General features: G+C 46.5%; 5 protein-coding genes across 9 annotated transcripts in view; 3 read left to right on the top strand and 2 right to left on the bottom strand.

The window, feature by feature from the left end:
- Positions 1-4,169, bottom strand: part of LOC133908847 (uncharacterized) — a 5,190-nt gene extending 1,021 nt beyond the window's left edge. The window contains exons 1-3 of the mRNA XM_062351028.1: positions 3,758-4,169; positions 2,228-2,336; positions 58-188 (exon numbers count right to left, since the gene is read on the bottom strand). Coding sequence (XP_062207012.1) covers positions 58-188; positions 2,228-2,336; positions 3,758-3,973 — 456 coding nt within the window. The 5' untranslated portion in view covers positions 3,974-4,169. The remainder of the gene's footprint in view (positions 1-57; positions 189-2,227; positions 2,337-3,757) is intronic.
- Positions 4,170-26,880: 22,711 nt separating this feature from the next.
- On the top strand, positions 26,881-46,598 carry LOC133908846 (ubiquitin C-terminal hydrolase 13-like). 3 transcript variants are annotated; one of them, XM_062351027.1, is made up of 32 exons: positions 26,881-27,116; positions 27,313-27,394; positions 28,746-28,881; positions 28,967-29,124; positions 30,038-30,303; positions 30,377-30,595; positions 30,668-30,776; positions 30,865-30,980; positions 31,507-31,605; positions 35,784-35,893; positions 36,243-36,317; positions 36,711-36,789; positions 36,874-37,020; positions 37,096-37,176; positions 37,254-37,373; positions 38,168-38,290; positions 39,055-39,135; positions 39,274-39,359; positions 39,451-39,559; positions 39,689-39,757; positions 39,842-39,952; positions 41,740-41,795; positions 41,889-42,066; positions 42,144-42,245; positions 42,323-42,394; positions 42,485-42,550; positions 44,233-44,298; positions 44,444-44,518; positions 45,273-45,389; positions 45,727-45,801; positions 45,910-45,996; positions 46,082-46,598. In XM_062351027.1, the coding sequence occupies exons 1-32, from the start codon at positions 27,093-27,095 to the stop codon at positions 46,121-46,123; spliced, it is 3,336 nt and encodes a 1,111-aa protein (XP_062207011.1). In that variant the 5' UTR covers positions 26,881-27,092; the 3' UTR covers positions 46,124-46,598. The 3 variants fall into 3 exon arrangements, with proteins under 3 accessions (XP_062207011.1, XP_062207010.1, XP_062207009.1); XM_062351026.1 differs by having other exon boundaries at positions 39,271-39,359; positions 45,913-45,996; XM_062351025.1 differs by having other exon boundaries at positions 39,271-39,359.
- Positions 46,599-48,145: 1,547 nt separating this feature from the next.
- LOC133908845 (protein BUNDLE SHEATH DEFECTIVE 2, chloroplastic) lies at positions 48,146-50,291 on the top strand. 2 transcript variants are annotated; one of them, XM_062351023.1, is made up of 4 exons: positions 48,150-48,482; positions 48,587-48,623; positions 49,669-49,752; positions 50,081-50,291. In XM_062351023.1, the coding sequence occupies exons 1-4, from the start codon at positions 48,189-48,191 to the stop codon at positions 50,131-50,133; spliced, it is 468 nt and encodes a 155-aa protein (XP_062207007.1). In that variant the 5' UTR covers positions 48,150-48,188; the 3' UTR covers positions 50,134-50,291. The 2 variants fall into 2 exon arrangements, with proteins under 2 accessions (XP_062207008.1, XP_062207007.1); XM_062351024.1 differs by lacking the exon at positions 49,669-49,752 and having other exon boundaries at positions 48,146-48,482.
- Positions 50,292-65,403: 15,112 nt separating this feature from the next.
- LOC133908844 (fra a 1-associated protein-like) lies at positions 65,404-67,342 on the bottom strand. Its single transcript, XM_062351022.1, has 2 exons — positions 67,056-67,342; positions 65,404-66,101 (listed from the first exon to the last, which is right to left on the bottom strand). The coding sequence occupies exons 1-2, from the start codon at positions 67,268-67,270 to the stop codon at positions 65,747-65,749; spliced, it is 570 nt and encodes a 189-aa protein (XP_062207006.1). The 5' UTR covers positions 67,271-67,342; the 3' UTR covers positions 65,404-65,746.
- A 2,017-nt stretch (positions 67,343-69,359) lies between these two features.
- The window catches only part of LOC133908843 (uncharacterized protein At2g39795, mitochondrial-like), a 2,890-nt gene continuing 1,917 nt past the window's right edge, over positions 69,360-70,332 (top strand). The window contains exon 1 of one of the 2 annotated variants that reach the window (XM_062351020.1): positions 69,360-70,007. In XM_062351020.1, the coding sequence (XP_062207004.1) occupies positions 69,448-70,007 (560 nt within the window). In that variant the 5' untranslated portion in view covers positions 69,360-69,447. The remainder of the gene's footprint in view (positions 70,008-70,332) is intronic. The other variant, XM_062351019.1, reaches the window with a different exon arrangement.

The raw sequence follows: 70,332 nt of genomic DNA, 5'->3' as shown, positions 1-70,332 counted from the left end.
GAAACACTTAAAGAAACAGAGGCACAAGAGGTAAAAAATTATAATTAAATCAGTCACCTGCACTTGTCTTGGTTTAGCCATAAACTTAGTAGTCCTCTCACGGCATAACTTTCCATATTCCACAAGATTTTCTCTGTGTGGTTTCATGTCAAATTTATTCTCGACTTTCCCTTCACATGCAAGTTTCTCTGTGACAAAAAAGGTGGTCACAATTATTTAATACAGGAAAACTATGTTATCCGGGGGTCACAATTATTTGGTACAGGAAAACTATGTTATCCAGAGTAAACATCTTACACTAGAAATTATGAGCAAGTCTCAAAATATACAATCAACAAAGTTTTCCTGACTCAAATATGAAACACAGCATGGTCCTCGCAATATCAGTTAAACATGGTGCATATCGTGTGTGATAGAGGAGATTCACAAGGGATATCTGACCAATAGACTATAGCATGGTCATGTACTGGCCAAAGCTTAGTCACCACACAATGAAGTTGCTAAAAAGTATGACACAAGTTGGACACCAGTTGGGTGCTAAGTTTAGACCATACACAAACTTATAGAAGGAAATAGTTCAATGCATGAACAAAAACTATACTGGATTGGTTTAAAGGGAAGCATAGTACAAAAATATTAATAGAAACATCCTCCGCAGTTAATTAATAGCCCGATATGTACAAATAACACCTGGACCATACCAATTACTAGTTACCACAGACGATTGGAGCCTAAGGACCCCAAAAGCAACTAAGTGACCAGATTTCCAGTCCCCGCATGAGTAGGGTGCATCGATTTACATCATATCATTAAAATATTTTTTAACCTGATAAAACTATTATATTCCAGGAGCACTTTTTGAGAAAAGTTTACATATAAAATTTAACACATGTCCAGCAGTATGATCATAAATATGTTGAAAGTTCAAAAGGTTTGACAGCATGTACTCTATGGGACTTATTTTTTTTACTGAAGGTACTATCTAACATTACATTTAAGAGAATTCCTTGTATGCCACCGAAACTTATACTTTTTCCTTGTGTGCCATTGAAAAATTTGACTGCCCTTCCATGCCATTGGTTCAATTTTTCCATCCCCTCATTGCCATTTCCGTCACTTGGCCATTAGGACACCGTGAAGTTTTGGTGGAAAATACATTTTTGCCCCTTGAGTTTTCTTCTTTCTCTGGTATGTTGTCTGTACAGAACAGAAACTGGTAAGGTTCAACCATGGAGATGGGGTGCCTCCTAGCATGGAAAAGCGGCAGAATGCGATGCTCCCGACAAGAGCAACCTGCTGCTGGTGATGGTTCTCGGAGAGGAAGCCAGAGGTGGGCCGACGGTGGCGGGCCCCCAATATTCTTCATTCCTCGCAGTGCTGCTCGCCCGGACAACGCTCATCGAACCAGAGCTCTAGTCCCCTCCCCCCCCCCCCCCCCGCCCCAACCTCCTCAGACGCCTTTTCCTTGAACTCCTGGCCAGCAACGCTGCCCCAGCACGGCGGCAGCCGAGAGAGGGAGATGGGGGTGGAGCGTGTGGTGGCCATGGATCTGCTGCTGGGTGAGAGAGAGAGAGAAGCAGGGAGGAGTTGGTGGCGGCGATATTTGGTCTGCAGTGGGCTGCTCGGATTTGGAGCTTCGGCCGTGAAGGAGATGGCTGGGAGAGAGAGAGAGAGAGAGATTGGTGGCGTTGGTTGTGCTGCTTCGTAAAGAAGAGAGGAACGGAAGGAAGAAGAGTGAGAGGAGGCTTGGATTTGGTGCTGCTGCTGTGAGGAACAGGGAGATGGCAGTGGATTTTGGGAGGGGAGGTGGTGCTGCTGCAAGAGATGAAGCAGAGGAGGGGATTGGCATGGGGAAGAAGAATACGGTGTCAACGAATGAAGAAGATTGGGGTAGTTTGGTCATTTGCCGAAAAAACTGACAAGATTCTTAGGGCTAACAGCAGAAAGTTGATGAAAGTGGCAAGGAGCGGATGGAAAATTGAACCAGTGGCATGTAAGGGATGTCAATTTTTTTATGGCACGTAAGGGAAAAGTATAAGTTTCAGTGGCATAAAGGAATTTTCTATACATTTAAAAAGTTTATAGTTAAAATAAGCAGCTATTTGCTACTCACAACAAGAAGAAGTGAGTTCAACATTGTCTGTAGGAAAAAAACTAATGCGAATAGAGAAGAAAATAAAATACATGCAAATGTCATGAAGAAAGTGAAAGGCGAGATGGTTCCAACCTTCGTTAGACTCAGAAAAGATGCACATCGGCACAAAATCATTATACATATTCAGAGAGTAACTCTTTGGTGTGTTGCCATTGTCTGATTGAGCCATCTCCATCTTGAACTATTATGCCATTAATACCATGTAAGAAACATAGGTACATAACAAAAGATCAGCTATAGCATTGAAAAAGCACTCTCTTGTACATTTTGATTGAATAGAATTGTCTTAGAGTGGCTGAAATAACTGGCACACACTCATTAAGGACAGGGGGATCATTTATTCTATCTTTTTAAACTAAAAAACATGAACTGTGTAAAGCCCATACTTTTCGTTCTCAAGTGCCACTGAGTGTAGGCATAGAAATTGACAATCGACTTCTACACAAATATTGAGGACACATATCCAACTATCCCAACATGTCTAACCACCAAAGGACAACATGACATCGTAAGCCTAACCGTACAACATACATGATGTCGCAAGTTAATTGCAGAGTTATATTAATTTTCTGTTAAACCCTTCTACGTTTTTACCAGACCCAAAGGTCAAAAACAAGTGCCCTGAAACTATGACAAGAGTTGCCCTCATCATTCATTGAAGTAAATTCTGCATTAACACCTGTCTGCTCCATACCAAGGACCCAGGTTGAATTCTGAAAAGTGAAGTTTCAGAAGGGGAATGTATCCTCCATGACGCCTTCTAAGGTGACATAAAGTGACATACAGGTTAGAGTATAAAGTGAAGTTTCAGAAGGGGTATGTATCCTCCATGACGCTTTCTAAGGGGACATAAAGTGTTAAGTAACATACATGTTACAGTATAACCATTGATGAAATAGCGACAACAGAAGGAAACAGTAAGCAGACACCTATGCCTCTGGCTTGGTTTTAAATGATCATATCTGAAAGGACAAAATCAATTGTTCTGGCCTGGCTTTAAGGTGATGGTATCGACAAAATCAGTTGTTCTGGGAAGGAAATATAAAACTCATCGGAAGAGAAAGTATCTTACTAGGGATCTGTTGGCATTGCTTTGAAGGTCAAGACTATCATGATCACATAATGAAATCAGGTGCTAAAGTACATGTTACATTAAAAGATCGTCTAAGAGGACTGACGACTCAGATCAACACAGCGCTCAGAAGCACCCTCAAAATCAATCCACTGAACTTCCCCCAACATCGAGATGACTTAGCGGCATATGCTAAATTAAGCAATATCATCCCCATCCCCACAGTTTGGTCTCCGTTACTGTACAAATCAAGGCCGGGATTCATATCGAGAGAGGGGGGAAACCCCTCGAACTGAGTTAATTTCATGATTGGGACAATCATGAAATGCCAATCCGAAAAAATAAAGGTTTTTTCGGATAGATGCCTAACATCCTATCTATACCCTTGTTCCCCCCGCAGGGGTCCATCCGGTATAGCGTCGCGTCGGTCAATATCGCAGAGTGGCATTTCTGGTGCCACTCAGTGGGCAGCAGCGAACACCGAGGCAAGGGGGGGATGAAGAGGCCAGAGGGGGGGGGGGGAGGCTTGCCTGGGTAGGCTGCTTGTCGCGGAGGGGGTCGAGGGAGAGGACGACCTTGGCGACGACCGGGTTAGGGTTAGGGTTAGGGTTGGCGCCGCCGGACTCGGGGGCGGAAGCGGAAGCGGCGGCCTCCTGCCAGGCGCGGGAGACGACGGTGGGGCACTTCATGAGCCACACGGGGCGGTCGGCCCGCGCCGTCTCCAGGTGCTTCGCCTCCTCGTCCATCGCCGCGGGTTCGGTGGTGTCCCGGTGATTGGTTCCTCCTCGCTCCCGGAGTGTAGCTTGCTCAGTTGGGGCGGTTCGTGTGCCGAGGTCGGGAACGGGGTTCGCAGTCGCAGGTCGGCGAGGAAGGGGGAGGGGACGGCGAGTGCTAGAACTCGGAAGAACACGCCGAGATAATTAGAATGTTAGAACTGGGTTACCCAGGGTAACGTGGGCCGGACTGTAGCTGTCGAACGGGCTCGTAGGCTGTATGCAAACAGGCTTTTTTTATTTTTTGCCCAAACTTTCTCTTGCTTTTGTTTTCATAGCTAAACGTCATGGTAGAAAAAAATATAAATATCAAATACGGTAACATCAATCACAAACTTAATGATGAAGACGTGAATACGCTATAGAAGCATCGCCGAATGAATACATCAAGAGCGATACCGTAGTTTGATTTCAGATGAAATCCAAAAAGAGATTATCCACTAATTTCTATTCTAATTTTTTTTATTAGTAAAATGGATTCTATATCTATAGCCGGTAACGATGCAGGGAGTCTGGAAGATGAGTGTGAATGATAAAAATGATAAATTATTTAAATTTTAGGAGTTTTTATTATATAGGAGGAGAGTAGGAAAAAAGATGACACGAAAATCAACTCGTGTTTTATATAGTAAGATTATTATTGATAGAGAGAAAATATTTTTTTACTGAAATTTAAGTACATGCAACCATAACTTGTTTTCTGGAACGATCTCTGAAAAAAAAAACATTCGGTTGGATTACTTGCACGTGAACCAAAGGGCTTAAAAGCACATTTGTATCGGAGTTGCACAAAAGAGTTGTGCATGGAATATTTCACTTTGAAACCTATCGAAGGTAAAAGGACATTTTGAATATTGACAGATCTCCAACGTAGATCCTTTACCATGAAAATACTAGTAATTACATATGTATTACACATATGGAATTAATCTAGTATATAGCAATCTAAAAAAATATTAAAGTCAAATAATAAAAGGTTGAATGTATTTTTAGAATGTATAGAAGATAAATAATGGACGTCTAGGTATGGAAGATAAATAATGTATGTCTAGGTATGAAAGACAAATAATAAATAAGTGATTAAATGTATTTTTAGAAGTAGAAACAGGATCCAACTCTGCACGGTAGCCGTTTGATCAACTCGGATGAATAATGGAGATCGTTCGAATTAACCATAACAGATGAATTATATAGGAGTATAGATAAGTATGAGTTACTAAAAAAATCAGTAATTTGAAAATATTATTCATGAACAACCTACAAAAGAAATCAGTAGTTTGGAAATATTATTCATGAACAATCTAGTGATGACAGGTTTACATAGCAAACCTTAACATTTTTGTGCAAAATAACAGTCAAAGTATATGACTGCACGAAAAAAAAATATCTATATGAGAACATGTGAATTACACCATGATTCATGTTACAGAGGAATCATTCTAAGTTCTTGTAATCTTGTTCATCATCCTAACCTTACCGACGAACGTATTTCGAGGGATTTCTGTGTCAGTGCGATGGCCGCTGTTGTACGCCTTCACATCGACATCGATCTCCACCGTGCCCGAGCGCCAGTCCGATGCCATGCGGTCGCGGAGGCGCTGCGACAGCCCCACCCTGCCTCCCCGTGCCACCACCTCCACATCCCTCGCCCAGCGCCCCTCCGCGCAGTCCCGCGGCTCCATGCGCGCCCAGCCGAGCGCGACGCCCGAGTAGATCACGGCCACGTCCACGCTGTCGACGCACGTGTTGTTCATCCGGAGCGTGACGTTGAACGACGGCGAGACCACGCGGCCGGCGCGGCCCGGGTCGATGCCCTCGTAGCCGGTGAGGTGGACGAAGAAAGAAGGTCCTCGGTAGGTCAGGACAATTACGGCGACGATCGCTAATACCGCCAGCAACGCCACGGTCGTCCATACGACTGTGAAGCGGCACTCGTTCCCAACAGATGCGGAACACGCGGCCGAGCAGCAGCCGCGGCGGCGACCACCGGATGCTGCGTGATGCGGGTCAGCTTTCATGGCGTGGTAGGGCCCGGCCGCTGCTGCCGCCGCTTCTAGGTCGATGCCTAGACCCATTGTTTGTTCAATACCTGTCGACAGGAGAAATCGGCGATGCAGAGGTAGTTGAAAAAACGCCTGGTACACATAAAAACTTCGGTACGATCTATCAAGTGTCGTCGCCGGAGTGCAGCTTCTCCACGTAACAGATTCCGTTTTGGACCGCGACTTTGCAAAGTTTGTTAATGTTCCGACTCCTATTTAATTATCCAAGGTGTCGGAGAGTGAACTCCTGTCGCAGGGATCCCGAGAGACCCCTTTTTAGAGATTCGGCCGGGGGGATGATCCTGGAAAAGCTTGTTTGGGAAATAAGCGGGAACGGAAATAAATATGATGGCTGGCGGGAGACAATCACCCTAATGCAAGAAAAAAGTGGGTACGCCGGGTTTTAGACAGGTTCGGGCCGCACGGAGGCGTAACACCCTACTCCTGTATGAACACTATATTTATCCTTGAAGAGAATTCTTCAAGGAGGTATCTGGTTTTAAGGGGAGAGCTGTTTACAAAGAGCTTGAGGCTCTTATGTTCTAGCTTAACTCGAGCTGGTTCGAGTGTCTGTCGATCTATCTTTGGCCTGGTTCGTCGGAGATTGTTGGTCGTCTGGTGGTCGAAGGCTTTTTCTTTTTTCCTTTTAGTGTTCTCCATCCTTTCCTTTTATAGGCGCGCCGACCTCAACATATCCTGAATGGGAAAGAGGGGACACGAATGCCAAGGTGCCACGGAGAAAGGCGTAATCATTTTATTTTGGCGAAGTGACAGGGGCGGTGGAGAAATGCGGCGCGCATTCGACCACCAGCCGCTGCGGAAGCCTCGGGGCGCCCTAAAAGGGGCCCACCGGTCAGCCTCAGAGGTGCCCAGTGCGCCCACCCTGTCTTGTTCTTCTGCCAGGGCAGGGTGGCAGGCGGAGTGCTTCGATTCTGGCAACGTTATCCCGAGGCATCTGGATAAAAACGGGACGGGACCCGTGCATTTAATGGACCCACGGCCCCCTGCTAGTGCATGGCAGGGTCTGACACTGGGGCGTGGGCAGCTGAGAATGTCAGGATGTCAGGATGTCAGACCGCGTGTGCCTATTAAATGCGGCATTGGGCCTTTGACTAGATGACACCCTGACGACGGGACCCTTCGGGTCGTTGAATGATCTTGCGCGAACCTTCGGGGCACCGAGTCCTCGGGGGCTGCCACGTGCAGCCCCGAGCACTCTCTCCCGAGCACTTCGGTGGGACCTTCGGGGCACCGAGTCCTCGGGGGCTGCCACGTGCAGCCCCGAGCACTCTCTCCCGAGCACTTCGGTGGGACCTTCGGGGCACCGAGTCCTCGGGGGCTGCCACGTGCAGCCCCGAGCACTCTCTCCCGAGCACTTCGGTGGGACCTTCGGGGCACCGAGTCCTCGGGGGCTGCCACGTGCAGCCCCGAGCACTCTCTCCCGAGCACTTCGGTGGGACCTTCGGGGCACCGAGTCCTCGGGGGCTGCCACGTGCAGCCCCGAGCACTCTCTCCCGAGCACTTTGGTCTTAGTATTTGGACCCTGCAGATCATTGGGGAACTAGGGTGCTCGGGAACCAGAGGCGGCGGCCCCGAACACCTTCTCCCGGGACTTAGCTTTTTCTTACCTCGCAGGGTGGTGACATGTGGTGGATAGCCGGCCTGGCCTCGGGACTTAGGGACCCCTGGTTCTGAATACACCGACAGTAGCCCCCGGGCCCGTTGGTAGGCGATGGGACGGAGACTGCGAATGGGCCCTTCGTCGCGACCGAGGCCAAGGCTAGCGCGGACGCCATATGGTAAGCTTTCGAGAGGTGGCCCTTGCGGACCTAGACCTCAAGTACGTTCCAACGGGAAAATGAGTGGACGCGTGTCCACACAACTTCCGAAGGGTATGATAACCATACGGGCGGCACGCGCGGTCGGCGCGCAGATCGAGGAAAATACGCCTGGCAACCGCTGACATCGTGCGATCGTCGGGAGATTCGTCTGACAGTTGCGTCGATCGAGGCGACGCTTCGCCGAGCGAACCGTCTGGGGCGGCAGTTTTCGAATTTTGAGATATAAAAGGGGGAACGGATCGGTCCGTTTCCCCTTTTTACGCTCTCTGGCACTTGCGCTCCTGCCTTCTTGGTGCTCCGAAGCCCTCAGGAAAATCCCAGGCGACCGGAGCATTCTCTCTTCTCCCACTTCTCCACCAAAAAACACCTTCCACCCTGTTGAGATGACGAGGGTTGGAGGAGGACGCCGGGATAGGACTTCGGACAGCATCTTGCCGGAGTCTCGTCTAAGGAACGAGGAGGCGGTGGAGAAGATTAGGAAGCTGTTGGTACCGGAGGGTCAGGAAGGTGCCGTGGTGGTGAGGCCGGCGACTCTGACGCCGGCGACGACCGTCCCGGGGCGGACCGTTCTCTTCACCTCTTTCGTGGCGGCGGGGCTAGTGCCGCCGTTCTCCGCCTTCTTTCTGCAAGTTTTGGAGACGTACGGCATACAAATGGCGCACCTAAGCCCCAATTCCGTCGTGGCGTTGGCGGTCTTCGCGCATCTCTGCGAAATGTTCGTGGGGGTGATGCCGTCGGCGACGCTGCTTCGCCATTTCTTCGTTCTCCGGCCGGTGGGGAAGAAGAGGGGGTACTCCACGGCGGACGTCGCGGGGTGCTGCAACCTTCGGCTCCGGGAAGGCCTGGGGGATCATTATATTCCCCAGGTTCTGCGCAGCAAGTGGGAGGAGTGGCGGCGGGACTGGTTCTTCGTCGACATCGACCCCCACGAGCGCCTCGAATTGCCAGAGAGGGCGGCGGAACCTCGGCGGTCGACGTGGGAGGCGCCGCCGCCAGAAGATGCGAGACTGAAGCCGGTGCTAGAGCGCATCTTGGAACTGCGCGAGGGCGGGCTGACCTCAGTCATGGTGGTTGTGGACTTTCTGCGTCGTCGGTTGGCACCCTTGCGAGAGCGGGCCCGACCAAGCTGGTTCTACACCGGGCCGGAGGACATCACCAGGACCCAGATTGGCGCGAGCTGGGATCTGGGGCAGGCGGAGCTGCGAGGGATGACCCGAGTGATCACCGGGATGGAGGACATGAGCCGGGCGGAGCTCCCGTGGCCGGAGATGGCGCTCTGCGCCAATCCCAACCGGGTGGCCATCATGGCGGGGCTGCCGGAGTTCGATGCCCAGGGGCCCGTGGACCGGCCACGAAGCCGGAGTCCCGAGGCCTCCGACCTCCCCGGCCTGGAGGAACTTCTTGGCGAGGAGGTCGCTGGTAGTTCGGCGCGGGCTGGCGACGGGGCCGCCGCAAGCAGCAGCCGCCGTGCCGGAGAGGAGGGCGCCACTGAAGTTGTTGAAGAGTTGGCGCCGGGAGACCGGGGAAAACGACCCCGGGCCTTGATCCTAGTGCCGGATTCTCCGCCGTCGCCGACGGCAGCGGCGGCATTTCCGGTGCTGGAGCCGCGCCTGGTACGGATGGGGCCTGCATCGACGCCTGCGACCTGCACGGCGGAGACCGAGACCCGTCCGGCGGCACCCGAGGTTCGCACGACGGCGCCCGTGGCCTGCGTAGTGGTTCAGCCGAGCCCCCAGCGGAAGAGGCGGCGGGAGGAGTCCGGACCGACGGCACCGGACCCGGACATCAGACTCCCAGCGGCCAAATGGCGGTATCGGTGAGTCTTCTTTCTTGCCCTTCCATGGGCATTTTCGGCCCGAACTAAGTTTTGACAACTTTCACTTGTCTCCCGCAGGCCAGCTGCAGGCGCTGTTGTGACGGAGAGAGAGAGGGCGCCGGAGCCAGAGCCGAGCCTGCCCGCTGCGACGGCGGAGGCCGGCATAGGATCAGCGGAGGTGCCAATCGACGTGGCGGCCCCTGGGAGAGAGGCGGAGGTGGCAGCCGAAAGAAGGGTGCCGGCGGAACCTACCCCGGGCGCGGAGAGCCCGGGGCGGATAACGGTGGAGGCGGATGTTCTGCCGGGGCCGGTGGACAGGGCGGCCGATGCGGGAAGGCGGCCGCCGTCCGAGACTTTGGCTCCGGCGGAGCCTACCCCGGGCAGGCAGAGCCCGGGGTGGATGGCGGCGCAAGGCCCGGCGGAGAGCTCGGCCCCCCTGGAGGCATCGCGCGGAGAAGCCTGGGCGCCCGCAGTGCCCGGCCGGTCTGCCGATCCCTTCCTGGCCGCCATTAAAGGCGTCCAAGCAGCAGTCGGGCAACTGGGCGCAGTGGTGAAGGCCAAGGAGGGGGAGCTCGAAGCCGAGTGCGCCCGCCTGGCACTGGAGAAGGCGCAGCTGGCGGGCGCCCGGGAGGAGGCCCGTGCGGCAGCCGCACGGGAGCAGAAACTCCTAGAAGACATCCGCGCGGAAGCCACGCGGGAACGAGAGACTTTGAAGACCGCGCGGGCAGAGGCCGCGCGGGAACGAGAAGACGCCGCCCGCTTGGCCGAGGTGTCGAGGCAACAAGCTGCCGAGGCCCTTGCCAGGATGGGGCAGGCGCAGGAGAGGGAGGCGGCAGTCGCAGCCCGGGAGGAGGCTGCGGAGGAGCGGCAAGCCGAGCTGGCCCGCCGGGAGGGCGCGGACGAGAAGACGCGCGCCGACCTCCAGCGCTGGGAAGACGACCTCCGGAAGATCAGGGAAGAAATCAAGCGCTGGGAAGAGGACGTCTCCGTCCGGGAAGTAGACAACGAGCTATCAGCGTCGGATCTCGGAGCCCGGGAGGATTCGGTGGTCCAGCAGGAGGATGTGCTGGCCCGGCGGGAGAATGAGCTGAGTCGCCGAGAAGGCGAACTGAGTCGCCGAGAAGGCGAACTGAGTCGCCGAGAGGGCGAAGCTGCTGCTGCGGTGGCCGCCGCGGCTACCAGGGCGGAAGAGAATGCGAAGCACGAGGCGGAACTGGCCGCCCGTGAGCACGCCTTGTCCGAGATGGTGGCCAAGGCGAAGCAGGATGCCGTCCCCGCCGCAGCTGGCGGTTCTTCTGGTCCGGCCAGGGACCAGGGACTCGAGGCACAGCTGCGGGCCGCCAAGGAGAAGCTCGAGACCGCCTTTGTCTCGCGGGTCAACCTAGAGCATATGCTAGAGGACATCCTCCGGCGGATGCAACGGGCCGTGGAGAAGGGTGGTCTCGGATGGCTTGTCGACGACAAGAAGGGCGACGGCCCCGCACGACAAGTGTTGGGGCTGCAGCTGGTCTGCGAGCGCCTGGAGACCCTGCCCTGGGCAGTTCAGGAACTTGCCGCCCGGGAGGGACGTGGCTTGGCACGTGCCGTGGCCGAGCACGTCTTGGCCTGCTACCGAAGCAGGGACCCGAACTTCCCGTTGGAGCCAGCGCGGGAGGGAGTAGTCGAGGCTGAGGAGGAGGCCGCCCGGGCAGCGGTTAGGAGTACCGCCTCCGTGGTGGCGGCCGGCTTCAGGCGAGAAGTGCCGCCGCCGCCAGCCCCCGGGGACGACTCGGAGGATTCAGCCGACGCCTCTGCCGCCGACTAGGCCTTCTGTGCCCTCTCTTCTTTTGTTGTAGATGTAGGAGTGAATATTAGGAGTGAACCCTTAGAAAACGCCTTGTATATGTCTTGTGAATATAATGGCAGCTTTTCCTTGGGCTCGCAACTCCAATTTCTCTGTGTGTTTGACGTTTCTTCTGGTGCTCTGTCTGGAAGTCCCGGGGAGTACTCAGTCGGGCCGTTCCCGACCTTCCCATCCCCGAGAAATGAAGTTGTTCCGGTCGCTGGCGTTGGCGCAGCCAGCCCTCAAGCTCTCGCGAGTCCGCACTACCTAGGTTAAGAAACGAAGACACAGACTCCCTTGCCCGGGAGATAGATCGATCCTACTCGGAACACGCCGTGCCTAATGAACACTTTTTCACTTTGCGACCACTCAGTTAGTAGAAGGGAGACGCGTGCGGGCGAGAATGTGACCAAAAGTCCTCGCGGTCCGGTGGTGCCCGGGCTCAAAACGGGCCGGACCGAGCACTGACAGCCCGCCCCCAAGGCCGGAGCTCCGGACTACTCGAGCAGCTCGAGCGATAGGATTACCCAGGGCACCCGAGGACTCGGTAGTGATCGGGGTCCATAAAAGCAGACCGAACACCACGACGACCACGAAGGGCTTCGGTCAGACATTATCGTAAGCACGGTACTCCTTTCTACAAACCGCTATGTCGTTCTGGGAAAAAGGTAGACACGCGGCAGGGTTTTTGCGTGCAAGGAGACCACCTCGCCGAACAGATTAAAGCGCGAGAGCCCCCGAGAATGACTCGGGAACATAAATTTACTGAAAGCAGACTTATCTGAACATAACCACTCACCGGACAGCTGTCGGCCTTCCAGCCAACCGATCCAGGAGGGGTGTGCTTCCGAGCTCGGGGGCCCGGGGACTTGATTCTTTCAACGGAGCGCCCGAGGGCCCAGAGGCATACGAGGCTCCTAGGGTCGGGTGGCCTCGACCACCCAAGCCTAAGTGGTAGGACCACCCGAAGACCCTTGGAGCCGACCAGAGACCGGGGCATTGAAGCCCTCGCGGCCGAACTGCTTGTGATTGCCAGCCTGTGACTTGAGAGAGAATATAGAATTTCTTTGTCTGGTGCGCTCTGTTAGTGCGGTACTTGCTATAGACTGTTCTCGTTTTTGACCCGAGACCTCTTGAATACCCAAACTGGCGAACAAGAGCGGACAGAGGCATAACCTAGAGGTCCTATGGTTCGATGGCGTCCGGGTACGACAGACCAGACCGAGCACCGACAGCCCGCTCCGAGGTCCCGAGCTCCGGACTACTCGAGCAGCTCGAGCGATTGGATTACCCAGAGCACCCCGAAACTTGGTAGTGCCCGGGAGCCTGCCATGACACCGAACACCACAGCCTACCATGCCGGACGTGGGTCAGTGGCGACTGCTCGCATGCATACCGATCGGGATTCTTTTGTCAACGGGAAAAGAGAGAGAGCGAACTTTTTCTCGCACAACCGAGCTCCTCACCAGACATATTAAACATACGGAATCCAGAAAAAGTATTTTGATATAGCAATTGCTTATTGAAAAACTTAATGTGCAATATTTACAAGGTTGGGTGACATCGACTTACCCCACGGGGCGAAGCCTTCAGACTGCTCGGGCAGGGAGAAAGCCCCCGGCCTTACTAACCTGAACCGCGAGCACGGCCATCTACGGGTAGAAGCGTCGAAGATGCTCGATGTTCCACGGATTCGGGAGTGGCTGTCCTTCCTCCGTCGCCAACCTGAAAGAACCTGCCCGGGGGACCGCGATCACGGTGAAGGGACCTTCCCACACAGGGGACAATTTATTCATTCCTTCGCGCGACTGGATGCGTCGGAGAACTAGGTCCCCCACCTCGAGAGACCGGGCCCGGACATGGCGCAGATGATAACGCCGCAGACTCTGCTGGTACCGAGCCGCCCGGACAGCAGCACGCCGCCGGCGCTCCTCCAGGTAGTCTACGTCGTCGCGCCTTTGATGCTCCTGCTCACCCTCAGAGTATGCATGCACTCGAGGGGAGCCCAGAGTGAGCTCGGAGGGGAGGACTGCTTCGGCGCCGTAGACGAGGAAGAAAGGAGTCTCCCCGGTAGCGCGGCTTGGCGTAGTCCGATTGGCCCATAGCACGGCTGGCAGCTCGTCCACCCATCCCTTCCCGTGCTTAGCGAGCACGTTATAGGTCCGGGTTTTGAGGCCCTTTAGTATCTCCGCGTTGGCGCGCTCGACCTGCCCGTTACTCCGGGGATGAGCGACGGAAGCGAAGCAGAGCTTGATGCCGAGATCTTCGCAATAGTCCCCGAACAAGGCACTTGTGAACTGGGTGCCGTTGTCGGTGACGATCCGATTAGGGACACCAAAGCGGCTAGTGATGCCGCGGATAAACTGGAGCGCCGTGTTTTTGGTCACCTTGATGACTGGGACCGCCTCCGGCCACTTAGTGAATTTGTCGATAGCGACATATAGGTATGCATAGCCCCCGACTGCTCGGGGGAATGGACCCAGAATGTCCAAACCCCAGACCGCGAAAGGCCATGACAGGGGAATGGTATGGAGAGCCTGAGCTGGCTGGTGAATCTGCTTTGCATGGAACTGGCATGCCCTGCAGCGCCGAACCAGCTCGGAAGCATCCTGGAGAGCTGTAGGCCAGTAGAAACCTTGCCGGAAGGCTTTCCCGACCAGCGTGCGGAACGATGAATGGCCACCGCACTCGCCCTCGTGGACCTCAGCGAGAAGATCGCCGCCTTCTGCCCGAGAGATGCATTTCAGGAGGATACCTCCTGCGCTACGTCGGTAGAGATCCCCATCCACAATGGTATAGCGTTTGGACTGCCGAGCAACCCTTTCGGCAGACGCCTCATCCTCGGGTAGGAACTTTTCTTTCAAGTACCCTCGGATGTCAGACATCCACGAGGCATCTTGAGAACATTCGGCGAGCACAGCGCACTCGTCGGACGGCGGCGCCCTGACGGGGCTTCCCACTGAGGGCACCGCCGGGGTCTCCTGAATTGAGTTCGAGGTTTCCCCTTCATCCTGTTCGGCAGGCAGGACGGAAGGCCGTGCGAGTCTTTCTTCAAAGACTCCGGCAGGGACGCGCGCACGTGATGAGGCCAGGCGAGAGAGCTCGTCGGCCGGAGCATTGTCGCGGCGAGAGATATGCCACAACTCGAGGCCGTCGAAGCGTCGCTCGAGCTTTCTGACTGCAGCCACGTACGCCGCCATTTGAGGATCCGTGCACTGGTACTCCTTGGACACCTGGTTGACGACCAGTTGGGAGTCCCCTTTGACCAGGAGGCGACGAATCCCGAGCCCCACCGCAGCTCGGAGGCCGGCGATGAGACCTTCATACTCCGCCATGTTGTTGGATGCGCGGAATTGCAACTGTACGACGTACCGGAGCTCTTCACCCGTTGGGGAGGTGAGAACCACTCCGGCCCCTGCGCCTTTCAGCGAGAGGGAGCCGTCGAAGTGCATGACCCAGTACCCGGGCGCGTTGTGCCCGGGATAGGCAGAAACCTCTTCTGGGATGACGCAAGGGACGGGCGTCCACTCCGCCAAGAAGTCGGAGAGTGCCTGGCTTTTAATTGCCTGGCGACTGACGAAGTGTAGGTCGAACTCCGCCAGCTCTACTGCCCATTTGACAACGCGCCCGGTGCCTTCCCGGTTCCGGAGAATGGGTCCCAGTGGATAAGTGGTAACCACCGAGACTTTGTGCGCCTGAAAGTAGTGGCGCAGCTTCCGGGAGGCGATGAGCACGGCATAGAGCAGCTTCTGAGCTTGGGGATACCTTGTCTTGGCCTCCCGGAGGACCTCGCTGACGAAGTACACCGGTCGCTGTACCCGGCGGGCCCGGATGGTGGCCCCACCCTGGGGGCTGCCACAGCCCCCAGGGTCGGCGGTATGGTCGGGGTTGGCCGAGCATTCGAGCTCGATTCCTTGGCTGGGAAGAGCAGTGTGCTCGGGCTCGACCCCTCGCTCCGGGGGAGCCACGAGGACAGGTGAGTGGTCGGGGGCCTCTGGGAGCTGGGACCCAGCACCCGGCCCCGAACACTCGTCTCGCTCCACCACCAATACTACGCTCACAACCTGAGGAGTGGCTGAAACGTAAAGCAGCAGGGGCTCACCTTGAGGAGGAGCCACCAACACGGGTGGCGAAGTAAGGTACTTCTTTAAGTCGCGGAAGGCCTGCTCGGCCTCCGGCGTCCAGTTAAAATGACCGGATTTTTTCAGAAGCTTGAAGAGGGGGAGCCCTCGTTCCCCGAGCTTGGAGATGAAGCGCCCGAGGGCGGCCATGCAGCCGGCGAGGCGCTGGACTTCCTTGAGTCGAACCGGGGGTCGCATCTGCTCGATGGTCCGGATCTTCTCCGGATTGACCTCGATTCCTCGGCCAGAGACCAAGAAACCAAGGAGCTTGCCCGCCGGGACTCCGAAGACACATTTCTCCGGGTTGAGCTTGAGGCGGGTAGAGCGGAGACTGTTGAAAGTCTCGGCAAGGTCCTCAAGCAGGGTGGCGCGGTCTCGGGTTTTGACCACGAGATCGTCGATGTAGGCCTCGACGTTGCGGCCAACCTGCGAGTTAAGAGTGATACGAATGGCGCGCTGGAAGGATGATCCAGCGTTGCGCAGGCCGAAAGGCATTGATATGTAGCAATAAGTCCCCACCGGGGTAGTAAAAGCAGTTTTTTCCTCGTCCCCTACGGCCATGCGAATCTGGTGATACCCAGAGTTTGCATCTAGGAAGCACAAAAGATCACATCCCGCAGTTGAATCTACGATTTGATCAATGCGAGGTAAGGGGAAGGGATCTTTAGGACAAGCCTTGTTAAGGTCGGTGTAGTCCACGCACATGCGAAGCTTGCCGTTGGCCTTCGGGACGATGACCGGATTTGCTAGCCAGTCGGGGTGGATGACTTCTCGGATGAATCCGGCGTTGAGGAGCTTGCGGACTTGCTCGCGGATAAACTCCTGGCGCTCTGGCGCCTGCCGCCGGACCTTCTGCTTCACCGGGCGGGCGTCCGGACGCACAGCCAAGTGATGCTCGATCACCTCCCTAGGGATCCCGGGCATGTCGGACGGTTGCCAGGCAAACACGTCCACGTTAGCCCGGAGGAAGGCGACGAGCGCGCTTTCCTATTTGCTGCCCAGGTCGCTGCCGATTCGGACAACCTGGGTAGCGCCTTCGCCCACCTGGACCTCCTTCGTTGGAACAGAGGTGTCGGCGGCGAGTCGGGGTCTGGATGAGGAGGGTCCCGGGCCCCCTGAAGAGCCATCAACCTCGGCCTGTGCTGAGACCAGAGCCATGTATGATTGTTCGGCGCAGGAGACGGCGCCGCGGGAGTCGGCGACCACGGAGATAGAGCCTGCGGGGCCGGGCATCTTAACCGTAAGGTATGCATAATGCACGGCCATCATGAACTTGGCAAGCGCCGGACGCCCGAGGATGGCGTTGTAGGGGAGAGGGAGCTCCGCAACATCGAAGAGGACGCACTCCGTGCGGAAGTTGTCCCGGCTCCCAAATGTGACAGGCAACTCAACCTGCCCGAGGGGTAGGGAGTGCCCGGGAGTTACTCCACAGAAAGGGAGTGACGGCTTTAGGCGTCGGGAAGATACTTGCAGCTTCTCAAAAGCCTCCTTGGAAAGGAGGTTGAGGCCGGCACCACCGTCGATCAGCACTCTGCCGACCTTAACATTGCAGATAGTGGGAGACACAACCAGAGGTAGCCGTCCCACGGCTGCGGTGCTGACGGGGTGATCTGCCATGCTGAACGTGATCGGAGCATCCGACCACCTCAGGGGTCTTGTGGCCTCCTCGCTCGGGGTTGCCGAGCACACTTCGCGCCGCATGACCTTGATGCCACGGCGCGAGCAGGGTGTGTAAGCGCCCCCGTCGATGAAGGCAACCGCATGTTCGGGCTCCTGGAAGCCGAGCTCGGTGTTGTTGGGGACGACCTCGGCATTGCCTCCTCCGTGGGACTCGTCGCGCTCCCTCTGGCGCTGCTCCACGAGTCCTTTGACCGTACGACACTCCGTGAGGTCGTGCCATCTGGTCAGGTGTATGGGACACCATTTACCTGGCTCGGGCCCCGCGGGAGCGGGGACCCTCGCTGGAATAGGAGCTCGGCCAGGGGCAGGGGCTCTTGCTGGAGCTGACGCCCTAGCCGGTGCCGGGGCCCTCGCGGGCACAGAGGCCCGAGGAGGAGCCCGAGCAGGGGCCCTGACGGGGCGCCGATCGGCACCCGGCTGACGCTCTTGCCGGCGATCGGGCTCTTGCGGCTCCCTGTGAGCGGGGACTTGGGCTGGCTCAACGGGAGCGGCCTCGCGCTTCCTTCTCTTTTTCTTTTCCCGCTTATCAGAGCGGGAAGAACTTGGCTGGTCGGAAACGGGGCGAGGAGCATGCCATGCCCTGGCCTCCGCAGCCTTGGCGCACTTATCGGCCAGTGCGAAAAGCTCCGCAGGGGTCTCGATCTCGTGCGTACCTAGCTTCTCGAGCATCCGCTCATCACGGACGCCCTGCCGAAAAGCAACAATAACAGCATGGGGGGCCACTCGCGGAATAGTGTTGCGAACCTGGCTGAAACGCTGTATAAATCGCCGTATCGTCTCCCCTTCCTGCTGTTGGACGGCGTGGAGGTCGCACTCCAGACCGGGACGTGCGAACGTGCCCTGAAAGTTGGCCACGAATTGGTGGCACAGGTCATCCCAGGAGCTGATAGATCCTGGGGGTAAGTTCATAAGCCAAGAGCGGGCGGAACCCCTCAAGGCAACATGAAAATAGTTTACCATCACCTTTTCGCTGCCTCCGGCCGCTTGGACGGCCGTCGTGTAGATCTGGAGGAACTCGACGGGGTCGATGGACCCGTCGTACTTCTCCGGCAGCTCGGGGCGGAACTTGGAAGGCCACCTCACCCGGCGGAGCTCGGTGGTGAAGGCACGGCAACCGGTGCCGTACCCCGCAGCACGAGCGGGGGTTCTTGGTGGCGAGAAGCGGCGAGCCGGGGATCCCCGGTGGTCATGGGCCGGGAGAGAGGAAGCCTGGTCCTCTGCCCCAACCCCCTGCCGGGTCTCCCGCTGTCGTTCGAGAGTGACTCGAGCATCTTCGTGGCCCCTCCGCTCGTCAAGGTGCAAACGAAGGTCCCGGGCTCCGGACATGGCCAGGGGGACGGCACTCCGCCTGGAGACCCCTCGGCCCGTGCGGGTGTTGCCCGCTGAGGAGCCGGCTCTGGCGGCACCGTGCTGAGAAGTGGTGCGAGGACTCCCGGCCTGCACCTGGCGACGAGCAGTGCCGACCAAAGCGACGACGTCTTGCATCCACCGGCCTTCCGGAGTGTTTGGCGTGGCCTGAATGGGCGGGTGTCTGAGGAGAGCTTGTGCTGCAAGCAACGCGCTCCCTGGGCTGGCCTCACTGAAAGCGAGCCTGCACCGAGGCGGCACCCGACGTGGTCCAGAGGCAGACCTGGCGGCCGGGGTCCCGACCACCTGCTGGGGGTCGGAAAGTACGTTGGCAGCGGCGGCGGCGCTGATGGGCCCAGCGCCTTGATCCCCTTGGGCGGGAAAAGCCGCACGCGTGGATGGCGGCTGCCGCGGGTACGCAGCAGCGACGGGGCTTTCTTCGCGGGGCAGCGTTCCGTTACTGGAAGTGGAGCCGGAACGCTGGAAACGGTGCCCACCTACCATCTTTCCCTGTGGAGAAAAAAGTGAAACAAACAATCCAGGGATATTCCCCCCTACCTGGCGCGCCCGCTGTCGGAGAGTGAACTCCTGTCGCAGGGATCCCGAGAGACCCCTTTTTAGAGATTCGGCCGGGGGGATGATCCTGGAAAAGCTTGTTTGGGAAATAAGCGGGAACGGAAATAAATGCGATGGCTGGCGGGAGACAATCACCCTAATGCAAGAAAAAAGTGGGTACGCCGGGTTTTAGACAGGTTCGGGCCGCACGGAGGCGTAACACCCTACTCCTGTATGAACACTATATTTATCCTTGAAGAGAATTCTTCAAGGAGGTATCTGGTTTTAAGGGGAGAGCTGTTTACAAAGAGCTTGAGGCTCTTATGTTCTAGCTTAACTCGAGCTGGTTCGAGTGTCTGTCGATCTATCTTTGGCCTGGTTCGTCGGAGATTGTTGGTCGTCTGGTGGTCGAAGGCTTTTTCTTTTTTCCTTTTAGTGTTCTCCATCCTTTCCTTTTATAGGCGCGCCGACCTCAACATATCCTGAATGGGAAAGAGGGGACACGAATGCCAAGGTGCCACGGAGAAAGGCGTAATCATTTTATTTTGGCGAAGTGACAGGGGCGGTGGAGAAATGCGGCGCGCATTCGACCACCAGCCGCTGCGGAAGCCTCGGGGCGCCCTAAAAGGGGCCCACCGGTCAGCCTCAGAGGTGCCCAGTGCGCCCACCCTGTCTTGTTCTTCTGCCAGGGCAGGGTGGCAGGCGGAGTGCTTCGATTCTGGCAACGTTATCCCGAGGCATCTGGATAAAAACGGGACGGGACCCGTGCATTTAATGGACCCACGGCCCCCTGCTAGTGCATGGCAGGGTCTGACACTGGGGCGTGGGCAGCTGAGAATGTCAGGATGTCAGGATGTCAGACCGCGCGTGCCTATTAAATGCGGCATTGGGCCTTTGACTAGATGACACCCTGACGACGGGACCCTTCGGGTCGTTGAATGATCTTGCGCGAACCTTCGGGGCACCGAGTCCTCGGGGGCTGCACTGCCACGTGCAGCCCCGAGCACTCTCTCCCGAGCACTTTGGTCTTAGTATTTGGACCCTGCAGATCATCGGGGAACTAGGGTGCTCGGGAACCAGAGGCGACGGCCCCGAGCACCTTCTCCCGGGACTTAGCTTTTTCTTACCTCGCAGGGTGGTGACATGTGGTGGATAGCCGGCCTGGCCTCGGGACTTAGGGACCCCTGGTTCTGAATACACCGACACAAGGGAACATGGAGTGCTATATATAACGGAGGTGTATCCATCAAAGCCAGGTCTGTTCCGGTTGCAGACTTGTTTCTTCCCTAGGTTTCTCGGCCCTCCCCACATTTCCGCCAATATCCATATCCATGGCCACCGGCCTCTTCGAAGATGATCGACGGGATTTTCTGGAGAGGCATCCCTGGGCGCGGTGCTTTTTGTTCGCATTACTCCTTGTATTCTGCTCAGCATTCGTGTTCTTGATCTTTTGGAATAGCATCTTCGGCTTCGCGCAACCGGAGTTCTGGGTGAAGGTGCCCGGCGTCGAGGGGCTCGACCGGAGCGCCGATGCGGTGACCGTGCCCACCTTCAACATCACCCTCCGTGTCAACAACGAAGGCAACAATTTCTGGGAGGTCTGTGGCAAGGGGGGCGGCGTGGACGTGGCGTACGAGGGCGTGCCTCTCGCGCACGGTGAACTGCCCGACTTCTGCGTGCCGGCGGGGGTCGTGGGCTCGGTTCCCGTCGTCGCCACCAGCGAGGGGCTGGGCCTGCCTGACGAGCTGTACGAGCGCATGGAGAGCCAGCGCAAACGACAGGAACGCGTGCTGCTGGCGGTGCACGTGCGGATGCACAAGGTAACCGGCAGCGACGAATCACCTGTGCTGCTGTGGTGCACGGCAATACTGCATGGGCAACCAAAGGGGCCATTTATCTGCCCAGTTCTTGGGCTACCGCTCGACTTTTTTGTAATGCCTATTTGAAACACACGTGGCTCAAAGGAATTTCATAGCAAGCAGCTCGGTTCTTGCAGGCGTTCGAGGCCTTTAGATGGTGTTAGGTTAGCAAGCGCAAATGCAAACGGTAATGGAATCGAAATAAACTGCGACTGTAAACGAAGTATCAGAATACATATATTGTTTGGTTCTGCTCCGTAATGTAATCGGGAATACTTTGTCCATGAATGGCCCTCTCGTCCTCGGCGGCAGTAGGGCGCAGCATGAGCGGCTTGTTCTGTACAGCCTGCGCCCACACGAAGCTTGGGAACACCAGCGTGTTACTTCGCAACATATACCTCACTACCCCATCCAAGCCATGGATCTCGGTGCTCGATCCACAACACTCACCGGCGTCAACTGGTGACCGCCCCTCACTCCACGAATCGCATTAATCAATCAGTGTGCATCCAGATTCCGCTGGATCAGAGCACACGTGAGGAGCAACACGGTGGGGAGGGGAATAGATGATGTGGTGGGTGGCCGTCGACACAAGACTGCATGAGGGCACATGCTCGATGGTGAGATGTCAAAGTGGAGATGACGGTGTATCACCGTATCAGCCTCCATGGTGATGACCTGGCTGGCCACCGGCCGCTACATGCATTTGTGCCAGGGAGGATGACATTGATGGAGACAAAAATCCTAATAAGACGCTAGGGTGGACATGGTAGAGGATGGTGATGGAGACGAAGTCAGGAAGGAGGGGGCGGGGACGGAGCTAAGCAAGAGGAGCGATGGCCATCACCGTATTTGTGTGCAGGAGAAGGCATCGAAAGTAGAAGGAAGAGGAGTAGAACTCAAGCCGCTTGTTGCGAGTACGGTATCACACTACGTTTTAATTGCTGCAGGATCAACTCTGTATTGGACTGGTTTTAGATACCATAGCATTCGATTACAGTCCACCGTTACCACACACAAACTAATAGAATCAGATAACACTGTAATATGAATACGTTACATTTTACTGAACCAAACACTACCTTACTTTTAGAAGCAACAGTACTTTCCATGCTCAAATCATTTGATTCGATCAACGTCGTTGGTTTGTCAACTTGAATTCCTCCATGAGCATAGAATAACATTGCCAATTCTATGAGCGATATATTTATCTTGTCAATTCTGAAATGTTATGAATCTTTCATGTAAAACTGTGAGACGTTCTTCATAATAAATATAAAAAATCATAGCATATTTGCTAAACAAACATAAATATAATAAAATAACTATTTAGATGTATGTACGATACACGACTAATTATTTACATGTTAGTAAATTAACAATACTAATTAAATCATCAATATTGAATTCAAATCAAATTATTAATATTTATTGTTGAATTAAAATATTTAATAAATATTAATATACAATTATTGCGATTAAATATTTAATAAGTATTAATGCTTTTTTTTCTAGAATTCACTTTGCAAAATTTCCATGGATAATTTATTTTAATCAAATCTTTCGGTCCAACCTAAGTTTTTTGTTTGATTTTTTTCTTTTTCCTTTCTTTGCTCTCATTGCATTAACACCTTACTTACACCTATAGAGAGTATGCATGTATTAGGATATCACCCACGCCACCACTTACACAAAGTGCCACTAAGAGATGAGGCACCCATGGACATGTGAGACTCACCATCATGCATCTTTGCTGCTGCTGCATACTATCTTCCACAGTTTCACTAAACCTAAGTGATTAAGCTAATTAGTCAAAATAATTGAATTAAACAAATTAATTAAATAAAACTAATTAATCATATAACTCAGATTAATTTATGCAAATACTCTAATTTATATAATCAAACTAAGCAAATGATCTAAGTACTTTAATTTATTAAATTAATATAAATATATAAATTAAACAATCTACTTACTCTAATCAGTATTATTAATCTAACTATTAATTAAATATATAATATAAATATTTACAGTAAGTCGTGTTACTACTCCTCAGGTTATTTCTCGTCTTGTGCTACAACTCCTCTTCTCTCTTCTCGCACTGCAGCTATCAAATGAAGCCCGCTGTCAAAGGGGCCGTTTATCTGCCCAGTTCTTGGGCTACCGCTCGACTTTTTTTAATGCCTGTTTGAAACACACCTGGCTCAAAGGAATTTCCTAGCAAGCAGCTCGGTTCTTGCAGGCATTCGAGGCCTTTAGATGGTGTTTGGTTAGCGAGCGCAAATGCAAACGGTAATGGAATCGAAATAAACTGTGACTATAAACGAAGTATCGGAATACATATATTATTTGGTTCTGCTCGGTAATGTAATCGGGAATACTTTGTCAATGAATGGCGCTCTCGTCCTCGGCGGCAGTGGGGTGAGGCATGAGCAGCTTGTTCTGCACAACCTGCGCCAACGCGAAGCTTGGAAACACCAGCGCGATACTTCGCAACATGTACCTCATTGTCTCATCCAAGCCATGGATCTCGGTGCTCCATCCACAACACTCACCGACGTTAACCGGTGACCGGCCCTCACTCCACGAATCACATCAATCAATCAGCGCGCATCCAGATTCCGCTGGATTAGAGCACACTTGAGGAGCAGCACGGTGGGGAGGGGGATAGATGATGTGGTGGGTGGCCGCCGACATGGGATTGCATGAGGGCACGGGCTCGATGGTGAGATGTCAAGTGGAGATGACGGTGTATCACCGTATCAGCCTCCCATGGCGATGACCTAGCTGGCCACCGCTGCCACTACATGGATCTGTGCCAGGGAGGATGACATTGATGGAGACAAAAATCCTAATAAGACGCTGGGGTGGACACGGTAGAGGATGGTGATGGAGACGAAGTCAGGAAGGAGGGGGCGGAGACGGAGCTAAGCAAGAGGAGCGATGGCCATCACCGTATCTATGTGCAGGAGGAGGCATCGAAAGTAGAAGGAAGAGGAGTAAAACTCGAGCCGCTTGTTGCGAGTACGGTATCACATTACGCATTAACACCCTACTTACACCTATAGAGAGCATGTATGTACTAGAACATCATCCTACGCCACCACTTGCACAAAGTGCCACTAAGAGACGAGGCACCCATGGACATGTGAGACTCACCATCATGCATCTTTGCTACTGCATACTATCTTCCACGATTTCACTAAACCCAAGTGATTAAGCTAATTAATCGAACTAATTGAATTAAACAAATTAATTAAATAAAACTAATTAATACGATTAATCATATAAATCAGATTAATTTACGTAAATACTCTAATTTATATAATCAAATTAAGCAAATGATCTAAGTACTTTAATTTATTAAATTAATATAATTAAATAAATTAAACAATCTACTTACTCTAATTAGTATTATTAATCTAGGTATTAATTAAATATATAATCTAAGTATTTAGAGTAACTTGCGCTGCTGCTCCTCGGGTTATTTCTCGCCTCATGCTATGACTCCTCTTCTCTCTTCTCGCACTGCAGCTATCAAATGAAGCCTGCTGTCATTATATAGCAAAACATGTGTAGCATCTAGGCCCCTAAATAAGTGGTAAGAGTTTCGGTGATTAATGACAGTCGTATCATTGTGACTAACATATGTGTTTTGAACGGTATCAAAGAAAAAGAAAAAACTTAGTTCACAATGATGCTTTGATACTCTTGGCCCTTTAAGCGTTTATATGGACGATCAAAGGACATGTGCATGAAGATTAATGATCTTCTAGTTCTAAGTGTCACAAGAAGATTAAGGACACTTAGAGTAGTATATGTTCTATTTCTTTTTAGTCTTTTGACCGTACTATAAAGGAAGGTTAAGAGTTGTAGCTTGACCTAGGTGAGTCTAGACATATTTGATGCACACTTGTGAATCTCTAAAGCTAGGTAGCTCATACAAGCTTTTGGTTGAGTGTCCAAGAAGTTAGAACTCAAGATTCTTTAAATTGGATGAATTCAGCGAATATTCAACACACCGGATGATCCTCTGTATGAAGAGTGTACTCACCGGAGTTTACTTTGGTCGAGGTCAGCAAAATTCTCTAGCTTATCCAGGATGGTCCGGCGCCAAAATTGTTGTCAGCATCGGAGCAATTTCCTAAGAGTTCTGAGTTGAAAAATTGTTGAAGTCCACGCCGGATGGTCCGGCGTTCGAGTGGTGAGATCGCCGGAGTAATCTTTGCAGTACAGTCTCGGCTTGATTCTACACGCCGGATGGTCCGGCGTAGTGAAGAGTAAACGCCGAATGATTTTATACAGAGAGGTTGCAAACTATCATCTGGCCAGTTTCAATGCGCCGGATGATCCGGCGTTAGTCCGGATGAAACGCCGGAGCTTTAACGGCTAATGGAACAGTTAACGACTATTCTGTCAGGGGTATTAGCACCGAATATTCCGATGTGGAGAGAGTTATTCACACCAGACCTTCCGGCGTTAAGAAAAATTATGGGTTGTTAGGCAACAGCTAATTCTTGATCCTTAGCCTATAAATACCCACTCATTTGGTCTCATAAATTGCTCTTGCGACCCTGTAGCAGCTCATACACTCGGTGTGTCATTTAGAAGCAAGAGAGAGCACTTATGTTTAATTTCAAGTTCTTAGTTGAAGATTAAGGACATCTTTAGTGCTTGGAGAGTAACAAGTGTGCATCTAGCTGTTGTCTAGGCTTTGTCTTTGTCAAGTGAAGCTTCAAGCTTGTTACTCTTGGTGGTTGGCAACACCTAGACGGTCTTGGTGATCGAAGGTGTTCTCGGTGAGCTCTTGGAGGACTTGTGGGAGCCCCGGGAAGAGATGATGTACTTGGTTTGATGCTCGCCAATTCGGAGATGGAGAAGAGGCAATCAAGAGGGAGCACTTGAGTCTTGGTGACTCAAGGGGAATCTATATCCTTAGTGGATGCTCCAACGAGGACTAGGGGGAAGTGCCAACTTCTCGAAACCTCGGAAAAAAATTGGTGTTCTCTTCTCCAACTATTTACATTCCCGCATTTTACTTTGAGTATCTTGGTTCTTGTAAGTCTTTCTCTTTACCGTTCTCTCTCTTAGTTATCTTGTTTGTTTAGTTGCCTTGTCCTAGTTTAAATCACGTAGTTGCATTCTCTTTTATCTAGACTAAGGTTGTTATTTGTTTTAGAAAGCGGTAGAAGTTTTAATTAGCGTCCAATTCACATCTCCTCTTGGGTCATTCGATCCTTTCAACATGACATCTGGCATTGGGACATCAGCGTGTGGGCTGGAAAGCGCGATAAGACGCGAACAACAGTAGCACGTGAGACGTCGGGACAACAACATCACGCGACAACTAAAGCGCGACAAGACTGCTACCGATAAGAACATGCTGTATTCGGCATCTGAGGTGTTGAATACGATACTGTGCACTGTATACTACACATCAGGTGTAGAATACAGGCCGTATTCGACAACTCAGGTGCCAAATAAGATACATAATGCCGTATTCGGCATCTCAGGTGCTGAAAACAGTTGGTTCCACCTTTTTCGATACCTCGCGTAACAAAATTAGGTTTTTTTTAACAAAGTGCCAAATACAAATGATAAATTTACAAATACGTTACTATATTGCCTATTTTAACAAACATGATGCCATATATTATCTATTTTTATTTTTCCACCGGTTGAAAAGAACCAACCGTTCGACCGGGGATCCAACCGGTAAACCGTTATCCAGTCCGGCCCGGTTCGCGGCCCGGCTTTAGAATCCATGGTGCGTGTGCGACCGAAATTCTGCAAACCGCCCCTCAGAAAAGCCGCGCCCGCAGCCTTTATAGCGGAAACCCTCTCCTCGTTTCTTCCTCGTTTCTTCCTCTTCTCCGGCGTTTCATCCACCCTTCGTCTCTCCCCTAAACCCTAGCCCCTGGGTCTCAAATCCACTCTTCTCCGCGGCGATCGCCGCCGCGATCCGATCCGCCGTCCATCCGCCGGCGCCGGAGCCGCGCGTACGTGACCATGGTTGTCCCCCGCGCCCCCGAGGTAAAGCCCCGCGCCCCAATCGCCACTCCCGCCACTCTAACGCTCCAGACGCTCCGTCACCGTTTCGTAGGGAGGAATTCGCGATTCGGGGATGGTTTCGAATCGCGTGCTCTTCGGCTGGTGCTGCGGTGGTGGATTTTGTGTTTTTGTTTTGGCTCTCCGTGTTCTGAACCGTTCTGGCGCTTGTTGTTTGCAGCAGCCGCACCAGGACCAGGACCAGGACGAGGAGGTGCTGGTCCCGCACCAGGATGTCGTTGAGGGGCCGCAGCCGATGGAAGGTGAGATTTTCGGTGCCTCTCGGGTTTTCTCGAGTACAGTTATCTGGCTTGCATCTTTTGGAGCTTTATGCTAATACATTATCTTTTGTAGCGTCCTACTCTTTTCTGTTATCAATGTTGAGATATGATTGGGACTATAGTACTGCTGTTTCATGACCTTAGTTTTCACTATCTACTGGCTGCTACGCTCTCAAAGTTATTGCTTTGCACATATTAGTTTGGTCATGATATTAGAACAGCTGGCAATGCGATAAGTTTATGTCAAGCGACTGTTGTTTGTGGATCTGAACTATTAAGTATAAAGAGGACAATAATGGTTATTCATTGTTGCAAAGTACTGTCACCATCTTTATTTACGCCTTTCAATATTTGTGTCACTTGTGATCTGTGAGGCAGATATAACCTACGTGTTGGGAGTTTTCGAGCTACTGTACTTTTATGAGAACATAAATATTCCATCATGAAATGTTCAAGGGAAAATAAAATTCTGCTTCACAAATTTTTCTCAATTATGCGTGCTCGCAACTTTTGCTGATTATTATTAATCAAACTATGTGGAATTTCTGGCTGAATTTTGTTATGGTGATAATGCATCATCTGTACTTAGCTATTTTTATTGGAAATATTATCGTGACCAACCAAGGTCATTTGGATATATTCTGCCATGAGCGTTGACATTTGACATGGAGTCACAAATGACTGACATAGAAGAATTGTGTCATCCATTTGAATGAACTAGATGCAGATGCAACGGTGCATGATTACGTTAGCAATTGAAGAGTGATAGGTCTGTTTCCTTATGGTGTTAGCTATCTGCAATGATTTAAACATTAAAGCCATCATATTTATGGTACTGAACCATGCTATCATTGCACATATGGCTCCTACAGATAGTCTCACGCATTCGAGACTATATATGATAATCGATAGGGTTATCTAACTAGAGCATCTGATGGAGATAGACATTCTATGCAGTCTTGCATGCATTCTGTTCATTATGCGACCTGTGTTGGTGAGTATTTTATTTTACCCATGGTTCTCATAGAGTTTGTACATGAACTTCTGTGGGGTTGTTAAGTTACTAAATTGGTGCTAGTTCTTGGTTGCCTGTAGTGTCTGCTGTTAGTTTGTTATTAGGTCATGGAATGCAGGTCATGGTGTCTTCTGTTGTCTGTGCAGATTGACTAGTACACTCTAAATGCTAGATGTGTGCATAGTTGGTACAATGGTTGTGTTTTTTTTGTCAATTGACACTGTGGAGGCGAAGTTTAATGAAGTCTGGAGGATGCAAAACCTCATTACCTTTTCCTCCTCGCTACCACTGATTACTTATTCTTTGGTCTTATTGCAGAATCTGCATCAACCATTGAGAACCAACTCATGCCAGATACATCTACATCCAGATTTACATGGTCCATTGAATTTTTTTCCAAACGCAATGTTAGAAAGCACTACTCTGACGATTTTTTAGTTGGGGGATATAAGTGGTAAGTATATGCAGCTGCTCATCGCTTCTAATTGTGCAATCCGGTTATAGAGCTTAGTTTAGTGCCTTATATTACCTCCTCGCAGGCGTGTGTTGGTCTTCCCAAGAGGAAATAATGTAGATCACCTTTCAATGTACCTGGATGTTGCTGATGCAAATGTGCTGCCTCCTGGCTGGAGCAGGTATGCACAATTCAGCCTTGCTGTGGTAAACCAATTAGACAGCAAACTATCATCAAGAAAAGGTATTTCCTGTTATCTCTGACCTACCTCATATCTGCTTGCCTAAAAGTTACAATAGCTTCCTTGGTGTTCTTAGCATCATAACTGCTTTTCATTCTTTTGCATCAGCGTAAGTGTACATTCATATAGTCAGCATGGAGTTTACTCTGCTTGCTTATGAATACAATTGTTTACTTTCCTTTGTTTTTTCAATGTTACAAATGTTTCTTTGTTCTGTGACATATCGATAGTAAACAATGGCCTTTTTATAAGATATTACGCACAAAATATTTTATACTATGCTGCATTGTGCCTTGATATTTTCCGATGTGGTTGATATGTATTGCACTGTTCTTCTCTGCTGCAAAATGGGTAGCTAAATTATTTCAACTTCTGAAACATAGAGGTTGGAGCATTCAAGGTGAAGAACAATACAGGAAGAAAAAGCTCCCAAGTCAATAGATAAAAGAGAATGACTTGTTGAGCAAAAGTTTGCATAAAGTAGAGTAACTAACATCCTACTTGACATTTTTTTTCTCTATGTTGATTGAAAAAGCAATTTTTCCAAGGAAGTAAGGTAATACACAATAATGTTTTGTGCTATGTTGTGTGTCAATTCTTGACATTTTTTGATGTGGCTGATGTGTGTTCTGCTGAAAAGTAGGTAGCTTAATTATTCCAAATGTCAACTAATAGAGGTGGAAGTGTTCAAGGTGGATAACAGCAAAGAGTAACTAACATTTTTCCTTGCTGATATTTTTTTTTTAAACTCTAGGTTGGCTGAAAGAACATTCTTTTTTTTATTGGGATCAAGTTGCATTTCTATTTTGAAATGTACCTCTTGGTTTTCATGCCAATAGACAGGTTTTTAGGAGCATGTTAATTGACACAATTCACCAGTCATTGTTTGATGTGCTTCCTTTTTTTCTCCCACAGAAGCAACACACCAATTCAATGCCCGAGAAAGTGATTGGGGTTTCACTTCTTTTATGCCTTTGGTGGATTTGTATGACTCTAGTAAAGGATATGTTGTGAATGATAAATGCATTATTGAAGCTGAGGTTGCTGTGCGAAGAACTGTTGATTTCTTGAACTATGACTCCAAAAAGGTGACCGGTTATGTTGGTCTCAAGAATCAAGGAGCTACGTGTTACATGAACTCTCTTCTTCAGACACTTTATCATATTCCTTACTTTCGGAAGGTGGGGCTGCATTTCTGCTTTTATCTTATGGTTAATCTTTCATTGTGGTATTGATACTGAAATCATATTTTAGGCTGTATATCATATGCCTACATCGGAGAATGATACACCTTCAGGGAGCATCCCATTGGCTTTGCAAAGTCTTTTTTACAAACTTCAGCATAGTGACAATAGTGTTGCTACAAAAGAGCTTACAAAATCTTTTGGATGGGATACCTATGATTCTTTCATGCAGCATGACGTTCAAGAATTGAACAGGGTTCTCTGCGAAAAGCTAGAGAATAAGATGAAGGTTTGTCATTCAATTTTGTAGAAAATAAATAAATTACCCTTTCATTAATGTGCAGCTATTCTTTTCTTTCAGGGAACTACTGTGGAAGGAGCAATACAAAAATTATTTGAGGGTCACCATATGAATTATATTGAGTGCATTAATGTTGAGTACAAATCTACAAGAAAAGAGTCATTCTATGGTAGGTAACAAGGTGTTACTATGGACCATTTTAAAGTGGTTTTGTTGAGATTACAGAGTTATAGCAGATTTTGTTATTTACCCTCCAGATCTTGCACTTGATGTCAAGGGATGCTCAGATGTATATGCATCATTTGATAAGTATGTTGAAGTGGAGATGTTAGAAGGTGATAATAAGTACCAATCTGAGCAACATGGTCTGCAGGTGAGCTCAACTTCTGCTATCTATAATCTTTTTTTGAAGAAAATATCTATAACCTTCAAATGTTGCGTCTGACGAGTCTGAAGGTTTTACTATATGCATTTTAAATTTTGTCAGTGCAGTTGAATTAATTTACTGTAGAGGTAGTGTGTTCCCTTTGTCCAGCTTGCAGATTCATCTTGAACAGGATCTGTGCCAAAACCAAAGTAGATAATCTCATTAACAATAAGTAAACAATGCATCCTCATCTGTTGAGGCCATACTTGATTCTAGTTTGCATGGTAATTTAGGTTTTGATGCTTGGCTTGTATTTATTTTGTTTAAATTACCAAACATGCCTTCAACTAATTGTTATTTGCTACTTCTGATAATTTGGTCGTTAATGTAGACCTAAGTGCTAATTTAGGGTGCAGTAATGATTTTTTAATAAGGAAAAGATGCTTTGATGAACATGTGGTATGGAAAAAAATATTATAAGATAATTGTTAGATTTGTTTTGTAGTTTGAAAGAATTTTCTATCTTTTCCAGGATGCCAAGAAAGGGATGCTTTTTATTGACTTCCCTCCAGTTTTGCAACTTCAGTTAAAACGGTTTGAATACGATTTTGTGCGGGATACAATGGTTAAGGTCTGTACTTGACTTATCTTTATCTTTGCCTGCATACGTGTTTCCCTTTTATGTTTTTTTACTTTCTTGGCTAGGAGTGTACCTATTGGCGAGAAGCTCTTCATAGGAGGAGACCTCAATGGCCACGTGGGTACATCTAACACAGGTTTCGAGGGGGTGCATGGGGGCTTTGGGTATGGAAGCAGGAATCAAGAAGGAGAGGATGTCTTAAGCTTTGCTCTAGCCTACGACATGATCGTAGCTAACACCCTCTTTAAAAAAAGGGAATCCCATCTAGTGACCTTTAGTAGTGGCCAACACTCTAGCCAGATCGATTTCGTCCTCTCGAGAAGAGAAGACAGGCGTGCTTGCCTAGATTGTAAGGTGATACCTGGAGAGAGTGTTGTCCCTCAACATAAGCTTTTGGTGGCTGACTTCCGCTTTCGGATACGTGTCCAGCGGGATAAGCGCGCTAAAGTCGCTAGAACGAAGTGGTGGAAGCTCAGGGGGGAAGCGGCTCAAGCTTTCAAGGAGAGGGTAATTAAGGAGGGCTCTTGGGAGGAAGGAGGTGATGCAAACAATATGTGGATAAAGATGGCGACTTGCATTCGGAAGGTGGCTTCCGAGGAGTTTGGGGTGACGAGGGGAAGTAGAAGCGAAGCGAAAGATACCTGGTGGTGGAACGAGGATGTCCAGAAGGCTATCAAGGAGAAGAAAGAATGTTTCAAACGCCTACACTTGGACAGGAGTGTTGACAACGTAGAGAAGTACAAGGTGGCGAAGAAGACCGCAAAGCGAGCAGTGAGTGAAGCAAGAGGTCGGGCGTATGAGGACCTCTACCAGCGGTTAAACACGAAGGAAGGGGAAAGGGACATCTATAAGATGGCCAAGATCCGTGAGAGGAAGACGAGGGATGTCAACCAAGTCAAATGCATCAAGGATGGGACAGATCGACTTCTGGTGAAGGAAGATGAGATTAAGAATAGATGGCGAGAGTACTTCGACCAGCTGTTCAATGGAGGAGGTGAGAGCTCTTCCATTGAGCTGGACGACTCCTTTGATGATGCCAACAGGCGTTTTGTACGAAGGATTCAAGAGTTTGAGGTCAAGGAGGCTTTAAAAAGGATGAAAGGAGGCAAGGCAATGGGCCCTGATGGTATCCCTATTGAGGTGTGGAGATGCCTTGGAGACATAGCAATTGTATGGCTAACTAAGCTTTTCAACCTTATTTTTTGGGCAAACAAGATGCCCGAAGAATGGAGGCGGAGTATATTAGTACCAATCTTCAAGAATAAGGGGGATATTCAAAGTTGTACTAATTACCGTGGGATTAAGCTGATGAGCCATACGATGAAGCTATGGGAGAGAGTCATTGAACACCGCTTACGAAGGATGACAAGCGTGACCAAAAATCAGTTTGGTTTCATGCCTGGGAGGTCGACCATGGAAGCTATCTTCTTGGTACGACAACTTATGGAGAGATACAGGGAGCAAAAGAAGGACTTGCATATGGTGTTCATTGACTTAGAGAAGGCCTACGATAAGATACCGCGGAATGTTATGTGGTGGGCCTTGGAGAAGCACAAAGTCCCAACAAAGTATATTACCCTTATCAAGGATATGTACGATAATGTTGTGACAAGTGTTCGGACAAGCGATGGTGACACCGATGATTTTCCAATTAGAATAGGACTGCACCAAGGGTCAGCTTTGAGCCCTTATCTTTTTGCTTTGGTGATGGATGAGGTCACAAGGGATATACAAGGTGATATCCCATGGTGTATGCTCTTTGCAGATGATGTGGTGCTAGTCGACGATAGTCGGACGGGGGTAAATGGAAAGTTGGAGCTGTGGAGACAGACCTTGGAGTCGAAGGGTTTTAGGCTTAGTAGAACTAAAACTGAGTACATGAGGTGCGATTTTAGTACTACTAGGCACGAGGAAGATGAGGTTTGCCTTGACGGGCAGGTGATACCTCAGAAGGATACCTTTCGATATTTGGGGTCGATGCTGCAGAAGGATGGTGAAATCGATGAAGATGTGAGCCATCGAATCAAAGTCGGGTGGATGAAGTGGCGCCAAGCTTCCGGCGTCCTCTGCGACAAGAGAGTACCACAGAAGCTAAAAGGCAGGTTCTATAGGACGGCAATTAGACCTGCGATGTTGTATGGCGCAGAATGTTGGCCAACTAAAAGGCAACATGTCCAACGGTTGAGTGTAGCGGAGATGCGCATGCTGAGATGGATGTGTGGCCACACAAGAAAGGATCGGGTTCGGAATGAGGACATACGTGATAGAGTTGGTGTAGCACCAATTGAAGAGAAGCTTGTCCAACATCGTTTGAGATGGTTTGGGCATATACAACGCAGGCCCTCAGAAGCGCCTGTACATAGCGGAAGAATAAAGCGTGCGGATAATGTCAAGAGAGGTCGAGGTAGACCAAACTTGACATGGGAGGAGTCTGTAAAGAGGGATCTGAAAGACTGGAATATCACCAAAGAACTAGCCATGGACAGAGGTGCGTGGAAGTTAGCTATCCACGTGCCAGAGCCATGACTAGACTTGCAAGATCTTATGGGTTTCATCTATAGCCTACCCCAACTTGTTTGGGACTGAAAGGCTTTGTTGTTGTTGTTGTTGTTGTTGTTGTTGTTTTTTTACTTTCTTTGTGGTGCTTAAGATCACATAAGAGAAGGCTACCGTCGGGGTTTGATCTCTAACAATGTATCCGGGATGTACCAGACGATGGGCGTGTTGATCTACTTTTCTGTGGGTTTGTGTGTGTGTGTCAAAGGAATTCAAGAACACAAAGATATATCCAGATTTAGGCCTCCCGTGGGCCAATAGCCCTATGTCGTGTATTTTCTTATGGAGTGTATGAAATGGTTACAGAGTGTTCTCTCCTTTGCTATCTGGGTCTCCACCCCTTTATATACAAGGGGAAGAGACACTTATACAAATGAACCGTGCCAAAACAGGCGACAGACCTATACCCTACGTAACCTAGTTATTTCTAGCTCATCATGACGGTGGGTATGCACGCCACCCTGCTCAGGTTGTTCTGCATGCCCTGTCTCATCACCAAACGCCGTCACACTCATTCGTCAGGCCATCCTATAGCATTATGCTACGGGACGGGTCACTGCAACACCACGCCGTCCCACGACCATGCTCGTCGAAAGGGAGTGCCTGCCCTGGCTAGTCGCAATGTCTCATACCGCGACCAAGGGGCTGGTCGCGTGAGCCCCATCCTAGTCGAGCGGTGACGCCATGGTCTTGAAAATATCTATTGCCGGCTAACATCATGCGGTGTGGGGCCTGCCCTATTAGGCACCCTCTTATCTATTACACTGACAACTACAATAATGTTGTATTGAGGATATGGGTTTGTGTTTCCGAACACGTTCCTGTAGTAAAGGATATGGAGAAATTAGAACTGGCTATGTTTCGTGCTTAGTTTTCATTGCCTCGATCTACTTGAACTTCTAATGTAGTTATCGTATGGAATTTTTATCATCTATCACTCGTTTCATATGGATATTTTCTGACACGGAGTGTGGGTGCAGTTATTTGTTTAGTGGTTGACTTGGATATTCCTTGGTTGCAGTTTGGCCAAACTGTCAATAAACTTTATTATCATAAGTATTATAAAATATACCAGATATCATTCTGCTGCCAAGCAGTGCATGAGCCTGCATAACGTACACAACTTGTTCTTTCAAATTCCAGGACAGGCTTTTTTTAATCTTTCATCACATATAAGCCAAAAGCACATGCAAATAATCTTAGCCAGTGTATTGCAGGTTGAAGATTTTCCATAGCTTATTGCACCATTTTGGTTTTAGCAAGAGCAAAATAATGGGCATCTCGGGCATATAATTGATTGACGGCACATTATATTAGCATCATTTGCTATTACACTTTTATGTAATGTTATGATCCACATGGACCATTAATTGCAACTCTTTTGAACAAGGCTTACATTTAGAAAATGGTTCTAAATATTCAAAACGCTGGGTTTAACAGCTAATAAGGGGAATTTAACAGTCTGTTAGTGATTTGAGTGTTCTTTAAATAATTAGGTTTGCTAGGGGTTGGAGGCACAACCATACCACGAGGCACACATGTAAAATACTTTCTTGTGCATATGTTATTTGCAATATTGCACTGTTTAAACTAAATTGATTTGCATAATGTAGATAAATGACCGTTACGAGTTCCCACTTCAATTGGATCTTGATAGAGACAATGGAAAATATCTTTCTCCGGAAGCTGATAGAAGTGTGCGTAACCTCTATACTCTTCACAGGTAATAGTTCAATAAGCTCCTCATTCGCATATTTTTCTTTTGTTTTGTCACTCAAATTGTCTCACCATATTAATTATTATAAGGAGGTTAGATTTTACATGTTACCAATATTAATTATGCTCATCTTATTTTAGTCAAGTTCGCATACTATTTATGTTTTGTTATTTTGTAAGCTAAATTCCTTCCCATTTGTAATTTGTAATAGTGGACAAACTAATATGGTGAAAGTATGGTACTTGTTTAATATTTTTTCCCTTACGTTAACATGATTTCCACAATTCAGTTTTGTTGTGTGTTTAAGAGTAGTTTGGGCCTTTATACTAATCTTTGTAGCTTCTCTTTAATGCAGCGTACTAGTTCATAGTGGCGGAGTTAATGGAGGACACTACTATGCTTTTATTCGCCCAACCCTTCAAGATCTGTGGTACCATTCAGTTTAATATTCAACTAGTAGAACTGTTCTTATGTCTATACTTACTGGAGATGTTTGACTGATATCAGATCAAGTTCTTATTTTTCTTTAATTCATCCCAAAAGGCGATTCAGGCAATAGCTATACAATAAACATTATATGAAGTCTGTACTATCGATTTTAAGTTCAGATGCAAAGAAATCTTGTCATATACTCGTAAGCTTATGATGACACCTTAGTGATTTTTTGGTCATTGCTCTATTGTGTAACTCACGAGTCATGATCTCATAATGGAAAGATCTGGATAAGCAAACTTCTTTTTGAAGATTGACCTTTTCCACATGAATAAGGTGATGGTCATTGCTCTAATGTGTAATGCATTTACTTTGCAACATGAAAATTTAGGTACAAGTTCGATGATGAACGGGTGACAAAGGAAGACATGAAGCGGGCATTAGAGGAGCAATATGGTGGTGAAGAAGAGGTAATTAATACCCTTAAACAATGAAACTTCTTCCTTTGGCCTTAACTATGTTGTGTTCTTCTGAAGATATTTTCTTGGTCTCAGCTCCCCCATACCAACCCTGGATTGAATACTACCCCACTTAGATTTACCAAGTATTCAAATGCTTACATGCTTGTGTACATTCGCGAAAGTGACAAAGATAAAATCATCTGTGATTTGGATGAGAAAGACATATCAGAACACCTTAAGGTATTACTTGTTCATTTTCAGTTTCATTTCTTAGATGTGGTAGAGTTTGTTCTAATATCGTTTAAATCTTCCCAGACTAGGCTAAGAAAGGAACATGAAGAAAAGGAATATAAGAAAAAGGAGAAAGCTGAGGCTCACATGTACACTGCATTGAAGGTTCGACTTATTTTAGTTCATTATGTTATCTGGTGAGACTATTTCTCAGTTGTTACTTCATTTATACAATCACTCAGGTGGCCAGAGACTCTGATTTGGCAGAGCAAATTGGAAGACATGTGTACTTCGATCTTGTGGACTTTGACAAAATTAATAGCTTCCGTGCACCTAAAAGCATGTCAATCAATGAGGTCAAGGTATTATCTTCAGGGCTTTATGTTTGGATAATGAATACTGATGATAGATCAAGACATGTTCTAAATTTAAGATATGCTTTTGCTTGTATATGCGTAGAATAGTAAGCTACTTCCTCCAAAATGAATACTTGCTGCTATGTACTTACTATCCTTTATGCTTCCTTTTACCTTGTACTATTGCACTGAATAATTGGCTGCAACATTAGGATTTTTCCTTTTGTACCTTTTGTTTTCAAGCATTTCCAGTATTCGGACTTGTATAATTGAACGGTGTTTTTTTATATCTAGGTTACCATAGTTTGTAGCCAATGGATTAGGACATCAGGCATGAAAACACTGTAATTTAATGACACAGACTAATTTTATCAACATGCTAGCATAATAAACAAATTATAATAAATGTGGATGATACAAAGTGGATTTCTAAAATGAGCATATGCTCATTTGTTTCCTTAAGTTTCATGCTACTCGTCTTTTAATTCTTTTATCAGAAGTCGTGCGGTTGGATTTTTTTAGTTTGAACACTAACATACTGAAAGAGTTGCATAGGCTGGCCGCATAAAAATAGCATCAGGAGACTAGATTTGTTATTAGACTAGCCAACTGGTGTAACTAATTTACTGATGCTGTTAGTATCTAGCAAATGAGAAAAACTATTTTACTGGGCCGCTGTTGCTCCAATTGCATTCTTTGGTATCCACTATGTAATTGCTATGTCAAAATCTGAAATTTTTATGTTCGATACGTTTTGGGAAGAAATGTGGCTTTGTGATTCCATGATGCTTTCTTGGCAGGAGGAGCTTTCAAAAGAATTTGGCATCCCGGTACAATCCCAACGATTTTGGTTGTGGGCTAAACGGCAGAACAATACCTACAGGCCTAATCGGACATTGACTCTCCAGGAGGAAACATCTGCTGTAAGTAAACTATTGCAATATATTAGTTGTCTAACTTTACTTGACAGTGATTATTTGTTTCCTAAACTTTCAAGGGACTTAATGTTGAAAAATAGCTGGCAGGTTTGCTTCCTGCATGTTCTATCCATTTGGCATATGTAAAAATATGTTACTTCTTATAGTGTTGGTGTTGGACTTTTTCAGAGGAACATTCAAATTATTCTCCTTAAAAGAACAACTGTGATAATTGCCGCTACCTGCACAATGGATGTTGGATCTGTAAAAGATAAAAAATAGAACATAAAACTGCAAATTTCATGAGTCATTTTTTCCCTCCCACTCCCCCACCTTACAGGCATTACAATTGAATTTGTTGTCGTTAAGGGGTGGACTTACCCTTACCCAGCCTTAAAAGGGCGCTTGGTGCCCCGACAGGTGGACCCTAACCTGCACAGGACCTGGTGATGAAACAAATAATCAATAGTTTATATATTGGTATATGCAAGCATCGGTTCACAATATATATTGGTATGACTTGATAGCTAATGTAACCACAACGGGTCGTATGTGTTCAGCACATATTCTCTTCATCATTCATTTGGGCGATGCAATATCAAATCCATATGCTGCTTTGATTAAGTATCCATTTCCTTAATTCATGGACTATCAAGTCGACCACTTTTAAGATATACCCTAGTTCTGTTGGTTGTATAAAGTTCCATTTGTTTTATATTTGTCACTTATCTCGATTCACAATTAATGAAATGTTTTTTTTTCTTGGGCAGATTGGATTGCTTAAAGATGCAACAATAAACAAGTTACAGAATTCTGAAGTAAGGCTGTTCTTGGAGGTTCATTTTGGACAGGTTAAGTGATTAACTACTTGTTCAATTGCTTTTAGTTGCTCAGTGTGTTTTATTGATGTAATTCATCTACCGAACCATACTTTGCATTGGTCTTGTTACTTGTATAACATCTAACATAGCTTATGACACATACAGCAGAATCATCCAATTGCTCCTCCTGTAAAGACCAGGGAAGATATATTACTTTTCCTCAAGCTCTATGATCCCGAAAAGGAAGAGCTGAGGTTCATTTCTATCTCCCTAATATAGCTATTTATTTGTTTAGTTATTGGTAACTCAACCAAGCTGAATAGATACTTTGTGATTACGAAACAGATATGTCGGAAAACTTATCGTGAAAGCTTCAGGGACACCATCGGATATAGTAAAAAGGCTGAATTTGATCGCTGGATTTCCGCCTGATGAAGATATTGAGCTGTATGAGGTTAGATATAATTTTGCTGGAGTATCAGACCTTCAGCTGTGCTTATTACCATTCTAAATGCAGATGACCATTACCTAAATCTCAAAAAGTTTTTGTGGTACTCTACTTATTTTCCTTAAACCTCTGTAGGAAATAAAGTTTGAACCAAGTGTGATGTGCTTACCAATCGATACTGAGGTTTCTTTCCATTTGAGCCAGGTTTGGACCATTATGACATTAATGTTTTGTTCTTGTTGATAATTATCTTTGCTTTACTTATGCCCTCTTGTGTGCTGCTGGCAGCTTGAAGATGGTGACATAATATGCTACCAAAAACGCTGTTCGCCAGATAAAATGGATCAATATCGCTATCCTAGTGTCTCTTCATTCTTCGAGTATATACATAATAGACAGGTTATTTTTGTGGCATGAGGCTTAGCGGCATATGCTTTTGGAGCAGTTATTTTCTTTGGTTACCTAGCGTTACACATGTCTCATACTTTCTGCAAACTGTTAACTTCCTATGACTCTTGTGGCCATGTGCCTTCTATCAATAACATCAGCAATGGTAGGTCTTTGCATACTATGCCATTATCTTTATGATTACCAATGACTAATTTTACTTGTCAAGAACGTGGGCTCATGTCAACAACAATGTCTTTTGATGGTTGGTTGGATTGTTGACGTCTTGCTTTGTTGGAATTGTGGAATATGCAAAATTACAAATTCATCCTTGACAATGGCCATATTTTTTAATCTGTAGTTTATAGGAAATAGGATGGGAGAAAACATGGCCCCTAGCCTTATAACCTTACGTTTGTTTGGTATACTGCCAATACCCTGCATAATTGACTCATATCGCTGTAAATAGTGAATAATTGCTGATTGGTTCCACTAATGGATAAAAAACATCTGATGTGTTGATGGTGTTAGTGTTATATGTTACAGGGAGAATGATTGAAAAGACAGTCGTTGGAATAGAAACTAAGTTCTTCTGTTACTATAGTACAAGTTTGCGACGAAAGTTTCTAGAAAACAACTTAGGAATAAGATAAAGACATGCAAATTAATAAGTTGACATGCAACCATATTCCCTTTGCTCCAAAAAACTTATGCTTAGTACGTTCTTGAGAAAATGCAACTTTGACTACTATTAATTACCACAGCGTGTTGGCAAAAAATATATAAGATTGTCTATTTATATGATGAAATTACTTCTTTTTGAACAAATATGTTCATTGTTTTCATGTGGCCAATCTTGACATTTTGAAACGTCAGAATGGATGTAAAAATGACAAGATTTTTTACACCAGAGTATCTTGCAAGATAGTTCTATTGATTCCTGAGTAGGCCATTTAGTTTTTTATTTCAAGTTCCAGTGTAAATAGCAATATAAATGCCACTTTGGAGATTGATCTTTCTTTTTCGGGTTACTGCACTGGTTTCATCAACACCTTAACTGCTTTTTTCTCTTCCGTTATTATTATTTCAATAAGTTTGAAAAGTGCTAACATTTCTGTATTTGACTCTGACCCAACTAGCAAATTAATGCACTCAAAGGGAGGTCATGAGTTCAATTCTGGAATTCCTCGATTTTCTTGTATGCCAAGTTGGGGTTTTATGTTGGTGTGTGGGTGATATGAGTTTTTTTATGTGTAGCGAATAATAAATATATTATACACTTTTAATTATCTCAAAAGGGAAATTTGGATAAATGCCATTGGAAAAGTTTTGATTTTTCAGAACTTTTATTGGAGGTCCATACGCGTGCAGGGCTAGGACCTACATGTCAGACTCAGCTAATTGCATTTTCGAACTGGTTGCCAATTTTTTTAGAAATCAAATGTGTAAAAGTTGCTCCAAAATAATATCAAGCATTTTCATCACTAAAAAATAGAACACCGTTGACTGCACAATTGAATGCAGGCCTCCAGTGATCTCAATTTTGTTGTAAAATGAAATTATCAAATTACTTTTATTAGTTTCTATGAGGACAATATTATACATGACATAATTGTGCGAAGATAAACGGATTCTGGTTTTTAAATTCTGATCAAAGGATGTTAGATGTTGCTTTGTTAATGCGAATGGCATCACATTAAAAATTACATTCTGCTTTTTTATTTTACTGATTGTTGTCTAATGGTTTACTATTCATTACTTGTTGTTTTCTCTGATAATTTATTTGCTGTTTTCTGTAGGTTGTTCATTTCAGATTGCTTCAGAAGCCAAAAGGAGATGACTTCTCTCTGGAGCTGTATGTGTTAGGATTTTTTTGAGTCTGCATCCAATCACTGATATTTTTTCTTGCAGCAATAGTTACATTAACTTTAACTTTTTACTTGTGAAGTTCAAAGTGCTCAACATATGATGATGTTGTTGAGAAGGTTGCTCATAAACTATGTCTGGACGATCCTTCTAAAATTCGGCTTACACAACATAATCCATTTTCTCAGCAACCCAAACCTCATTACATCAAATACAGAGGTCTTGATCATCTTTCAGATATGCTACATCATCACAGTCAGGTTTGGGACCCTTTTTTCGAGTGTTCTGATGTACTGTATTTCTGTTCAGATTACTTGAGCTTCCTTTGATTTAGCAGATGTGTGACATATTATATTATGAGATACTGGACATTCCTTTGCCTGAACTGGAAGGTCTAAAAACATTGAGAGTTGCTTTTCATAATGCTACAAACAATGAGGTTAGTTTGTACCCATTGTGTGCTTGCAACTGCTTATATTTTCCTGACCATGTCCTGAGATAATGCTTACTTGTCAGGTGTCATTTCACTCTATCCGATCACCAAAAAGCAGCACTCTTCTTGAGTTGATTGAAAACTTGAAGTCAAAGGTGAATTGACTGCAGTAACTTGTTATATTTCTTTGAATTGGTGTGGGCATAGCGAATTAATTCTGTATTCTTCATTTGTTCCTTTATTAGGTTGAGCTTTCTTGTAAGGATGCTGAATTCCGGTTTTTTGATGTCTACCTTCACAAGATATGCAAGGTACTTCAGTAGTTCGATGATGCCATGGAAGATATCCTTCTCGATTTAATTATTCTCGAGTACTTTTGACTGAGCGAACGTTTCGGCCCTTGGACATTAACGGTTATGATAATTTATTTTATATGGATACCCTTTGAACTAATACTGTAGAGATTATTTCTGAAGGCAGTGCACCAGTCTGTGATGGACCAAACTGAAAAATTATGGGGTCAAGGACCAAACTGAATATATAGGGGTGATCCAGATACTATACTAAAATCTAATTATATTTTGTGAAGCCAAAATGCAAGAATGTTAGTAAAATTCCAGGTCCCTGCCCAGCCCCCTCTTCTGCCAATGCCAGTCCCTTGTGAGTTCTCTCAGTCTCTCAACTATAGATCTCAGTGGGACTGTAGATAACAGTGCACCTGCCAGGGGCTACTGGAATATGTGAGTACCTTTGGCTGGCAGCTCAGAACGTGGGGCTTGAGGTGCTGCTGATGCCTCCAAAGATTTGGTGCATCAGAGGTTGCGAAGGGCATGTAGGTGGGTGAGATCAGATGCCATTTTAGCTAATACGGTACATAGTATTTCTGACAGCAGCACACCAATCTAGCCAATGTTTTTTTGGGGGAGTGGGTGGGTTGTGGGTGTTGGGAGGGAAGATAGTAAATGACTATGTTATTCTAATTCCTGGTGGGAGCCTAATTGTGTAAACATTATTAGATTTCATGTCCCTGCCCTGCCTGCTACTGCCAATCCCTTGTGGGTTCTCTCAGCCTCGCAACTATAGATCATGGTGGGAGCTCTGATAGCAGTGCACCTACTATTTGGTGCCACTGATGATGTAGATATATTTGGCTGAAAGAACATGATGGTGGGTTCGAGTCCCCGCTGATGGTTCGAGTCCCACTGATTACTAGAAATCTTCTGAAGAGGAAAAGGCTCAGAATTGAAGGAAATGACTATAACTGTGTGCTCTGCAACAGTAGGGTAGAAGAGACAGCCTCCATCTCTTCTTTGATTGCCCTTTTGCCTCCAGATGCTGGAGTTTCGTCAGTATCACTTGGGACCAACATCTTCATTTCTTCCCAATGATGCATAAGGCAAAAAGGGAGTTTCATTGCCCTTTCTTCATGGAGATCTTCATCATCTCTGCTTGGACTATCTGGAAGCAAAGAAATGAGTTTATTTTCAGAAAGATTAATCCTTCTTTTTCTAGTTGGAAAGTTAACTTTGTAAAGGTGGTGTCTTTTACAATCTCTAAGGATGTCTGTGTCCTTGAGACCCCTGGTCTCTTCTTGGCTTTCTTCGCTTCTTTAAACCCCTTCCTCTCTTTCTCTCCTCTTTGTTGTCCCCTTGTACAGTTCCCTGTTTTCTCCTTGTACAGTTCCTTATTTTTTTATTAATATATTTACCACAGTAGGGGATTCCCCTACTGTTTCCCTTTAAAAAAAAGATATGGTGCATCAGAGGTTGTGAGAGGTGTGGGGTTTAGGAGTGATGGTGAGTTTGTGACTCTTATTGGCGTTTTCTTTGTTTGATTAGGAAGAACGTAACACATTATGTTTGTATGTCCATTAAGTTTTACACTTTCTTTATTTGGAAAGTTGCCTTTCTCCATCTTTGATCAAGATGATGTTCAGAATTTTTCAAGTTGCCCTTTTTTGGATGATCAGTCGATTGCTTCATGTAATTTGTAGGTGTATGAACCTGCTGACAAGTTAGATTCAGTTAGTGACCATCATGGACCTCTTCGTATTGAAGAGGTATGCACCATTATGCTAGGGGGATTCTACGGAACTTTTATTGGCATTTTCTGCTATAGTTTTTTTCCAGTATTGAACTTAGTGTTTCCGAAAGTAAACTGCTGCCTACCCCTCACATATTGTCCTACTTTGTATTGTTTGTCAGGTTCCTGGAGAAGAGAAAATTGCTGGGCCTCGAGACCGTTTGGTTCATGTCTATCACTTCTTCAAAGATAATCATGTACATAACTTTAAGCATTTCATTCCTTAAACTTCAAGGCTCCCTGTAGTGATTTGATATTGTAAATGGAACCACATACATGCAGGATTTTAACCATTTTTCAAACATTTCCCGGACCATGGCAGACCATTTGCCGGTCCAATCCCATTCTTGTCACATCTTTTTTTTTCTTTCAAATTTTCAACTATTTTAACTTCTTACAGCAACATAGTTCAAAAAAAAAGGAGCTCAATTCACACTGTTATCAGGGTCTGCAGTACCCCCAGGATCCAGCTGGATTTTTCCGATTCTTGGTGTTAGCCAGCTGGTTACCGCTGGAATTTGGAACTTTTCATGTATGTAGTACAACATGATTCGATTTATAGGTTAGGATTATCATCACATAGACCATCCTTGGACATCATACCTGGCCATTGATTCACCTGATGCACTTTGGGCAGGTTGAGATTTCATACAGTTAAAATTTTGTTAGCCGAACCACTAGATTGTTCAATTTAACTGCTGTAGTCAAAATGACTGGGGTCTAACTATTACCCTGTGTGGGCCACTATATAGGCTTCTAACTTCCACAGGTATCTGACCTGCCAAAAGCTTTTCATCTGGGTTTGTGATTCTATTACCATATGTGTTTCCATGTACCTAGTTTTTTAGTAAATCCTAATGCAAATATTGTGCTTGTTCTCATGCCTTCTGAGAAGCCACCATGGTTCAGTAGTTGTTACTTTTATTGACCTTAGTCACTTTATCTCTTCAGCACATTCAATATTTTGGAGAACCTTTCTTCTTCCTGATTCACGATGGAGAGTCTTTGTCGGATATCAAAGTACGGATTCAGAAGAGACTTCAAGTTCCTGATGAGCAGTTTCTAAAGGTACTTGTTTCAACCTTGTAATAGGATCGATTTCTGCCTTTAATTTATGTTGACAAATCATTTAAGCACTTCCGGGTATAGCTATTCTGTTGACTATTAGTTCTTATTGCTTTGCTAATCATCCCCCCCCCCCTACTGCCGAATATATTGTCCGAATTATGTGGGCAGCGTTAATGCGTCTCCAGTGCACAATTGCTGATATCACTGTCTTATGGACATTTTGGCTTGGCTGGAGTAACATTAGCTAATGCATAGTGTACATTTATGTGTCATTTCACTATTTTATACCTTTTTATCTTATACTGGATGCTATCTGATGTTATGTTGCTTTGATCAGTGGAAATTTGCTTACTTTGCATTCAGTCGGCCAGAGTACCTCCAAGATTCAGATATTGTTTTGAGCCGATTCCAGGTGGTTTAATATTTCCTTTTGGGGGTCGTACAGATCTTTTTTCGCAAGAACAGGGTTGAATGAAAAATTAAGTCTTATCTAACTTTTTCCTGGTATTTTTCTTTAAAGCAGAAATATATTTATGGAGCATGGGAACATTACCTTGGTTTGGAGCATACAGCCACTACCCCAAAAAGGCCCTACTTGGCCAGTCAGGTATCACTCCAAGGAATGTTAACATTATGGGTCACTGTTACATGAACGCAGGGCATATTCTGACTGTAGATTGACACAATTGCAGAACCGTCATTCACTTGAGAAGGCAGTGAAGATTTACAACTAAAGATGGTGATATTTCACTTTTGTGTGATGGATCCTGAATTACTTCTGTGATCATTGCGAAAATGAATGGTTAGGAACATCATCTTAGTTTACCCACACCATGCAGAACGCCTTGCCGAAGTCTATCTTACTATTCGTTGTTTTGGTGTGCCTTTTTGTTTTGCCGAACTGTATATGAGGGCACTGTCCTGTTCTACCAATGCGAGTTATTTTGTTTTTGGTCATGTACATGGAGGAGGCTTTGCAAAGAGTCAATCTGTTGCAGCTTCTCTAAAAGAAAATTTTCAGTTGGTTTGATGTACAGGGTTCTTATAGCAACTCTTTCCTGTAGGTAGTTTTTGGAGGCTGTATATCAGGGCTGATTACCTTAGTGTCCATTTGTGTTCCCCAGCAGTGTTCTGTGTGGGGTTGTTGACATTAACCTCATGAAACCTGTTTCAGTTCTAAATTAATATTGATTCAGTGTTTTTTTTGTATCTTTTATTGTTTATGAGTAAACTGCACAACAAGTACAACAACTTGTTGGTGCATTTGAGGTCCAAAGTGGCAAGTGTGCCCTAGCCAACTTATGTGGCGTCTATGTATGGTCCAGCGTGGGCGTCTCTTTTCAAAAAGCTCCCTCCAAATAACAGACCGGTTTCCTCTTCTTCTGTTCAGCTCTCTACTTCAGTATCTGTACGTGCGCGTCGTAAATACGATCGCTTAGTTCGTCTAGAGCGACGGGCTAAGTCGGCGCTCCTCGTGTAATTGGTGTCAAGTGCAAGCTTGCACACGCCATCCACGACGGTGGACATATATGGAGCCCGTTCGTCCAGTAGCAGGAGCATCGCGCCTCCCCCCTCCTTTGTTTAACTAAGCTTTCATCTAATTGCTTCGTTCATTGTATCTTGCAGCCCGCCCATCCCACTCCAGATCTGTGCATTGCATAAAGGCTAAAGAATCATCTCCCTGAAATCCAGACCACTGAGTGCCATGCCATTTTCTTTTATTTGTTTGCTGAAATTTCAGTTTATTGGAAGACTGGCAAGCCTTTTATTCAGAGCGGACACCCATAGATGTAGAAGCAGACGAGGGAGAAGATGGACGAGCTGGTTGACAAGTTCAAGAGCTGAATGGTGAACTTTCGGAAGCGTGATGCTGGATCAAATTTGCTGAACCTCCCCCTCCCTCTCCGATGTGTGTGTACCGAGAAATTCCTTCGATGCTGCCAGCCTGCCAACACCATTTACTAATGCGATCAAGTTAGACGACATTTCCATCGCCCCTACATTAAACCTTAATCCACACCACTCCCCTACACCAAATAATGCAAACCAACACTAAATTGAGAAACCGCAACGGATAGCCGAACTAGACTCACATTGATAAGGGAAGAGTCGGTCGACACTTGAATCTCAACCATCACATGGGTCATCACCATCCTCTTTTTCGCCTTCCCATCGTTCTTCTTGCACGCCATAAACCGCCTGCAGATTGACCACAAGTGGCCTGCTGCCAGTTCTTCGAGGCTGAGCAGACCATCCTAGCTGGTGCTTGCCGGAACAAACTTGACATCGACGCTTCTTCCGTTACCCTCGACAAACTGAAAGACACAGAAGGAACCAATTAGGAGATCGTATCTACATGCGGCGCATACAAATACGTACAAGTACAATACGTTCGATTGTTTGGATTGGGGTTTTTTTTGCAAAAGAAAAGAGGACATGCGACATGCTGGAGTCTCACTAGGATGGCACATCAAGTCGGCTAGCCCGGCTGGCAGCAGTTTGGCCTAATGTGCACCACTTAATTTTTTTTAGAGTTTTGACACTATATATAGAGAGAGTAATTATTCATTTTAAACACAGATGAATAAATAATAAACAGTTTTTTCTTAAATTATGTCTTCTTTACAATTATTCTCTCGAGAGATCACTAGATTACACTCGGTAGCAGTGGTTTCAAAACAAGATCATCCAAAAAATATTATGAAACGGTGGGGTGATAAGTGAAATCAAGAGAAGGCGAGGGCTTGGAAGGAAAAAAAAAATCCGAACAACGTTCTCCTATCGCTGCCACGTCACCGCATGGCCCCCAATCCTCCTCCCATGGCTTCCCTTCTCTGCCCCGCCGGCTCCTGCCGCTGCTCCGCCTCCTTCCGCCTCTCCTCTACCGCCCCGCCGTCCTTCCCCTCCAGGAAGCATCACGGCGTCGCGCCTCCCACCACGCTCGCGTCCTCCGTCGCCTCTTCTTCTCCGCCGCGGGCCCTCGCTGCGGCCGCCTACGGTGGCGACCTGCTCAGGCCAGTCGACACGCAGACGATCATCATCGCCGCTGCCGTGGTCTCAGCGATTTCCCTGTCCCTCATTCTCGGCCTCAAGGTTTCCGCCGTTCCCGCTGCCTGTTCTATCTTCTTGCTGAATGGCAGGCTGCTGGTCTCTGTTACGGGTTGTGAACTTGTGATTTCTCTGCTGTCTCGTTTCAGGGGGACCCGGAGCCGTGCGACAGGTGCGCTGGAAATGGTAATTTGCAGTTTCTCCCTGTGCTCTTCGTTCGCTTGCAAATGATAGTTATATAATTGTTAGCCTCCTGAGATGCACTGCTGTATGATTATTCCAAAGCCTGAAACTAGAGTACATACCTAGGCCCATGGATTTCATTTTCGTTTTACAATTTTTTTCGTTCACAGGTGAAAAGACCAAAATTCGCAAAATTTCAGTCATTTTTTCGTCCCACGCTCTGTGAGTCCCACGTACCGGTGAAAGAAAATTCTGTAGTTAGATATTTTGTTCCCCTCCCCTAAAATTTTGGCAAGATTTTAATCCCTATCTAGGTCTATCCGCTTGCTAACGGGCGGGTAGTTCATCTGTAAAAGTTAACCTAGTAATTGGGATCCTCCATGGCGCATGTTAAGGTAGAGGTTTAGTCAGTTCCTTTCTTCGTATCATCCTCAGTGAGAATGCATCACTAGCTAGCTGATTGCCATGTTTCTGTGTAGACACTTAGTGAGGCGTTTGCGAGTGACTTTAATTTGTGAGTTATTCTATTTGTGCTGCTAGCACAATATGTTTAGATGCTTATGTACCTCAGATGGGATCAGTGATTTGCTTGGATGTATTTCTTGGTAGTTTCGGTCCCCCAACATATCTAGGGACTTAGCGATAGTTACATGCAATTCTTTTACATACATTGAAGGTTATGGCTAGTAGTATGGCCCTGGAAATTATTAATTGGGTGTGGTGTCATGCCATCATAGGAGTTATAATGTTTGAACTTATAGCGATTCCATAAAATTGCTGGCAAAGTCATTTGAGCATTTTCTTATCATCGGGGAATTATTATCCTATCCGTATAAGCGTGCATATTTACTACACCATCACTCTAGTGATAAAAAAAAGACAGATGAAGACCTTTTTCATCACTTCAACACACATAAATTTTACTGTTGGACAAATGATTAATTTGCATTATTCAGTAAATGTAGTTCATTGACATCAATTTGTAGTTACATGTTTAACATTCTGTCCATGTATAGTATCCTAACAGTTCTTTTATGTTGCTAACTAGGAGGCACGAAGTGTGTCTTTTGCAATGATGGCAAAATGAAGGTAGAAAGTGGAGTAGTCGAGTGCCGTGTATGCAGAGGAGCAGGTCATCTTGTTCCCTTATCTCATATCTGTTTAATCTGCAAATCTGAAATTGAGTTAGGGAGAACCAAGCAATATAGAGCCTCCAATTGAGGAGCCGCCCACTTGGACTCGAACCTGGATGCTCGCATGTCGTGTGGGTACCTCCCTAAGAAATGGTTTCAACGAGTTTCCTGACTAGGCAGGGTTTAGTACTCGCCTACCTTAGAACAAAACCAGGGGACCTCTCTCTCCCCATGGTTGGGTTTTTTTTTTAAAACAAAAAATTGAAGTTAGGGATGCAATGGATATTCTTTATGTATCTGCTCTGACTTTCTGCATCTTTCACGCAGGGCTGATACTTTGCAAGAAGTGTGCTGGTTCCGGATACTCTAAGAGGTTGTAGCCCTAGTTAAGCTAGTATTATGTGCAGTTTTACATCTGAAACTGGGGTTTTATACAGATATAGATATATACTATGCCGTCAATTTGTTCAAGTGTAGATGAGCATGATGTAGAGCTGATCTACAATCTTCAGATGTTTAACTATCTGCAGTCCATCGATGGTACGCTTCTTCTCTGTGGTCAGATTGTTCATAGAGGATTTCGTGTTTGTGCGAGAGATTGATTGACTGGGCACGCTACACCAATGGCTGGCGGCCTGGCACCACCGTCACACCAGGCGATATTTCTGAAGGATCCGTTCTCTGGCAAAGGCAGCAGCCGCTACCTAACGATGATCCGCTGTCTTTGGCAAAGGCTTTGTGCAGGCCGCACGACGCGTGCAGCTCAAGCATCAGCCGCCGTAACGGTGAGGCTGCTCACAGCGTGAGGCCGCGTGCGGTGCGTGGGCTGGGCTGGAGTTGGGGGGCAGCGCCCGCGCGCCCCGTCAGATGGTGGCATGGTGCGCACGATGGGTAGGGGGTAGCGCCCGCGCTGTGCGTTGATGCGCGCGGGGCTCGCGGACGCGTGTGGTGGGTTGTTGGGGGTGGTGTTTATATATATAATTTTTAAAAATATATGTTCGTCTAAAAACTTGCATATGTAGGTTAATATCGTATCCGTTGAACGGACGAGAATTTGTAAGTTTCAGTACATCGGAGAGAGAAATATTTTATTCGTTCAGTGTGTTAGAACTTGATCTTGTTCTTGTGGGTCATGATGCTTAGTGTATTAAATAACCAGAGAGAGGAACATCTCGTCCGTTCAGCGAGACCTCCGTGGCTGTGGCACTGGACAGACCCACCTAGAAGGTTTTGCCCGTTGAATAGGCGGAATCTTTTGGGTATTTAATATGGCGTGCCAACCCTGTCGATGTCAGCCGCTTATTTCACACCAACACAGAGAAGAGGAAAGGGGATATGGAAAAATTGTATGGCGAAGCCCTGCCGGAGGAAAGAGCTATTCTTTTTTCTCTGATTTTTTTACAAACCCGGTAGTATAAACACTAGCGCTAGGTTTTGATATAGGCTACATGCTAGATCTAGAATTTTTTTACAAATCTGGTAAGATAGTTACTAGACGTAGGTTAGAATGTAGATCTAGTTTTAGAATTAGGGTTAGATATAGTTTAGCGATTAGATCATTTTTATACGTATTTTTTAGCAATTAAATATAGTATTTAGACAATGTTAGGTAATAGATGTATGATTTGAACATAGTGTAGTCATAATTGGTTTGATAGATGTATGACTTAGAGGTGTTTGTTGTAGCGATTTAGAAATATTTTATTGCAGTATAGATTACATGTTGTGCTATATTTATAATAAATTTTCTATTGTAGATATAATTTTACATAATTATTTCTATTGTGTCGCAATAATATTATTGTTTTTGTCGATGGTTGCTAGGTGTGTCGGATATGTGGCAGTTTATGATTTTTTGTGGGGATAGTGAAATATTATGGTATGAAAAGGGTAGTAATGTCCGTATTTCACTCAATGGATAAGGGTATCTCGAGACCTATGCACAAAAATGTCGGACATTTATACGCCTGACTGATGCGGGGTTTCAAAATAGGTTCCGAGGTTCAATAGATGACCATTAGCATTGTGGGCAACTGAGTGAGAGATGGTGTGTACTAGGATATATGCCCGCTCGGGAAAGATTCTGTGTGAAAGAGGTACCTGTATTGTGCACAGAGGTTGGCCTCCTATGTTGTTTTAAAGGGGTATTCTTCCTTCGTAGATTCCCGATGCCGAGCTACTCTTGATAGGCTTTCCAAGACCAAGTTTATAGAATGATCCCTTGCACATTGAGCAAGACAGTGTATTCTTTAGGTTGGAGTAAGATCAATGGAGCCGATGGAAGAATAATGAGGCAGTAGGGGAGATGCAGGGTGAGGGATATGTGGAGGAGGGTGATGAGGAAGAATATGAGGATGATGTCGATCCGAATGGTACACATTCATTGGAGTATCTAACTGAACTGACCGGTGAGGTAGACGAGCGAGAACAAATCTCTTATCTAATTAAACAGATGGAGAGGGATGATCTTCAGGTAGATGAATGATGATGATGATGATGCTTCTGTTCTCGCGGATTGAAACAATCTCAACTTTAACAATCTTGTGGTGAATGAGGGGAATTAAGTGGCTGGAGAGTATACGCAGAATGAGGTAACCTAGGTGCTAGGTATCCTACTAGTGCCATGAAGTATGCAGTGACTCAATGAGCGACATCGCTTCGATGTTAGTTTTATGTTGTGAAGTCAAGCAAGAAGGAATATGATGTCAAGTGTGTGAAGACGGGTTGCTCGTTGTGAGTGCACGACTTCAAGGGGAAGTAGGTTAACTATTAGGAGGTGTTGATTGTTGTTGACCACACTTGCATGATGGACCACACTTGCATCACCTCAGCCTTTGTCGCCAATGTGATATACGCACAGATTGTGAACAACCTGAACTACAAAGCAAAGTCCATAATCAGGCAAATTAAGGAGGAGTACAAGTACATTATCAGCTACAATAATGCATGAATGGCAAATAGGAAAGCAATTAAGATGAGGTTCGGGACATACAAAATGTCATATGATAATATGTCATATGTGTTGCAGACCATTGCTAAAAGAAACCCGATTACATATTACGACATTGATAAGTACTTGTTGTTGTCAAAACCTAGTAAGTACGTCCTGACGTGATCTTTCTTTGTATTAGGAGCATGTATCAAAGCTTTCAAGCATGGTCGGTCCATCCTGTGCATCGATGATATTTTTCTTACCAGTAAGTACACGAGACATATCTTGGCTGCTATTGGGGTTGACGGGAACAACCAAGTTCTATTGTTGATATTTGCATTTATGGAGAGTGAGAACACCAATAGTTGGTATTGATTCTTATACCGTGTGAGGATGATAATTGTTGATGCTCGGTTGAACGTGTGCCTTATACATGATTGGCATGCTGGGATGCTCGCGGTAATTAAGGATCTGCAAAATGGAACAGATGATGGCTTAATTTGCAAAATGGAACAGACGATGACTTGATTGGACTTGTGTGGCCAGATCTGCAGAGTAGGTGGTGCATAAGGTATTTGGGTACAAACTTTTTACGTCAATTCAAGAACAATAACCTCATAAACATGTTTAAGAGACTGTGTAGTCAGAACCAATAGCAGAAGTTTGATGCTCTTTAGGAGACACTAGATGAGCCAACGAAGAAGCAAACACATGAGCGTGCAGGGAGACCCATGAGCAAACCAGAGGACGAACCAGTATCTCTTGAGTCCCTGCCAATGGACAATGAAGCTAGCATCACGCGGAGAACCAGGTCATCCACCAGGTCATTTAGCGTGTGGATTGAGAATGAGCTGAAGTAGAAGTGGGCTCTTCTCTACGATACAAACGGGGCTAGGTATAGCATTATGACTATAAATTTAGCAGAGGTTTACAACTGGATGATGAAAGGTGTGTGTGTGTGTGGGGGGGGGGGGGGTTGCTGCTGGTACAGATTGTAGAGTTCATACTTCAAGGGACATATAGGTATTTCAGGGACTGCTATGAGGTAGCGCACACGACGCTGAATGATTCTCATTTGATTTATAGGACAAAGATGACTAAATACATGGAAGACAAGGTGGAGAAGGCAAATATGCATCGGGTGAAGATCATGCGAACTGCACAACCCAGATACGAAATTCTATGCAGGGATAAAGGAATCAGAGGGGGCAAGCATGATAGGGCTATCCACAAGTGTATCATCTTCGATGATAGGTGTGTTTGCAACTACAAGCTGATGCTACTATAGAAGCCATGCTCCAATGTGATTGTCGCGTGTGCTGTGCGGGTATAAGGACTCGGAAGTACATCTTTGAGTACTTCAAGAAGGAAGCTTTGTTCATCAACTGGAACCATGAGGTCTACGGTTTCGGGATTTATGGTTCTTTCACGAAGGAACCTGGGCCCGATTGTGTATTCATCCCTGATCCCGACAAGATGAAGTAGAAGAAGGGATGACCTAGTACTGCGAGGCTCCGTAATGATATGGATGAAGCAGAAGCTGGGCGTCGTGTGAAATTGTGCAGTAAGTGCAACGGAACAGGACACACTTACAAGAGATGCACTGTTGGTGTCCCAAGTGTGAATCCTGTAGAAGTAGGTCCTTCCGGGTCTGGTGCAGATGGGAGATGTCCTCGGGGTCATTAGTCAGCTCATTGAGTTTGATTAATGTTGTAATTCATGGTGTGATGGATATTTATGTGCACAACATTATACTTTACTATTTTAGTACTGAGACTATCACTATGTGTGAAGTTGTAACATGTTAGATTGTGATTTGTTCACACATTTATGTACGATTTGAACAATCTATTATATCATATTATATGTTGGACGTTTACTTATTCAATCCCCATAAATCTTACTCTATGTTTGCTTTGCATATATAAATGTATATAACTTGTAAACATGCAGGTATGACGCACCTAGAGTTGCTTAACTTTGAGCTTGACGTTAGGCACCATTCATACTGCACCGTGGTGCAGGCTGATGAGCTCCTGATACTATGAGTTCGTGTGCCAGATGAGCTCATGAGGATTGACGAGCGCTAGATCCCGAGGTTTGTCCATTTTGAATTTAACATTTTATACCAATCGTATTCGTCTCTAACTGTATTATGTTTGCAGGTTGCATACTGCTGGCCTACTTCCGCTGTGCCGGCTGGTGGAGGTGGACGCGTTGGTGGGGGCCTCAGAGGCGGCGACGCATTTCAGCTACGACAGGGTCCTCTTTGCGGCCCTCGTCGACAGGAGCCCTTTCGAGATGCACACGTTCAACCTCCTGTGCGGTGAGATGGTACCCAAGCTCGAGGACGTCTCGCTCATGATGGGCCTGTCTTGCACGGATGCCGCTATTGGGGCTAGGGACATTGGCGTGGGCTGGCACGACAAGATGCTAGCCCGCTTGTGAGGAACCGTCCAAATAATATTCTAATTAATCACCAGGAGGATCATTATTCATAATCGCAACCTCGATGATTAACCAGAATATCATCTCGGTAGTCCCAGCACGTGTTTTGTGCCCAAGATCGGAACACATACCTTCCAACATTTAGCATCACAACATAGCTTTAGAAAGAGCAAGTAATTAACATTTATATTACAAGTCTTTAACATGCAATCATTTCCAACAATTTACATCAAAAAAACAACAACATTTACGCAGCAGAAACATAAATCTATACAACAAAAAAGAGTGGAGCCACATGCCCTTAGGCTCTACCCAAAAAGCATGACCTTCAAGAGTAGGATGAACTACTCTTGCTCGCCACCCAGAATGACAGGCATGAAGTAGCCAAACACCGGCTCTTCCTCACCGATAGCACCTGAAAATGCATGCATGAGTACGAAGTTACTCTCAAGACTTAAACCATATAAAGCACATATACATAGCTCAACTTCAAGGATTATGCATTGAGCCATAAGCAAGGAAAGCCACATGGTTAAGTTAAATATAAGTGGTAAGTAACCTAGACACATATGTGTGAGTAACTAACTTATCCAACCACAACATAACTCTTCCCTGCCATAACCAACTGAACATAAATAACTAGAACAATTATGAACATACATGTAACAAAGACCAACTCAACCATCTCCCACATATCCAACCATCAACCACAAGCGAAAACTCTACGACCGATGCAGATGGACAAAAGCATGCTCATGACTGAGAGCGCGACATTTTGAAATATTTTTATACCCTGCAGGGATACTCCTGGACTCACACGACTTGAGGACCATACGGCTTGCATGAACACACAGATCCCAATAAGCCCCAACCATTTGGATGATGCATCGCTCAGCGTGGATGTACTAGAACTACTCCCGAAGCAAATTAGCACCTCTTACAAGCCCGCCGCTCACACCGTCGATGTTCACGCCCAAATGATCATATGTACAGAGGTATTCAGCTCGTCTTACCATTAGATCGGCATGTGGTGAGTAAGATAAGTGCTAAAGCCGACTACACCGATGATCGGTGACTAAACGATGCAAGCAGTCTACGGTGTCTCGGATCCTCTCCCGACCTGCCCCCAGGACTTTCCTCCGGAGTAGATAACACCCCTAGCACCGCCCACATCTCGTCTCATACTCACCATTCATCCAACCATCATCAACCCATATCCAACATTGTGATCATTATGAAAGTAAATAACGCCTATGCTCGCGAACGATGAAACAATTCACCGCTCGACTTCTACCGAATGACTTATGCATTTCTAAGCATTTCGATTTAACTTGTAATCTAGACACTAACAACATACTCAAGGCGACAAGGAAAGGATGAACAACAATTCAAGGTAGAAGTAATGCATTCAACATAGGATCTACCCATTTGTACCCGATCTTGACTCGACACATGCAAACATACATAAGCATAGTTCATAAATTTTAGACTTTATTCAATTGAACAAATGTGCAATATTCTTAGTTGCATGCCATGCTGCTTAGGTGGTTGCCTATAATTACCCACGCAACACTCGCAGAAATTCGAAAGATTAGTGTTGTCTTCAACCATGATCGTATCATGCTTCAGCTCCTTGTTCACTAAAGAAAAGCGCACGCAATGATGAGCATGAGTGAAATGCAATAATGCATGCTACAATATGCATATGATGAATTTCTATAAAATATATCATATAAAGTATGAAAATATCTTTCCTAGTTAGAACAAGTCATAAGGAGACTAGTAAAATTGGTTTCGCTAATTTTGGACTTATAGAGAATTAATGGTGAATTAATGAAGCCTCAACCTAATTAATTAATCTTAGAAATTTAATTAACTATTTAATGGATGGGGACATTTTTAATATGTAGAGGAGGCTTGATTCCATAAGTTTTGGAGCTCGTATGAATTAGCTATGAATTTTACAAGCTATCAGCACAAAGGAAAAAGTGTGATGAACAGCAAATCCGGATTATCCGGGTTGGGCCGGACACTCTGGGTTCCGGAGTCTCCGGGTGACCCTCCGAGCAGGGGTCCTCTGTCATCTTCGGCTGTGACCGTCCGGATACCCCGGGTTGATCCGGACACTCTGGGTACCGGAGTCTCCGGATGACCCTCCGGGAGGGGGTTCTCTGTCATTTTTGGCTGGGGTCGCCCGGATCCTCCGGGTTGCGACCTGGATATTTCGGGTTCCTCCAGAACAGCTATTTTGAGGGTAAAAATTGGCTGGTTTGATTTGGGAGCCTCTTCAAATCAAAAGGGAACATGTTTGGGATAATTCATAGGGTCTAGAATTCACTCATCAACCTAGCAACTCAATTCCTAACTCAAAACTCATCCAAATCCTTTAATTCACCCAAAAGCTCAAGAACACTATAACTTTATAGCCTAAGCTCCAAACTCAAAATCGATCAACCAAATCATGCATTCTTAAAATGGGAAACCTAAGGGGCTTACCCAAGATGGTTGTGGAGTTAGGTGATCGTCAGGTGATAGAGGAAATGGAGGAAATCGCCCAGGAGACGAAGAAATATCACGTTTCAACCCTAAACACCAATAGACAACAAAATTGGCTTGAATCCTTTGAGAAAACAAAAACGAATTTGAGGGATGGATAGCTTACGAGCTCGTGATCGCGTAGATACCACATGCGTACCTTGATCTTGCTCCTAGAGAGAGAAATCCAAGGGAGAGAGAGAGCTTGAGAGGGAGTGAGAGAGAGGCAGCAGCAGTTGTGCTGCTCGGGTGGGGCACAGGAGGAGTGAGGAGGAGGAGAGAGAGAGCAGGTGGGGATTGCCCCAAGGGAGTGAGTGAGGGGTGGTTGGCCCACATGTGGGCCCCACGTGCTAGAGAAAGGAGGTATTTTCAATGCGATTTCTATTCTTTTCTCTCTCGGATTAGTTTCTCTCATTTGAATGACTTCAAACGGATTGCTCGAGAGTTACAAAACAAAATCACACGAAATTAAACATAATGCTTAAGAAGCATAATTATGTTTAATTATGTGATTACGGATTTGGGATGTGACACCGCTTCTTCGTCGTTGAACGGAGGGATGGCGTAACCCTGTTCAGGTCTTTTCCAGGGACCAAGAAGCACAACCTAACGAAGGCCTTTCTTGTTTAGTTTGTTGTACATATGTCTTGTATTGTATTCGTATCTCCTTTACATCACTAACAGATGAAGATATTGGTACTTGTTCCTTTTTTTTACAGGCAGACAACATCCACCCACAGGCTGGCGATGAGGATGTCTCCTGCCACCTAGAGGCGTACCTCTTGTGATTGTTCAGGTGGGTCATGTTCACCGAGATCCAAGGCAACATGGTCTCGAGGAGCATGATTCCCTACTCTAGAGAGGTTGCAAACGCTGACACGGGTGAGGTCTCACAGTACAACTGGGCTTCAACTGTGCTGGGTGTGTGCGCCGCGATTTGTGAGACGACTGCACGAAGACTGACATTCTCACCGGGTGTCCCCTGCAGCTTCAGATGTGGTCGTACGAGCGCATCACCATCGGCAGGGCTGTTGCCGATAATAGCGCGTACCAGTTTGTAGCGAACGGCGTCGATGGCCCAACCATGGGGTCTTTGTGGTGCAGATGTAGGGTAAGTGTTATGCTACTTGTGTACGTTTATGTTCATTACTTCCTTTTTCGTTTCTCCTACTAGTTTGGTTGCATAGCTGAGTTGGTCCAGCGTGAATACACACCGCACGTACCCAAACTTTGTTCACCAGTTCGATGAGCTAACGATGGACTGTGTCCTTTGGAGGCCGTACACGGAGGCTAAGGCACATTGACACGCTCCGCTATTACTTTCAGTGCTCTGCTTACGTGATCAGGAGTACTGGCTCACAATTTGTGCCCTTGTCTTCGACATCTACGTCGAGGAGTACCCACCGCCTTGCGTGATGTGGCAGCTTAGGAAGTTCCAGGAGGTCCCACTACAGGTGACTAGGCCGGTGCCTATCAACATACACATATGCGTACCGTTGTAATTAGATTTTCATATGACCCACATCTACATCTGTTTTCACGTATATATGCTTTTGCAGGTTTACGTGGAGGGGGGCTCATTCCACGAGCGTGTTTATGTCACGTGTGCAGCGGTGGGTTGACGAATGGGACCAATCTATGGAACACTTCGTGGACGAGGACCGACCACACTCTGAGGAGGCGTACGTGGAGTACCTCTCGTGGTTCGTGCCTTGGACGCAGATCTAGGTCACATACACACCGGTCGAGCTTCCACAGCACGTGGCGGACATGCACGACACGCACTCAATGCATAGGGACCAGGTGCGTTCTCTTGAGGTACGAATAACACTATGCGAGTCCTCATTTACTACAATAGATTGTAAAAAAAAAATGTAATTAAATGATGCTTTGCTTTTTAGAGGGACATACTGCACCAAATTGATGTTGAGCCACATGCGTCAAAACTACGGCTTGATAGTGGTGGTGAGGTCCGTAGGGCCAAGATGAGCGTGGCGGTAGGCTAGATTATCCGAAATGTGGCCAAGGTCTTCCGATCAATGAGCTGTAGTTTGTCCTCGGACGTTACGACAGGACCACGAGCGTTGGCTCATATCCTGGCACGCCCGTCCGCCACCTACATCGAACCGCCGTAGCCACCGGAATGGCCAACTTTTACTGCTGACCCGTCGAGGACGTCTTCGACCTTGACTTCCTCTTCAACCCTTACTACAGCGAGGCAGTCCTTCACCGGGGCTGGTCACCCCGTGAAGGGATCAGTGACGTCTTAAGAGAGAGGATGGGGGGTTAATTAGGACACTTAGAAACTATTCGGCTCTAAAAACTACACAATATAAACATATATCAATTTGTATCTATATGTGCTCTAGGTTTATCTAGTGTGTCTACTCTATCAATCAAAGCACTTGCAACCTATCTAAAAAGTTAAATTGCAAGAATGTAAACGAGGAAACGTAAATGAGGTATCGGTGGCATGAATATGTTTTTGAAGAAAATTTGAAAAATATGTTTTTCGTGTTCATGAGATCTTCGGGCTACAGAAGAGTCTGGTTGTTACCTGGTTTTTGTAGAACTTGTTGTGAACAACAAGCCTTCTTGGTAGAGTCAGTTTATAAGATTGAAGTATGCTTCATATCTTATTTCTCGAGTAGGTCGGTTACGTCCCATAGATTACAAATATAGATCAATTAAATGTTTGATTTGGAGCATAGGGTTTCTGCTTTTTGTTGTGTTTGTGTTTACCATTGAAGTTCTTTGGATGACGTCTATATGGATTGGTGACGTCCTAAGAGTGGGTGAATTAGAACACTTAAAAACCTAAATCAAATTGGCTCCAAAAACTTCACGAGATAAACCTATCTCAGTTTTTATCTAAATGTACTCTAAGTTTATCTAATGTGTCTACTCTATCGCTCAAAAGAATTGCAACCTACTCTAGCAAGGTAAATTGCAATAATGTAAACGTGAAAACGTAAATAAGGTAGAGAGATAAACTCGGCATAAGGGATTTTTATCCCGTGGTATCGATAGCATTAATGCTATCTCTAGTTCATGTTGGAGCTCCACTAAGGATATGCTTCCGGTCGGCACCCGGTCACGGCTCTTGAGACACCAAGCTATCAAGGCAAGGCCTCAAACCATATGAGCCACCAAGCTACAAAGGTAAGGCCTCACTGCTAGCCTCTCTTTCGGTAATTTGCTGTCGTGATAACTTCGGAGCTTGATCCACCAAGGCAAGGGCCTCTGCATCCCTGTGCACGTGTCTTGCCGTCGCTCCACACCAAGTCGGAGAGTCAACAACGTTGAGCAACTCTGGCTCAAATTGGCGATGAGTCACCAAGACTCTAAGGTGTCGGCGTGCCACTTGTTACAAGCTAGGATTGCTCCTTGATCCATTCTCTAGTCAGCAATCACCTAGCAACACTCTCTCTATGCCTAAAAACACTAATCACTAAGTAATCTTGTGCTTAGTTGCCTTGAATGATCACTTTAAGCACTTTAGTGACTTAGATGTCTTCTCAAGTGTATATGTGTTTCTCTGGACAACCACACCTTTAAATAACTGAGTGGAGGGGTATTTATAGCCTCAAACTCGCACACTAATCGTTAACCTAATGGCTCAGTAAAGCTTTTAACACCGGATTATCTGGTGACAACAGTAGTACAATCATCAGATAATCCGATGAGTACACCATCAGAATCTAGCCACTGGATTCCACTCAAAATCATCCTGAACACTGGACACTCTGGTATATATATCATCTCCATCACCAGACTATACGGTGAGTACATTTGAACCATTCAAGCCTCTGCAACCTCTTTGTGTAAATTGCTCCAGTGTAAGCCTCCGGTGTACACATCACCTATCATCGGACTATCCGGTGAGGTATTATTCGATCTTCAACTCTTGAAAATGCTTTTGCAGGAAATACTCCGGTGTGAAGCAATCGATGTGTACAACACAGGCACCGAACTTTCTGGTGAGTTGATCTTCGTTCTTCTGTGCTTAGATTCTTCTCTGCAAGAATTAGTCCGGTGTGATCCTCTGGCGATCACCAGACCATTTGGTGAAGCCATCTGCATTCTCCTCTTTGTCAACAATGCTCTGCTGCTTCTGCCCATTTAACACCGGACCATCTGGTAAGGTAAAGCTTCCTTTGGACACAAAACTCCGGTGCATACAATTCTTCCAACACCGGACTATCTCGTGGGTACATTTTTCCTAGGACTTCTCCAATTTAACCAAACTTTGCCCTAGCTATGGTGGCTTCTTTATGTATTGCATCCATAAGACCTACTAACATATATTTTTGACAAAAATATTAGTCCCAATTACCATATTGCCATTAATCACCAAAATCACAATTATAGCATAATAGGGCTATTTTCGCTATAGTGTCTAAAAAGGGACATCGAACTTGTTGTTATTCTGGACATTAGCATGTACTTCAGGTAAAGGAGCAACGTCGATTGGACGTGATGATGATTCTTTAGAAGAAGTTCATCATGCTTTTCGGCCTAAAGTAATATATGGATTAAGTTAGAATAAACTTGGTTTTCTCTTGTGTGGCATTGTTGTTGTAAGATTCTATTAATGGGAAGCATAATAGATAAATATTTTCCGCATATGTAGGTTCTTTTTTGGAAAAATGTAATTTTGAGTAGATTTTATGCACATCGCAATTGTATTCCCCGAGAGATTTAAAGTCCTGGACTCGAAGATGTATCTATTCATGACTTACATTGGGTAGAATGGCTGCCTTCTACTGTTCATATATATTTTTAAGAGCTAGCCATAGAGTGCTTGAGTTATCTTCCATCAGATACTCATATTTGAGATCCTGATGGATATGATGCCTTATTATATATAAAACTCCATATTTTACTTGATCTAGTAGAGGTTGGATCTCCCATTTGAGTAGGTTGGAGTGCTGCTACTATTCTGCGGGACGCAAGGCTGAACTTCATGTCCATAGCCCATGTTGGATAGTTATGACCATCGAGTGCGAGTTCATCAAACTCTTTGCCGGTCATTGTATCCTATATGGATTTGACCATAGACTTGATTAATTTACTATAAGTAAATTAAAATCATCATGGTAATGTTATAATAATGATGCAAAATTTTTGTAAAGTCAAGTTGAGACTTGAATTACATACTGTAGACCTCAAATTATATAGCTAACACATTGAAAATAACCACCAAATGTGGTGTAGATCTCGCAATAGTAGGAAGCATAATCTGACAGTTATCAGTAGATGTCTATGTTCCTATTACCTTGTATTATACTAAGTAAAATATTTAAAAAAACACATTGAAGGTAGTCATTAAGTCAAGGTGACAAAATGTAGACCTCACAGTAATGGTGGATAATTTACAAATATACAGTAGATAACATTATTCCATTACCTTGTGTTTCACAAATATCAAATTGAGGTAATCACTTAAAATTTAATTTTGCATTTTAATTCTACTTGAATTAAGCATTATCGGGCATAAAAGCACTTTGGACTTAATTAAGGTGAATTAATATATAATCTTGAGAGAAAATGAATCTCAATTACAAAATTAAAGCGGTCATAAACATAATTGCATGTTACAGAGATTGCATAGGGCAAACACATTGAACATTACACAAATTCTAGAAAAATAGAGTCTGAAATGCGTATTTACATGATGTAAATATAATACAGTGCAATACATTTAAAACCAAAGGGTTTAAATGTAAAAATACAATGTGCAGTATATTTCATGATGTAATTTCAAAAAAAATGCAAGGTCTTTTCTGTAAAATGACCATTGTCCTCTGATTGCATGTCGAATAGGCCGAGGCAACTTGGAATTCTACCCATTAGGCCTTTAGGCCCATTCGGCTCATCAGGGAAACACATCCATATAAAACGGATGGGGTTGGGTGGCGGTCAAGGTTAGGTTTTTTTGCACCCCTCCTCCCCGGTCGGACTCCTGTAGCCGCCACCGCATTGCTGGTATCCCGACGCTGTCGGACTGGGACGCCGTGGAAGAAGGCAGGGGCACCAGCCAATGGCCACCGTCTAGCTTTGGCACAGGAAGCCAGGCTGAGCCACCGCTGCTGGGCCGAGGTCGACACGAGCAGATCTCACCACCGATGTGGCCAGGCAAATGCGAGCATGCTGCCATCATGGTGTGGCCGCCTCGGGCACTGTGAGGCCACCAGAGGAGACGTGACAAATGGCCTGTCGGAGGTTGGATACACCGGAGGAGACACGATAAGAGGTTGCCCCTGTTCTCGGGCTGCCTCTAGTGCCGTTGAGCCGCCATGGAGACGGTTGTACCGTATCCTGTATGGCGGGGAGCAACGAGGAGACCTCTGGCCTTGTGGCACCGCTGGGTGGGTGGAGGGTGGGCGCCGACGGAGGAGATACGCCGTAGGATGGGCAGTGCTGCCACAGTGTAGAGGCGACACCACCGAGTGGAGGGTTGGGCGTCGCCACGGGCTGAGGCCGCAAGGGTAGGCTACCTACGGGAGGCGCTGCCTTGGCGGCTTGGGTAGGCCACTGCCGCCACCACCAGAGGGTGGCTCGACCGCCTGAGGACATGTTGTCGAGTCGGGCCGAGGAGGGCATCATCGAAGGGCAGAGGATCTCGATGGGGATCGTGACCGCCGACTCCAAAACGAGCGAATCTACCACCGTAGGAGGTGTGGCCTGAGAAACCTAGCCAGGTGCGGCCAGCCATGAGGGCCGTCAGCCGCCGCCGGCCGCCATATCTGGTCAGTCCCCCGTCGCCATTCTGAATAGAGGAGGCCAGGGTTCATCGCTTTGATCGTCATCGTTCGTCCTCGGTTGTGGGCGATGCCTTGGTGAGGGATCGGGATCCTGTTCTTCCTTCTGCGTGTGCAAAATAACATGGGAGTAAGATTAGTAATCTTCATTGTTGCTTACCTTCTGTTCTATCATGAACCATCTTCAGTCTCTGGGATCGTGGAGTTCTTCTTCGACTACTCAACGCAGAGTGTGCTGATAGCGTATTACAAGTAATTGTAGAGAGACAAAGAAAGTAGAGAATAGAGAGTGAAAATCATATATTCATTGATAAGAATGTGTACATATTTATACATATTGAATAGACACGACTAGATAACATGTCTATTGAGGAGATAACACTTCTCGATAGACACAACTCTTACAGTTGACATCTAATTGATCACGTAGTATTTATTCTCAATAATAATGCCGATGACGGGCGTGTTTGGTTTTCGCCCAGACAGCCCCGCCAAATAAGGGCGAGCCAAATTTTTGACGAAGGAAATGACCGCCAGTGTTTCCGCCCGTGAAAATGAACTGAGCTCGCGCGTGGGATCAATGGCGCGCCAAACCTTGGCTACGATCCAAACGAAATGCCAGCGCGTGGTCAACGGCTGAAAAATGGGCAGGGCTGCCATCAATCCAAACAGGCCCGAGCGCCGTGTTTCGGAGAAACCGTGGGCCGGCAGTGCCGGGACACGCGGGGAGATCCGCTTCCAGGGTACATGCGTAACTCGAACGAACCAAATTGCCTCTTGCTACTAAAACGGAGCAGGAGGATGCCAAATCCGCCTACCATGGCTACAAACTTAAATTTACACAGACAAGAACTGGCACATAGGTTAGTGAAAACGTCATCCTCGACCTTCAGGACGTGTCCCGTCTTCCAGGCGAAGCAAGGTACAACCGCATGCAAAGAAGCTTTGTAGCTATAATTCATGACCAAACCTCAGCGGAAAACAAAGCATACATTACTCATTCTTAGAGCCATAATGAGAACATGTTTAATTGGCAGGTCTGTAAACAGTACTACTACTATACGAAATGCCCCTGCAAACCGAACATTTCCTTCCTTCAGATAATTGTTCTGACAGAACAGTAAGTTGCTTCTTTATCTCCACTACGACATTGAAGAATCGTTCCAAAGAGAAAAGGCTGAATTACACCTGCGAGAGGCAAATATGCCACTGTTCCAAAGAGAAACCATATAAGGAACCCCAAAATCCAGTAAAGCATAGCTCCCACTTCCCAGGAGTCACCCCTGAGAACACATGCCAACTAACTGCAGCTTCTTAGACATCCGAAATCTGCCCGCTGAATTCTGAGTAGTCACTCTCCTCCTCCTTTGCAGTACCTTCCTCAATATGCCTCTCTGAGGGTTGTCTAGGAAACGGTCTCGACTCCCTGTCATGGGTGGAAGGAAAACCAAAAGATTTGAAGAAATCGTTGGTCATCCGCTCAGCTTCATCCAGGACGCTACCAAGGCTCCCAAAGAAGTCTTTCTCGAGGGCTTCTATGTCACTGTGAAGTCCTGGGAATGCAAAGGGCTCTTTTGTTGGAAAGCCAAGCGAAAACGAACCACTTTTGATTTCATCCGTGATGTCCTCTTCAGTGTTTTCAGTTTTGGATTCCACCAGCTCAGAGGGCCTAAGGAGAAGTGAGGAATGCAGGGATAACCATAAGAAATTTGTAAATAACATGTCTTGTCAATGAATAAATCGCAAAATGATTTGAAGAAAATTTGTAATGCTCAATATACGTAACATGAAAACACAGTCGTTAAGAAAAGAACAATACAAAAAACTATGATTCATTCAGTCACTAATCTCTTTTTGATAGAAGGCATGTAATGAAAGCAAAAGAAAACATGTTAACTCGATGCGATTTTCTAAAGTTCTACGCTTCTACCTCAATTATTAAATGTCGTGTATATATATAATATATAATTGATGAGTAATAACAGCAATGCATTCTTCCAACTGACATACCATACAAGCAGATAATAACTTCCTCGACCAACAAGCAACATAGCAACATAAACTTAGCAACTCTTAACATTTCACTCGTTATACCTGATGTAAAATATAACATGGCAGTCCAACACACACAAGAATACAGGCTTAAGCACCAAGTTTACCAACAACAATGTTCTAACTCCCAATGTAACGGTCAGACACTTACTTAACCCATAAGCATTGACACCTAAAATTGCAGCCATAGCCATCAAAAGCCCTAATTGTAAGCCTGTAACATATCTCTTCCACACAAGATGTCCCCACAAAGACAAACCTCACTAATCCACCAGGACAACCGTATTAAGAAAAAGTTAATCAGCCTGCCCCTGCACAAAACTCTCCTCTCTTATTGAAATTAATCATGCCCTGATCCCCGTATCAAATCATCCACTCTCACCTCACGCAAATCGATTCACAGGGCCCGGTAATACCAAAAACTGAGATAGTACGATCACAGTCTCCACCGATTCAACTCCACAGACGACGTGACATCAATACTACCAACACATATAATAGTCTGCAGAAGCAATTCTTGCCGGAAAGTAGACCGGATCGAGGAAAAAGCGCGAGGCACAGGCTAATATACCTGCCGACGCAGTCGCGGAGGAGCTGCTCCGTCTTCTCGCACTTGCGGACGAATCGGCCGGGCTCCACCTCCTCCGTGTGGCAGCGCGACTGCACCACCCGGCGCGTGGCGCACTGCGCCCCCTCGCCACCGCGGCCGCCGGAGAGGTCGGGGACGGCGCCGAGGCCCCGGCCGCCGGCGCCGCTGTCGTCTTCGTCGTGCCAACGCCAACCCATGGGCCCGAATTGATTTGGGCAATCGAAGTCTGATCCGGGTTTGGGCCGTCCCACAGCGCCTTATTCCTAGGCGCAGGTTTGGGCTTGTCTTGGAGAGCAATCCAGAGGTCGGAAACCGGCGTGGGCTGGGTCGCTCTAGAAGGATGTGGAAGGCGCCTGCTTTGTCTATCCAACGCGTGTATGGCAGGAAGCGACACTTGTACTATCCTTAAAACACATCTTTTACTATTATTTTTTACTACAATATGTTTTAAAATATAGCAAAGTTATATGGTTATAAAATTAATTTCCGAGATAAATCTACTTATATCATATACAAATTTAATGCATAAAAATAATTTGTAGGCAAAGTTAAAAATGTTGATGGCAAACGACTCAGACGATATTTATTTTTAACGGTAGGGAGTATTATTCTTTAAGCAAAATTAATAACTTATACTCCCTCCATTTCTTTTTATAAGGCGCACACATATTTCAATATTCAAACTTTCTAATCTTTGAATAACAATTAATCTAACAATATGTGGACTTATGATACAAATATGATACTGTTGGATTTGTATTTGAATGCACTTTACTTATGCGTGTGATTTTGTTGCTATCAACAATATACAATATGAGAAATGAACGGTCAAAGTTTGGTTTTGAAGACTACGTCAGATTAAGCCGCATCCTATATTTTGGAATAGAGGGAGTACAATTTTATGTTCAGATTCAAATCATTTTAAATAAGGAAACAATAGTAAAAATACACATTTCCTCTTTCCCTTGACAAAAAAAAAGATAAAAGGAATAGAACAAACTGGAAATTTGCCATTGGGGCCAACTTCCAACTAGAAATTTGCCACCACAAATCCCAGACTGCAAAAATACCACAGAAACTTGCGCAAACTCATTAGGTTTGCCATTGGTTTGCCTTTTTGCTGCCTATCGTTATCTGTTGCCAAGGAAAAAATTGGTAAAACAATAGTAGAAACTCATAGCGTCGTGAAAATACAAGTGTACCCCTCAGTCAACTCGTTTCCTCATTCCATCTCATCTCTCACCACGCTCTTTGCCTCTCTTCATGTCCTCTCCAATCCACCAGCGGCGCTCTCTCCCTCTTGGCCTCCCGCTCTCCACCACATTGTAAGCCCGAAGTCGTCTCCGCCAAGAGGGGTGCGACCCCAGAGAAATCCTCGCAGTTTGCAAATTAGCAACGGTGGAGGTGCATCGAGTGAGCCAACGGCGGGGTGGGTGAGACCAAAGGAGAGAGGATCCGTGACGCGTATGGCAAGCTTAGCGATGGGAAGGAGCTACGAAGGGGCTGGTGAGCTTGAAGCGGGAGGAGCCGAGGAGGGGAGGGCAAGCTCAGCAGATCTGTGACGGGGGGGGGGGGGTGAGGTTGGCGTTCAGGAGGAGCCGCGTGTAGGGAGGGAGCTCAACAAATCCACGACGGAGGGGGTGAGCTCAGCATTTAGGAGGAGCTACGTTCAACAGGGGTGGCGAGCCCAGAGGCATGAGGAGACATGGCGGGCTGAGCCAATCAAATAGTGGGAGGAGGGCGAGTGTGACGAGCACGAGATGTTAGACCCTGTCATCGTCGAGTTCGTGAAAGACATCGACCAAAAACAAAGGGGACCATCAAGCGTTGAATGTAAGAGCATCCATATCATTTCAACGGACCGAATGGGTTAGTCAAATCTATCAGTCCAATGGCAGGAAAGATAGGTTTCTGTTGATTTCAATGACAAATACTAGTTAGGGTTTTTCCGATGGTAATTTTGGAAAATCAAAACAAACCAATGGCAAATTTGCAAATCGTCCAAATAAATAAGCTTACTCTTACATTGCATATGCTAGATGAGATCCAAAATATGATAATCCTTCAGAGGTAAGCACAATACCACAAATATCTCTATCACGAATTCAACTATAAATCCAACGGATGAAAGCCACACTCACACTCGATTGGTGACGGAGAACTTTCATTATGAACGGAGAACTGATTAAGCTACAAAGAAATTATATATTTAGTGGCAATAAAGAAAAAAAATTCATCTGCTCTGGGACCCACATGTCATTCACCGCGCAGAAATCCCCTTCACCACAGTGGAACCCCAAAACCCCTGACGTTGATCGTTCCCCATTCCTTGCCCACCCCTAAACCCTCGCTTTTCCCCGCCTTGCCCACCAAGATGCTCCGCCGCGCCGCCCCCACCGCGGCCGCCCTCTGCCGCCGCGCGCTCTCCACCTCGCCATCCCCCTCCTCTGCCGCATCCACCGCGGCGGCCTCCTCCTCCGCCGTGAACTCCATCATCCTCCGCTCCCTCAAGGAGCACTACCTGGAAGTCTCCAAGATGGAGCCGCCCCCCAAGATCAGCCCTCCCAAGCCCTACACCATCGTGAAGGGCGCCCTGGACCGTCCTTCGGGCCCCGTGCTGCGCCGCGAGTACGGCAACGCCGGCGAGGAGATCTCCATCTCCGTCGCCAGGCTCGCCAACATCATGCCCCCCGGCGCCGACTCCGACTCCGACAGCACCGGCGGAGGAGGCGGGATGAGCGAGTCCATCAGCCAGCTATTCCTCCACGTCGACATCTCCAGGCCCGGGAGCGGCAAGTCGCTGCAATTCCTGTGCGGGCTGTACCCGGACGCCGTCGGGATCCATTCGGTCTGCCTTCGGTCCAAGAATGCCGAGTCGTGGGAGGGGGATATGGCTTCGAAGGGTGGTGGAGAATACCGAGGGCGCATCTTCCAGTGAGTTGTTCTTCCAAATGCATAAGAATTTTTATTATTCCGTTCATTTGTTCTTACTTCTTACAAGTGTTTTTGTAAAAGCCTAGGCATGAATTTTTGAGGAATCTGATTTTCTGCGCGAGTAGGATTAGATAGGAGTTTCCAAAAAAGTGGGATTCTACAAATTTAGATGGCAGAACAGGTTTGGCGAAGGCAAATTTTGTTTATATGCTGTAGTTCATTTGTGGCGAACAAGGTTGAGTTAAGCAATTTTTTGGTAGTTATTTGCTACGAATTTGAAGAGGATCATAAATGCTAGTAGTATACAGTTCAGGTGGCCAGTGGC

This window comes from Phragmites australis, chromosome 2 (assembly GCF_958298935.1).
Source record: "Phragmites australis chromosome 2, lpPhrAust1.1, whole genome shotgun sequence".
Classification (NCBI taxonomy): domain Eukaryota; kingdom Viridiplantae; phylum Streptophyta; class Magnoliopsida; order Poales; family Poaceae; genus Phragmites; species Phragmites australis.
Note: the sequence above shows the minus strand (reverse complement) of the source record. Positions and strands in the feature narration are given on the sequence as shown.

Bases quoted from the DNA above. Each gene is read 5' to 3' on its own strand.
- LOC133908846 (XM_062351025.1), top strand. From the start codon at position 27,093: ATGGTTGTCCCCCGCGCCCCCGAG. The intron at 30,596-30,667 runs GTTTGTCATTCA...CTTTTCTTTCAG, and splicing joins AGCTAGAGAATAAGATGAAG to GGAACTACTGTGGAAGGAGC. The intron at 36,318-36,710 runs GTACCATTCAGT...ATGAAAATTTAG, and splicing joins CCAACCCTTCAAGATCTGTG to GTACAAGTTCGATGATGAAC.
- LOC133908844 (XM_062351022.1), bottom strand. From the start codon at position 67,270: ATGGGTTGGCGTTGGCACGACGAAGACGACAGCGGCGCCGGCGGCCGG. The intron at 66,102-67,055 runs GTATATTAGCCT...ACTTCTCCTTAG, and splicing joins CTCCGCGACTGCGTCGGCAG to GCCCTCTGAGCTGGTGGAAT.
- LOC133908845 (XM_062351023.1), top strand. From the start codon at position 48,189: ATGGCCCCCAATCCTCCTCCCATGGCTTCCCTTCTCTGCCCCGCCGGC. The intron at 48,483-48,586 runs GTTTCCGCCGTT...GTCTCGTTTCAG, and splicing joins CCCTCATTCTCGGCCTCAAG to GGGGACCCGGAGCCGTGCGA. The intron at 49,753-50,080 runs GTCATCTTGTTC...TCTTTCACGCAG, and splicing joins CCGTGTATGCAGAGGAGCAG to GGCTGATACTTTGCAAGAAG.